Source organism: Triticum aestivum, chromosome 1A (assembly GCF_018294505.1).
Source record: "Triticum aestivum cultivar Chinese Spring chromosome 1A, IWGSC CS RefSeq v2.1, whole genome shotgun sequence".
In the NCBI taxonomy this organism is placed as follows: Eukaryota; Viridiplantae; Streptophyta; class Magnoliopsida; order Poales; family Poaceae; genus Triticum; species Triticum aestivum.
Window position 1 is genome coordinate 35550309 of NC_057794.1, and position 72089 is coordinate 35622397.

General features: G+C 42.8%; 3 protein-coding genes across 3 annotated transcripts; 1 reads left to right on the forward strand and 2 right to left on the reverse strand.

The window, feature by feature from the left end:
• Positions 1–1895: 1895 nt before the first annotated feature.
• LOC123188296 (glycine-rich protein A3) lies at positions 1896–4436 on the forward strand. The gene is made up of 3 exons (XM_044600347.1): positions 1896–2131; positions 3037–3471; positions 3897–4436. Exons 2-3 carry the CDS (start codon positions 3054–3056, stop codon positions 4187–4189), a joined length of 711 nt encoding a protein of 236 aa, XP_044456282.1. The 5' UTR covers positions 1896–2131; positions 3037–3053; the 3' UTR covers positions 4190–4436.
• Positions 4437–4716: 280 nt separating this feature from the next.
• Positions 4717–6364, reverse strand: LOC123188288 (UPF0014 membrane protein STAR2). Its single transcript, XM_044600339.1, has 2 exons — positions 5719–6364; positions 4717–5217 (listed from the first exon to the last, which is right to left on the reverse strand). The coding sequence occupies exons 1-2, from the start codon at positions 6241–6243 to the stop codon at positions 4906–4908; spliced, it is 837 nt and encodes a 278-aa protein (XP_044456274.1). The 5' UTR covers positions 6244–6364; the 3' UTR covers positions 4717–4905.
• Positions 6365–28879: 22515 nt separating this feature from the next.
• LOC123083629 (putative WUSCHEL-related homeobox 2) lies at positions 28880–30199 on the reverse strand. Its single transcript, XM_044505640.1, has 2 exons — positions 29469–30199; positions 28880–29327 (listed from the first exon to the last, which is right to left on the reverse strand). The coding sequence occupies exons 1-2, from the start codon at positions 30027–30029 to the stop codon at positions 29097–29099; spliced, it is 792 nt and encodes a 263-aa protein (XP_044361575.1). The 5' UTR covers positions 30030–30199; the 3' UTR covers positions 28880–29096.
• Between the last annotated feature and the right edge of the window lie 41890 nt (positions 30200–72089).

The window sequence follows — 72089 nt, forward strand, 5'->3', positions numbered from 1 at the left end:
GCCCCCGCCGTTGTTCTGCGGTGCTGGAGTGCGGGCGGCATGCAGTGCCAGTTCCGGCGCGGAGTCAGAGCCCTGCCTGCTTTCTTCAAGAAGGAGGAAGGCACGGCGACGCAGGAAGGTGGGGAAGGGGGTTTGCATGGTGAGTATGGGAATGGCGTAGCGCAGCCGTGGGTGCAAACCTCGGAACATGTTGAGGACCTGCTCACGGTCCGTCACGGGTTCGCCAAGATCAGCAAGCCGATCGGCGCATTCCTTCAGGCGGCCGAAGTAGGCGATGACGGAGGAGGACCCCTGCTCAATACGTCGGAAGTCCGTCGCCAGAAACACCGTTTGGTGCTCCTGGTTCTCCATGAACATGGAGGTGATGGAGGCCCACACCTGGGCCGCCGTCGCATGGCGTTGGTGGATGAGGCCGAAGATTTCCGGACTCACGCGTGTGTAGAGCCAGGAGAGGATGTGAGCATCGTCCTGGAGCCACGCCGGATCGTGGGGACGCGGAGCGCCGACGAGATGATCAACGACGCCGCTCTTCTGGAACATCACCTCAAAGAGGGTGCGCCATTGAGAGAAATTGGGCGGCTGCAGCGTCAGGATCAGTGGGACGTGGTGGTTGATGAAGATGGAGGCGAGTGGCGAGGTGGGTAGGGTAGAGGCCATCGCGGGCGGCGCGCCGGCGAATAGAGCACTGAGTTGGGCGCCAAGTCCTAGCGCAGAGGGGGTCAGGAGGGAAGATGCAGAGGAGCACGGGGTGTCAAAGGCGGCGTCCTCTAGGGCGCTGGTTAGGCCCCGACCTGGGTGAGGAGGAGGTGGGGGAGGCGGTGGGACGAACATGACTGCCGGAGTAGAGAAACGGCAGCGAAAGCGGTTACAGGCGCTGGGACGTGCCGGCGTCTGATACCATGTAGACTAGCAAGAATTTGGGCAATGCACCTTGAGTGCAGCCGATGAATGACTCGCTGTATATATGGGCAAGGTACAGGAGGTGCGCGGAGCGCAGGTTACAGGCGCGACGTGAATGGGATCGTGCGCTAGCCACGATCGTGTGAGTATGAGACTACATCAGCTAGCTAACAGTCAGGACAACAGTGGCATCCTTAGTGCCTGTTCGGTTCCACTCTACTCCCTCGACTCCGCTCCCGGAGTGGAGCAAGTTGTAGCTTGTTTCCACAGAGCGGCTCAGCTCCACGGAGTGGAGCGGGGCGGAGTGATTCCAAACAGGCCATCAAATTTCAACTTCTAAACTTGACACCGATTCTCACATTTTTCTGAATTTATTTTAGGCCGGTGATGTACGTTTTGTGGGAGAAGACATTCCTATCGACTATAAAGGCTTCTGCGTTGACTTTGTCAATCTCAAACTGATGTGCCGGCTCAGTCACGGATGTGCTCATAGAGATAGGTTGTGCACGCGTGTGTTCATAAAGGTAATTGTACGTGTGTACGTATGAGCGTCTGCGTCTATACCGTGTTGAAAAGAAAAGTAAGTGTCTTACTGTATTGAAAAAACGTAGGTGACACGCTCAAACGAGTTTTTTTTAGACAAACACACAGGCTCAAACAAGAGCAAGCAAAGAGAGTGTCTACGATAAAGTCTGGCCCAACACTTTTGGACTCATCAGCCCGTCGCGTCTGCCTGGGGGCGTTGCTGGACCGAATCCAGGCCCAGCCAGAAAAAGCGCCCTCACACGCCACGCGTCGGCTGCTCGTCGTTTCAACGCGCAAATATCCCCCGAGGCAAAGCAACGTGGACGTGGGGTTCCTTCGCCGCGTAGCTTTCTTCCCTCTCCATCCTCGCCCCCACGACGGACGACGCGCTTCGGCCGCGGCCGCCTCGAGCGAAGCAGTCTCGGCCCCCACCTGTCATCGACTCTGCGCAGCGAGGTCAAGTCCTATCCATCCATCCATCCATCCACCCACGAATAATAACTCCAGGCCGCGGGACCCGCCCGGGATTCGGTGCCAACGCCTGCCGAACCGAAGCGCGTACACGAGCCCACCGCCCCCTATATAAAATCCCCCAGCACGCACAGGAGCCCAAATATCCACGGAGCGCACGGAGGAGAACGCCATCATCCATCCAGATCGGCCTCTTCTTCTTCAGCTTCGCAGAATCGCAGATCTTCTCCTCTAGGTATGCGCCTCCTACAGCCCTGCGAATCCGCGGCCCCTCTTGCTTCCGAGTAGTAGATCGTGGCAAAAATAAATTTACCGGAGGGGATTTTTTTTTTTTTTGCTTGCTCTGTTCTGTCCTGTTTGACGGCCTGGGTGGGGATTTTTCCAAGTCGAGGCCGTGGAAAGGGGGATCGGTCACGGATTTGGCCCCGCGGGATCTGGATTGGGGCTGGTTGCCGTGAGAAAACCCCTGTGGTAGGGGGCGCCCGAATTAGCCGTTAGTGTGTGGGAAGTCATGCCCGAGGGTTTTCGTCAGTTGGATCGGTGCGGCTCTTGATCCATGGATTAATCAGTGCTGTTGTGGAGTTCCTAGTCAGGATGATGCGAAAAGCTAAAATCTACTCCACTTGCACTGGGCGTGGTTCAGAAAACCCGCAAAGTCTCTCCGATTGCGATTGGTGGTTAATAATCATACATGTATGCCCTTCCTTCATGTTTTGATTAGCACATCTGCACATGCATGTTTCACCTCTCTTGTATGAATAGATTGCTGCTTGTTAGGCACATGGACATGGTTTGGCCATTTGGAAATTGGAATGAGGATTGGGTAGGCAGTTAGGCACGATGGCTGGTTGTTGCTGCCCTGTTTATTTTAGTCTGAGGACCATGTCTGATTGCTTGCACGCAGCACTCACTCAAGCATATCATTCTTTTACCAAGTCAAATGTTCTGTTGCGAGGACGACTAGTTCTGCTCTAGCTGGCATAAACACATCAATGTGGTGGTGCTACCGGCCCTCTAACCGACAAGAAAATACATTAGCAACTGTTACATACATCACATGTTTAATGGCAGTTCTTATGCCTAAAGACAGCAAGATTTCTCTGTCACGTATTAACATTTGCCTAATCATGATATGTGCAGTTAGCTCCCTCAGAGCAATGGGAGGAGGCAACGATGGTCATGGGTACCCACCCGGTGGCCAGGGGGGATACCCTCCGGCAGGGTACCCGCCGCAGCAGGGAGGTTACCCTCCACAGCAAGGATACCCGCCTGCACCTGGAGCTTACCCACCTGCACCTGGGGCATACCCTCCAGCACCTGGGGCTTACCCTCCTGCACCTGGAGCGGGAGGCCCTGATGGGGAGAAGGGGCTCCTCTCCAACATCATGCACGGCGTTGCCGGTGCTCATGGTGGTGGTCATGGGTACCCGTCTGGTGGTCATGGGTACCCATCTGGTGGCCATGGATACCCTCCACAACAAGGGTACCCTCCTCAGCATGGCTACCCCCCGCAGCAGCATGGCTACCCTCCACAGCAGCATGGCTATCCCCCTGCCGGCTACCCTGGCTCATCCGGTATGTAACCTTCCTTTGTTTTATACCATTCCTGTTGGACTCCATAAATTGCTACCATTTGCACTAGCATTTATATTTCCACAGTTGAGATGCATGTATATGTGCATTATGCGCTGCATCTTCAACAACATGCCATTTCGGTCTCGTATATGAGTAGTGGTTTATCTTGATGTAAAGAGTCCCAAGTTCTCTTGTATCAAACCTCATTGTTTCTCAGGTTGTATGTGTAGTATGCACTGGATTGATGTACATTTATATGTGTAGTGTGTGCTTGATTGATATCCATTTATATATGTGTGGTATGCGCTGCATCTTCAATAATATGCCAAGTTCCATCTCAGGATACGAGTAGTGGTTTATAAAATCTGTTGTATCAAACGTGTATCACTCTTGAGCATCCATCCTCATCGGCTATTGTTTCTCAGGTCACAGTGGTAGCCATGGAGGAGGAGGCATGGGCATGGGCGGCATGCTGGCTGGAGGCGCAGCAGCTGCCGCCGCCGCCTACGGAGCACACAAGATCTCTCACGGCAGCCACGGTGGAGGTGGACACATGATGGGAGGCATGATGGGCGGCCATGGAGGCTACGGCGGCGGGTACGGCCACCACGGCGGCAAGTTCAAGCACGGGAAGCACGGGCACGGCAAGTTCAAGCACGGCAAGCATGGGAAGCACGGCATGTTCGGCGGCGGCGGCAAGTTCAAGAAGTGGAAGTAATGCGCGCGCTAGCTAGTAGCTTCACAATGGCTGATGAATCAAAAAAAAATTACCTAAACTCTTTGTGTAGGCTTCCAGAACTTGGTTTGGTCAGGGAAAGCCTTTGAGATGTATCTAAGCAGGGTGGTGTGTGGTCGCTGCTCGATCTCGTGGAGCTTCCATCCTTTCCTCTATGATTTGGCACTCTAGTCTGCGTCTGTGACAAGATATGACTTGCTAATAAGTACCTGAATTCTGTGTGGCGGTATGCTTACCCTGTTCTGATGCTGGTCATGTGTCGTTGTGCTCTGAATTGGTGTTGTGTTTGCTTCGCTGGGGCAAAATTGTTGCTCCTGACCAAACATGTGGCAATTTTGCTGCCATTTTCAACTGTTCGATGCTCCTCCAAAAGGGCGGGCAAGCAACATTTTGTAAATTGCTGCTCTGTAGTACTGATCTCTAGACGCACTGTCAATTTCCCTAGTGCGAATGGCGAATGCGACTCGCTGGAAATTGTGCAGGCCATTTCCAGAATAGCTTCGGGAGGATATGATGATATATTCGTTTCATAAATGTCGCCAAAGTTAAAAAATGGCACAAGCCCAGAATTGACGGACGAAATTCAGCATGAAAACATGCGGACTCAGCCCAAACGACTTTGAGGTGCAGAAAAACAAAATTATTTGTCATTGTCATCATCACACAGAAAACAGAGCAGCTGCTTGTCCGGTCATGGGCTAGTCGGCGAAGACGGAGTCGTCGATCTGGAAGGCCTTGGTGAAGAATGCCGGCCAGCAGAGGTAGGTGGAGAGGATGCTGCTGACGGTGGAGGCGCCCATGAGCATGTTCATCACCACGATCTGCAGCTGGATGGCCTCCAGCGGCGACGCGCCGCCCATGATGAGCCCCGTCATGGCCCCCGGCAGCGCGATCAGCCCCACCGTCTTGGCGTTGTCGATCACCGGCGACAGCGCGATCACCAGCGACCGGCGCACCTGCTGCACCGTCGCCTGCCGCGGCGTCGCCCCCAGCGCCAGCGCAGTCTCCACCTGCGATGAAACGGTCAGAAAAATGAAGCGTCACCTGGAGTCGATTCTCTGAATTTGTGATGAAAATACCAAGTTCAGAATTTTGTACTACTAGTTTCTTGCTGAATTTGTTTAAAATTTCGGAAGAAAAGGTTGCGTAGTCGTGGAGACCATGATCATGTATTTTATAAACTGAATGGAAAAAGAGTGCACACGCCTTTAGCTAATGCAGAATGGCATGAACGATATTATACTTCAATCATACTAACAAAGTTATTGACGGTGCAAAGACCTACACGAAGTTATTGACGGTGCAAAGACCTACACAAAGTTAACTACTTCGTCTCTTCACAAATATAAAATGTTTTATATATGTCAATTTGAACTACATACAGACTGAAATGAGTGAACAAACAACATAAACAGGGTAGCATTTTTGTTTTGTTTCAAGAAAAAATGATCTTGGTGCGCGCGCGGCGGTGCCGGAACGGAAGACGAAGACCGAGATTGTTATTGACTTACGAGGCTCCGCTGCGTCTTGACGTCCTCGTGGAGCTTCTTCATGGTGACGCCGGTGACGGTCATGGCGTTGCCGACCATCATGCCGGCGACGGGGATGATGTAGCGGGGCGTGAAGGGGAACACGCTGAGCACCACGAGCAGGAACATGGTGACGGCCGTGCCGGCGAGGATGGACACGCCGGCGATGTACCCGCCGCGCGGGACCTGCCGGGCGCGGCGCCCCGCGGTGTAGCCGGCGACGGTGACCATGAAGAGGTATGCGAGCAGGATCCAGAGCGCGCTGCTCTGGGTGAAGATGAAGTGGAGCACGAAGCCGATGACCGAGAGCTGCAGGAAGGAGCGCGCGATGGCGTAGAGCATCTCCGCCTCCACGCCCAGTCGCTGCGTGAAGCTCAGCGCCACCGCCATGGCCACCACCACCGTGGCCGCCAGCGGCTTGAGCATGCCGATCGCGAAGTCCCGCCAGAACCCCGGCGCCCACGGGTCCACCTCCTGCGCCAGGAGGAGCGACGCCGCCGTCGCCATGGCCGCCGTGCGTGTGCTGCTCCGGCGAGGGTGGGTTGCTTCTTGAGCTTTGAGGAGCTCGGTGGGCAAGTGGGGGGAGGGAGCAAGCGAGAAAGGCGCTGAATGGGAGAGGCAGGCCCTGCTCTGCTTTGCGGCGTGGCGCTTGGGTGGGTGCTACGTGGTGGAGGGCGAGGGGGCACCTTGGCGGAAGGTGGGACCCACCGCTCAGTGAATGCAGACTATGCCATGCCATGCCAGATGCAACCCAAGCCAAGACGAAAGAATCTAAAACAAAAACTCAGCAGCAAAAGTGCGGGAGAATCTGAGCTGACGCGCTCACAGGAAATCATTGGCGCAAAACTTAACCTTGGCATAGACTAATGGACCAAACGAACAATCATCAGGATGCAAGTCAAACGGAAAATGGCTCCACAAATGAACAATCATCACGAATCATGCAGTCTAACAGGTCATTCCATCGATTAATTCATTCACAAACGTGCCGCCATCATCAGCTATTTTTCATCCCCAGGACAGAGTCTTAAAACGGAGTGGACAGAGTCATCCCTCAAATCATATATAGTGAACCTACTAAGTACTAAGTGATAGTGATAACAATTAGCATGCTAAACGGTCGGTCATGCTCTCATGGATGCGGTGGGGGGAGCGGGTTGACTAAGCCTTGCTCTTGCTGCCGTCCTCGGGCTTCTTGTAGGCATGGTCCAGCTCCTTGGCCTTTCCCATCAGGCCCTGCATGTAGTTCTTGATGTTGGGAACGTCGTAGTTCTGGGCGATGTAGATGCCGCCCGCGGCGCCGACCAGCAGCGAGAAGGTGCTCTGGATGAAGCCCATTGGAGCTAGTCTGCAAAACAGGAACAAGAGGGCGCTGTCAGCTTAGCAATATGAGATAGGTTCATCTATGCAACACATGAAGGCACCGAGCAGCGAATGTCATCTACCTAATTTCAAAAAGGTAGTCAAACAAACAAGTAAATTCAACAAGCAGCAATGGCAAACTTCCACAGTTGCGACATTTAGTTTTTATATAGCAAGGTTCTAACATATACACATGTGTATAAAGGATAAACAACTTAGGCATGAGCTCAATTTGAGCATGGACCAAACTGATAATTTCAAAGTCAAGAGCAAGCATATATAGATCATATATGAATTAAAGTTAGCGTAAAGTATGAAAAACCATGGACAAAACAGAGGGCCATACTTGCCACCTGTTCTGTGACCTAAATACCCTAAAACATCAGCCAGCTGAATGAAAAACCAAGCATCTCAGAAGAGGTGAACTAAAAAGAACAAGTGCCACCAGCAAACATGACTCCCATCACAAGAAAAAAAATTATAAGCTCTGCCCTACTACCCGATGCGCACAACATTCACAATATGCAGCAAACTGTTCGTCAAATAGCTATCCAGTCTGCCAATCAAACTAAAACCAAACCAGAACGCATATCCCTAGTCAAATGGACATAATTACAATGATCCTACGATCCTACCATGGAATTATCTAACAAGGAAAATACTAGATTCTAAAACCTTGATTCCCAATGATATCAGCATGCTCACATTCTCAGAGTCACAGGTAGCATTCGAAGGAAAAGCATACTTGCAACACCTTGAAGCCACAATAAAAGTAGTTATCTACTATATATGTACATCGGCTGATCAAATCATTTATGTACTAAATAAACATCATTTTACTTCATAACAAGAAAAACTACAATCACACAGATGCATAAAGATCAATCCTTAAAACTAAATATAACCAGATTTGTAAATACTAAATACTCATGGACACCAGTTGCAACACCAGCACAGCGCTAGATTACAGCGCCTACCATACCAGCCAAGCATCCAAGCTAGAATAGTTGGTTGAACAATGGCTAATCAAACTCCAACCTACAAAGTTAATCCGCACTGAAAAATAGCACAATCCACAGAAATACTAACAACAAATGTCAGGGATTGATTATAGTACTCCCTCGATCCATGTTAATTGACGCGGCTTTAGTATTATTTTTTAGATTTTTGTACAGATGATGATCAAATCAGATTAATCAAACATTAACTAAACTGGATAACAGGAAAACATACTGTGTTGATACATACAGATCAATCTGAAACTAATTCTAACGAGATACATAACTAGTAAACCAACCAAACAATCAAGCAGCTCAGTTAACCAAACTCCAACCTATGAAGGTAATCTGCAATTGAAATATTAATCTGCACTTGTAGCCCTAAACGGCAAAATCAACAAAACTACTAGAACAAACAACATCAATTGGCAGGGCAAGCTTTCTTCTGGCACCCTCAGGCCACGACTGGAGCAGCATTAACGAACCAAGCTCAGTTACACAAACATTAACGAACCTTGAAAACAGGCAAAGCAACAAATCCACAATCGTGGCAATGTAAACAAGCCAATCCTCGCACTAATTCCAATATCGCACAGCTGACGAACTAGATTCAAGAGTAGGACCAACCCTACACCGATTTGAGCTTAAAAAAAGCAAGCAGATTAGCCAGGTCGTCGATTGTTTGGACCCCCAAGCCCCCGGTACCTCCAAAGAGCTCGAAATCGACCACGACTAAGGAGGAGGAGGAGGCCGGGGAGGGAGGATCCGGATATTTACCTAGGACGCGCGGAGGAGGGGAACGAATCGAGCTCGGCGGAAGCGGCGGGAGGCACCGGAGGTCGGAAGCGACGGAGGCGATCGCCGAGGAAGGTTGGGGATCGGAAGGATTGTGGTTTGGGTTTGGTTGGCTTCGGCTTGCGTTCGCTCTTATTATGGCCCCCACCGGAGGGGGTTGCCGGACTTGCTGTCCAAGAAGAACTCGTTCCCGTTTGGGCCGGTACGTGCCGGGACCGGATGGATTCCCTCCTCAATCCGTGCCGGACTCTCTTTTCTTTATCGATTTTCACGGCCCAGAACAGTCCCCTGTACTGGGCCGCGTCACCCTGGCCCAATTACAAAGGTCGTGACCCACCTTGTCAGGTACTACGTACCGAAGCATTCGGATCAGCTCTGGATGGCATGCATGCTGTTAAAAGAGAATTGCAAGAATGAATAGTCTGTTTTCGTTGATCGATGGATTACATATATACTAGATTATTGATGGCGCGCGTTGCCGCGCCCGTCCATTTTTACAATGAAAAGGTAGGCATTGCCACAATTGCGTAAACTAAGCCATAACATGGTATTTGTCAATAAACAGAAGAATAGTTTTATTTGGTTTGTAGTGGTAGAGGGTCATATTAGTAATGAAATTGCAGATCAGGATTGATAGGGGTTCCAGATTTTAGGATTGGAAGAATATGTATTGGAAGATTGGTATTCAACTTGGAGCATGAACGCTGAGACAAGGTTTAGAGTAGAATACCACTACAAAAATAATCATGGCTAACATAGATTGCTTCCATACTCGGTCCAGAAACCAATCTTTTGCTCTTAACTAACCAAGAAAAACATATAGCCTTATCAATTGTAAACTTCTATTTTTTTCATACAAATTATAAGAATATTGTCAAACACATAACTGTAGCAAAATCAGCAGAAAATAATAAAGAAATGATATGTTGGAAAAAAAATAGGTGGCATTACATGTAGTGTCTTATCACTCGCTATGCACAAGTCATGAAAGCCATACATTGTAAATTTGTAACACAAGAATTCTTCTAAGCTTCTTACTTAGGATCAACATTCAACTTAAGACCATGTTTGTGGGGATATATATGAACAAAGCCTGACATACCACATAGTCACATACATGAGCATGCATGATTGACTTGAGAATTTCTAAGATTTTTGTTGAGCTTCTTGCCACAAGAATGTTTCTTGATAATATTGTCTGTATGTAGAACTGCTCATCTTGGGCTAGGTATGAGAAAAGTCCTTGATACAGAAGCATACATGATCTGGGTCTTCTCACCAACCACCTTGTCTCCTTTATCCAACTTTTTCACAAGAACAGCAAAAAATAACCAAAAATATTTAAAACAATTACACAACTCAGGAGCTCAATCCTCGCATATTTCATTCATTCTAATTATATTATTTAAAAAAATCTGCAAAGCACTCATTTCTTGTTTCGGAATAGGCACACTACGACAATAAAATAACTCTGTCGTCTTTTCTACTCAAGAAAGCCAAGCCATTCTGATGTTAAGTTCCATGAACAACTTTGGGCGTTGGCCTTACCTAAATGATACCTAGAAATAAACCACAAGGAAACAAAAGTGAATTCCCAAGTCCAAAGCCATAATAATATTTAAGAAAGGAGATGGCCGTATATGGCGGATCCTATCAATAAGTTATTATCGTTTTCAACACCCGATGATTAATGCTTAAAGATTTGAAACGCATAATGAGTTTCAGATCATGACAAATGCAACTTATTGGTGAAAGGTAATGTGATGTGAGGAAAGGTATACCGGCAAACCTTCCGTCAATTATTGCAGAATGAACAACGCCTTGTTTTGTTGCACTATAAACCTTGCTGCAAACTTTGTACCATCACAATATTATGCTACATAAATCAACAGTTAAACGCTTGCTCTATCTAGTCTGATATATATGCAGCAATATATTATGCTAAGTGTCCGCAGTCCTGACAAGAATATGTTGCGACCATACAACCTTACTTTCAGAAGTGTGCATACAAATCCAATGTGAATTGGGGTAGTGCTAATAAATAAAACAAACCAAAATCGTATTTCTAGAGAAGCTAAGAAATTTACTGATGTAGATACATACTTTCTCGTGTCTGGAGATTCCCTGTAACAGGAAAATAAAGGGTATGTGTGATTGTTGTGGTGCATTAATTAACACGGTCAGGCTTAGTTTTACATTACATACCATTTGGGTAAAGATTTAATTCGAGGGCAATAGATATCATATACATATCCAGTAGCATCAATCATGGGCGCACATGCTTGGATATTAAGATGATACTGTATATGTGAGAACATGGAAACTAACCTGGTCAACAGACATTGCAAATCGTGTGCTCTAGGATTCCAATACCTCAACTTAGATCTAAGAGCACCTGCAAAAATTTTAAAGAGTCGGAACCCAATGGTATGGTCTTTTTTGCAAATCTGCCTTAGCCCTTAGATCCCCAAACCAACATACCAGAACCAGCATCCTGTGGCGGATTGGAAGGGAAAAAACAGTGTCAATAAGAAAGGATCTAACCATGGCCACCTGCCCACCTCATCACCACTCATGGCAGCCTCCACCGGCAAGGGATCTGCCTGTCCCTCCCGCATAACACCTTCATCTCATCCACCTGGGATGTGACCGATTCACCAAATCTTCCACGACGAAGGCAGGGAAGGATGCATGTGATGCCCGTAAAAAAGAGGATGTGACGGTCTGGCCATCACACCTCCATCGTGGCTGATTCGCATCGCTGGGAGGATGTGGTTCGCCGTACCCCCGTCTTGGCCTGATCTGCATCGCTGGGAGGGGTGTGGTTCGCCATCGTCGCCGCTAACCTCGCCGTCGCCGGTGGGGCTAGGCTAGGGCTGGAGTGCAAAAGGAAGAGGCGTTGCGAGTGGGGCAGCGTGGAAAGCCTGTTCATGACGCTGAGATGGGCTGCCGGTGAGGCCCAACCAACCATATAGCTCCGATTTTTCTTCCGGAGTAGCGTCCACTTAAGACAGTTGGCCGAGTGAGGAACATCGTGGCGCTAACGGCAGATTAGACGACCAGATAAGACCCAGGCACGTAATCGAACGGTTTAGAACGCTGATAGCCTGAGATTGCTCCGATAGTGCCCAGTTATAATATATCTAAATACCCCCTGAGGGGGGCGCGATGTTTGGGAAGGAGACCTCGAACAGAAGTATCCGTTCCAAGAGGAGGGAGTGCGTGTGGAAACTGCACGTCTGTTACAAGCGTAGATTATGCCTAATTACATGGATTAGATAAATCTCAACACTCCCTCTAATCTATGCTTGTCCATGTAACTCCATCAGTCTTAAAAAATGCTCCTCCAAAAACCTTATAGGAAAAATATGAGGAGATATGTACAATATGCCATCGAAAGCTCCTTCCAAAAACCCAGTGGGAAAATAAGGAGAAATCGACATATAAAATGTTTGTATTACTATCGCCTCATTAAAAACCTTCTATGAGAAACCATTTAGGAAAAACTCATAAAGGAAAAGAGTGCAATAACAAAGATCCAGAGATCTTGAACAGGTTATCGTTCAGGAGTACACTCCCCCAGAACTATGCAAATAACAAAGTCATCTCATACCAATTCCACCAACATTTTTCTGGAATGAAGAACTTGGTTAAGATTTTGTGAACATATCACTAAGATCACATATGACTTTGCTTCCTAAATATTTATCTTCCCACTTTTCAACTCACGTTGAAGAAAATACTTTCAGAGTAATATACTTTATAATATTGCTCTTTATAACCTGTTTGCATCTATGTAATACAAACAACATTATCTTCATGGATAATGGTGGGTGAGTCCTATCAATCAAACCCGCCCGGACTTTCAACAAAGTTCATCATTCTGTGAAGCCAAACAGATTCAGATGTTGCTTCATACATTCAGAATGATTAGTGGATACAACCACTAAAGTTTTTCTTCTCGACTTCTAAGAGAAGGTCGTTAATCCATTCGATAAGACAAAACCAGTCTGTGATCTAGGATTACGGGGATATGATATATGCCCAGCATCACAATATCCAACCATGGTCATATCTTGATTTTTCTCATAAAACAAACCAAGATTTTAGTGTCTAGAAGATATCCAAAAATATTCTTCACACTAACCCAATGCCTTTTCATTGGAGATGCATCTAGCCAATCAATTTACTGCAAGTAATATACCAGGCCTGGTGCAAATTGCTAAATACATTAGTGCTCTCATTGCACCGAGATATGGAAACTCAAGTTCAAACATCTCTTCATCACTTCCCTTAGGTCTTAGTCGGTTTAATCTCTATCGAGAGATCAGACAACCATAGTTCATGATGGATATGATTTATCCATATTGAATTATTCAAATATCTTATGGATAAATGTGGACTGATGAACAAGTATTCCCGAAGGAATATGCTTAAGTTTGGAATTTAAGCAAAGTTTGGTCTTAACCAAATCTTTCATCTCACACTCCGTCTTAAGATGATTTGCTGGTCTCATGTACTTACTTGTGTAGTTTCAATGATATTCATATTATCAACATACACATAAATTGTACAAATCCTTCTCTGGATTCCTTGATGAATATACATGACCAGTCATCATTATTTGAGTAACCCTTCTAACAATGGAATTCATTCAGTCGGTTATGCCACATCTTTGCCGACTACTTCAAGTCATAAAATGACTTCCGAAGCTTCATGCAATATATGTTGCGATTAAATTTGAAATCTTAGTTCACTTAGGAACTATCATATAGATATCCGAATCAAGTGACTTGCAAAACTATGAAGTCACAATATCCATCAGTTGGATGTACAAATTCATTATTCAGTGCCAGTGATATCAAATATCGGAACGTTATTCCACTCACAATAGGATAACATATTTCATCATAAACGATGACGGGTCTCTGCGTGAACCCCTGTGCTACAAGCCTCGCTTCATGTCTCACAACCTCATTGTTTTCGTTCCACTCATGAACAAAAACCCATTTGCTCCCCAGGGAACAAATTCAGAGGAGTGGGTATTACTAATCACGTCAATACCCCCTCTTCCCGAGAGCGAGTGCATCCTCAATTGTTGCCTTCCTTTGGATCAACTAGAGCATTTTAGACACTCAGCCATGCATGGACTTAGGTTCTAGATCCAATCCAAAGGTCTTTTACAATTCATGAGGATAAATAAATGTCGACATAATGTAGTCTTTATTATATGATTCTTCTGAATCCATATCCATAGTGGAGATTTCACTATTACCTTTTGACTCTTTGTGATTTCCCACAACAGTTGAGTCAAGGTCTTCCGATGTCCCAGCACAAAAATTTGTGTGCACACTCGTGTTGGGTCCTGGATGTGTCCAACATCCTTCGGGTGTCCTTCAACCCTTGGTTGAATATCAACATGAAGTTGACCTGCATTTACTGTTTGAGGATTCCTCATTCCCCTTGGACGCTTCCATGAAGCCTTGTCCTCTTGTGTCAAGACTCCTCCCCCTCTTCGGTGGCCGAGTGGACCTATGGGTCACATCCACTCTCTCTGACACATTCACTATGGGAGCATTTTACTTTGTGACACCTATATACTTAGTAAATGCAACTGGCAGATTATTTGCGATACTTTGCAAATTGATAATCTTCTGAACCTCCAGTTCAGGCACATTCGTACATGGACCTAAGGACTAGATGTCTATTCACATCTCATTCTATTTCCCGGCATTCAATGTGGTTACTATCTCCCCCTAATGCCGGAAAAATGTCCTCATCAAAATACAAACAGTGTACCGGGCCATAAACAAGTCCCCTTCTAAGGAATTCAGGTACTTTACGATTGACGGAGAAATGTACCTCACATAGATCCCCATTTCTCTACGAGAGCCCATATATGTAAGCTGCGGTGGTGAAATCGGTATGTATCCAACACAACCGAATTATCGCAGAGGGAAATACTTACTCATTTGCACGTACTAACTGCAACGGGGAGACCATATAGTATGAAGTTCGTCGAATTTGTATATGCAGTACATAAAACTGCAATGTCCCCAACAAGATGTTGCGAGATTACAATTCTGTAGGAGCAATCTTGCTATCAACTTATCCTCTTGACGAGTGATTTCGCAAGACCAATATGGGTATGTACACAAAGTATCAATATGTTCCACAGTTATGCCTCAATCTAGGCAGTAATCATCAAATGCCCATGAACCAAATTCCACGGCATTATCTATTTTGATGGATTTATCATGTTGATATTACCAACCAACTTTGTAAACACATGGCCCCTTACATAAGACACACATTGGACCATCTCATCGATGCATCCAAAAATGCTATGAAATATCTGAATATTCCATGTAATGGTTGAATTGGGTCACATGCATCTCTTGTACAAGGAAATCTAGTTGCACATCATTTATCTTTGATATGATGGCTTGTGATCAATCTCCAAGTCTGCACATATCATGCATACATAATCCAATATATTTGGAAAATTCAAACCATTAGATTGTGTCTAATGGAACCATCAAGAATTTTCACATCATCTCAATATTAGGATGACACAGGCAACCATGCCATCTTGAACTTGTCAAGAGTGTAGAAAATTATCTGGTGCGCCAAATGGGCATCACATTTAATGTATGTATAATACAATCCAAAAGATAGAGAAGGTGTTTACTCTAGATTTATTTTGAATCCTTTTGCTGAGTTAGGAGTAGGCTTCAACCTTACTTACTATGCTAGTTTCAACATAGAAACCATTGCGGATATCCTTATAACTCAGCAAGGTACGAGTAGAATCTTGATGCATGAATGCATCCATGATTATCATATAGTACCCCTAGGAAGTGTAATTATGGCTTGACCAGAACCAACAATTACCCCATCACAACCAACAATTGTCATGATGTTTCCACTACTCTTCTCAAGACTATGGAAATACTTAATCTCCCTTAGTATCATGTTAGTAGACCCAGTTTCTACTAACACATTTTCTTCTCAATTGGATTATTCCAATAGGCTTCTATAGAGAAAGAAACCAATTTCAAGATATGATTGAACTCATATAGAAATACATACATTGTATATCACTGGGAGCAAAGTCCACTAGCATGTCATCGACACTAAGTAGTGGATCTTTGTTTTGCCGAGTCTGCGCATGACTTCCCACATTCTAAGAAACGCCTTGGGAAGATCCACCAAAAGCATGGAAATATCACATCTCCTTGAATTGTGAACAACCACATGTGTAGCATTCAATGCTACTTCCCTCGTCATTCTCCAAGAAATGACTTCTGCCAGTTTGTGCTCCATTCATATTTGCTTCTCATGATGTGTCCACTTTCATTCACCATTGACGAAACAATTCAGTCAAAATCCTCATAAAAGGATTAAAGGTGGAACACATTTCATCGATGAGATTGGCATCTGAAACCGCACTACTGCAGAATCTCAACTCTCAGTTGATTTGATGCACATTAGAGTTGTATGTTGTCACTGACTCAAAGTCATGGAAACGGACGAGCATCCATTTCCTATGCACTTCAAGCATCATCATCACCATATATTGATCACATTGCTCCTCAAAAGAGCTCTAGAGTATCAGATACTCTATTTTTATAGATCATGGTGTAGTGAAGTGCAATGCAAAATACTTTGCTATAGCGACTATAGCCGGAGCCCCTGAGCGGGTGTGGTTATGTGGGAACTGAGATCCCGGGCCACCAAGTTAATCTTGACATTCATGGCCTAGATTTGATTAATGATGCCATCAATGGCAAACACAGGAAAACAATCTCTTGGATTTGTCCAACATATGTTGCATAAAATCAACATGCATAAGTAATTTACTTTGTAGTAAATTAATTCCAAGTATCATCAACATATAGCAATTATCAAATTGCCTAACTAGATATGATGATATACCAGAAAAGAAACACGAAAAAATGGGAATAGGCCAGAACTGCGTGGCCCAACCCAGTGGCACACAAGCCACTTCATAGGTTTTTTTTTTTCGTTTTCTCCTCTCTTTTTTATAACTCCCAGCGGAGGAGGACGGGCGTGGGCCTTGGGCTGCTCAGTTTTCCGGCCCGAGTCGGGACGCTGTAGCGGAGGTCAGCGGAAGCCACGTCACGGCACACACACGCCGGCTCCTCGCGCCGCTAGCATCGTCGTCCGTCACGTTACGTAGCCGGCCGCTCGGCCGGACAACCGTTGGTGGCCTGGGATCCTGGTGCACCACCCCTGCAGGCTGCAGCCCATGCTACGCCACGCGATGCCGCGGACGATGATGTCTTCGCGCTGCTTCGCCCTGGGGCCATAGCAAAGCCGCTGCTCTTCTCGCGTGTAGCCACATTACCAGTGCCACCCGCTGGCGCGCTGTTATGCATCTTCGTTGGGATCCTGCTGTATGCCATGTCACCGAAAATAGTGCCGACTGAAGCCCTCGCTGAGGTGCTTGCTGTTGTGGTACGCAGCCGCCGTCGACACCGCGCACTATGGATGCCGCATGGAGTCCACGCTTCCGCCGCCGCTGCTGGTTGTGCGGACTGCGCCGTTGGCGATGTTGCTACAAATCTAAAAGAGAATTGCAAGAATGAATAGTCGGTTTTCGTTGATCGATGGATTACATATATATATATACCCCTGAGGGGGCGCTTCGCACATGCGCGATGTTTGGGAAGGACACCTCGAACAGAAGTATCCGTTCCAAAAGGAGGGAGTGCGTAGATTATGCCTAATTACATGGATTAGATCAATCTCAACACATGCGACGCGGCGGTACAAGCACATCGCGTGCCGTGCATCTCCTGCAATTGCAATGCGTACGCGCGGGGCGTTTAATTAGAGCGTCGGAAATGATTTCGTCCGTAGTACTCCCTCTGTAAACTAATATAAGAGCGTTTAGACTACTAAAATAGTGATCTAAATGCTCTTATATTAGTTTACAGAGGGAGTATTTTATTTCTGTTTTTCTACGTACATTTGTAGTACATGTCTGCTTGAAGGAACACGACATGATCCGCTACGTATGGCGGCCTGCACGCAGAAGTTAACGCGTGCGTGTGCGTCCTAGGTGCAATGGACCATCCGTCCGTGCCGTGCGTGCGTGCGTCCACCGCTGCGGTCTGCATGCATGCAATTCGTAAACATCCACCCGTACGCACGCACGCACGTATCCTCCAAATATTCCGGTGTGCGTACGCACCTTTTCTTGTGTTTTTATCGCTCTCGTGCGTAGTACGAGTGAGAGCATCCATGTCGATATGTTTTTTTTAGCCCGTCAATATGGTTCATGGGTTCGCTGAAATGAAGGGCCCGTTCGGTGTCGCGGAGCCGACGGATCTTGGAGCGAGCAAACAGACACTTCGCAGATTCTAAAAACTAGCAAAGGGCCTATGCATTGCAACGAGAAAAATATATCATAATATTCAATGGATGTGACCATATTTTGTTGCATCACCGAGACATTATCACTCTCTTTCTCATTCTGTGTGTCGACCAGGTGGGTGGATTCCCAGACGTATTTTTTCGGTCGCTATCGTGTGGGCTGGCCCAGGTGGGCGGAATTTTCCTATCTAAAATGTATTTTTCCAGCAGCCATTGCGTGGGGTTTTTCTATTTAGGGCCTAACGACCTAACGTGTATCCCCTCGTGCCTTCGATCCCGTTTTGGGTTGGCTAATTTTCGGATTCCTTCCTCGCCGTTTTTTTCCTTCTTTTTTTCTTTCTTCTTTTCTTTTTCGTCTTTTTTCTGTTTTTTCTATCTTCCTTTTTTCCTTTTGTGAAAACCTCTTCGAATTTACAAATATGTCGCGAAATTGTTAACAATATTTGAAAATCATGAACATTTTCCAAACTCAAGAACATACTCAGAATAATGAAACCTTTTTAAATTAGCAAACATTTGTAGAAATTCGTCAACTTTTCTAAAAGTCATGATTTTATTTTGGTTTCATGAATATACTATTTGCAAATAGATTAATCAAAGTGTCAACATTTTTAAACATTTTTTGAATCGGTGAATATTTTTCGAATCAACGAACATTTTTTTTGGTATCGGTGAGACATTTTTTGAATTTCAGGCATATTTTTTATTTAGCAACATTTTCTGAAATACGCGATTAGTTTTTGAAACAGCGAATATTTTGTGAACCAATAATCTATTTTGTAAGTCATAAATAGTTTTCAAACTTTCAGGACATTTTTCCAAATTCATGAATTTTTCTTTGAAATGGCAGACGTTTTTTCAATTTCATTACCACTTTTTTAACACACGAACCCTTTTTCAAATCTTGATTTTTGCCGAACATTTATTTTCAAAAGAGTGAACATTTTTTTGAAAAAATCACCAACCTTTTTGTATCCCTCAAAAAAATTATAATTTATAGCACATTTATTTCGATTCTCAAGTATTTTTTATTTTGGGAATTTTTGAGGTCCTAATATACTTAAAGTAGAAAAAAATGAAGAGCAAAAAGAAAATAACAGGCCGCATGCACATGGGCCGGCTCAAACAGGGCGCTGCATCTTTTCCCAACGCGCAGAGCACCGTATAGGAGGTCCCGTCTGCATTGGGCCGGTGCAGGCGGGGGGTTTCCTCTGTGCGAAAGGTTTTTTTTTGTGTCATTCCACTAAAAAAAATTATAGGTGGCATTGGTGGGTAATGTTTTACTACTTTCGGGGCAATTTCATGACGTACGGACATAAGTACTAATTCAGTCGTTAGTAGGGAAAAATAGATGGAGAACCCCTTAAAAAGGCATTGGTGGAGAAAAAGGCTTTTCTAAGAAAAAAAGATGGAGAAAAAAGTGTATATTCTAAAAGGGTTCACAAATTTGAAAAAAGCTCATGGGTCATTTTTTTCAAGAGATTTAAAATATGTTCACAAATTTTGAAAAAACAAAAACACATAGAAAATGTTCAAGTCTGAAAATATATTACGGTTTAACTTTTTCATAAATTATAAAAAAATCACAACTTGAAGATGTTCATAATTTTTAAAAAATGAAAAGGTAAAAAAAGACAAAACCAAGAAAAAAACCATGTAAAAGTGAAAGTTGTCATTATAATCTACCTATTACGCGTAATGCACCTGAAAGTTGTCGTTATAATCAACTGGTTACGCGTGTTTGACAAAAACCGAAGTACACCATCCGGCACGCATGAAGGAACTCAGTACTCCATTGGTCTAAGAAATTAGGCATACATTAAGTATTGCATGATTATACTTATAAGGAAATGATGATGTAATCTTGTAGTATATCAATCGATTGGGTCTCTTCACACAATTATTATTCCAACAATGTGCTCCCATTGTTATCGGCATCCTTTCTACTTTAACTATGCCCATGACTAGGAAAATATGATCATCATGCGACGCATGAGCTAGTTTTAGATATGAGACTAGATATCTATTTGTTGTTTATTATTACACACAAGCAACTTAGTTTTCTTCCGAATTTCATGGTTATTGTAGATTTGAGAACCATTGCAAGTATAAAACAGAAAATGAATATTAATTACCAACATGGAAATAAATAATAAGATTTATTATTACCTTCAGGGCATATTTTTTTGGTGTGCTTCCATGAGGTGGGAAGGGCGAGGCATCACCTCAACATGCAAACAAGCATGACAAACGACACACCTAAATATTATTTACAATAAATATTGTTAGTTTTATTTTTCATGTTATTCATCCAACTAGGCATGTTTCAAATAATCTAATACGAAGTATAATGCAACCAATTCCTGGTGCAATGTGCGGGGTATCATCTGGTTTTAATTAGTGTTGGTGTTATATCCTGACAACTTATTTTGATGGTATATTTATGTTTAAAGATGTATTGGGTCCTTAGTTAAGATGGCCCCTCGGAGGTCACACTTTCATGGCCTAGGCCGGCCATATTCATCTGTTATCTTGGAGATTCGCAAGATTAGGGAGGATTACGGCTATGTGTCGCCTACTGCAATCCACACGCTCCTCGCCTACAGGGCTTGGTGGTAGGACAAAGTACGTTGAGCTGTCGTCATGCTCACATCACTAGAATTTCTTTTTGTTATTTATATTTTAAATGACAATAGTCAAAAACTAAAAATTACCTAAGCAAATTCAAAACCAGGAATTTGGGGAAATGGTAACCTAGTATAAACAAATTGTTAGCGCAGTTATAATAAAACAGTGATAACTTAAAAAAAACTGTGGCAATTCCTTTCCATGTTTCAAAAATATACATGTGCTTTTTTTTAACAAAATTTGCATACAATGTAAGAAACTATTTTTTAATGTAAAAATTGTTTTGTACCACTAAAAAAATGCACGTGACATTTTATGGAAATAGTCCCACATTAAAAAAAATGTTGTGACATTTTTAAATATGTTATATAGAATGTAAAAAAATGTTCACATCGGTCAGAAATGTTTATTGCATTTAAACATGTATATGACACTTTGATTAAATAATCACGTGTTTCCAAAAAATTGCCCGTGAAATCTTTCGGAAATGTTTATACAATGCAAAAAATTGTTTGCGTAGTTTAGAAAAGTATTTAATGCCATTCAAAAATGTATAACGTGTATTTGGAAAATTGTTATCATGTATTCAAAAGGTGTTCAGAACATGTATTTGAAAAATGTCAATCTGGTATCATAAAAATGTTTCACATGTGCGTAAGAAATGGACATTGTGTACTGAGAAAAAGTAGACATGTGTTTAAAGGAAGAAAACTGATAAACTGACATGGAAACAAAAACAAAAGCAAAAACCAAAGAAAACCAATGAGAAAACAAAGAAACCCAAGGCAAAATGGAGTAAAACAATCAAAAAACAAAGAAAACCGGTGAAATAACGAATAAAACCAAATATAAAAACCCATAGATAACCAGACCTGAACGAACCTACAACACGTACGTAGCAAACAAACGATGCTACTGGCAAGCCCACTACATGTTGCCCTTAGGTGATTCATATTAGGAATTGGTACGGGCGACATACAACTCCGGTGAGTGGGGAGTTCTATCAGTCCTTGATTGACAGGCTTGGCATCCACTGGTGTTGGTTATGGCATAGCATGAACCTAAGCATGGGTTGTTCGTAACCCGGCACCACGAGACAGAAAACTGGTGGTGAAGTGGGCAATGTTGGAGAGCACTGGGGGCAAGCGGTATGAGTAGAGAGTTGAAGCTGTCGTTGAAGGCGAGCATGCGGCTGTCTTGGTCCACCACCGACACTGCCAATCGACAAGAAGGACAACTTGTATTTGCAGTGGTTGCGATAGCTGGAGCAACTCATGAGTGAAGATTGAGAGCGAGATGATCGGCATGGCGGAGTGACGGACTAGTGGGACTGGGAAGGGGACTTGCAGCAAACGCCGGTGGGGTTGACCGACATGTTGCGGATTATAAACTTTACAAAAGCTTGATTTAAGATGTGATATTCAAAGTTAAAAAGAAACATGGAGGGTACGTTCTTCTCATACTATTTAGATTATTTTTTTTTTTCAAGAAGGGAAAAAAATGTAGATTTTTTTAGGGAAAAAAATGTAGATGTGGGTCCATTTGAAATTGGACCGCACTCGTCATTGGACCAGTGCCGTTGGTTAATTACATGAGTAAATCCATCTGCGGCTGCACAGTGGTGGCTGTCAATTCGATATTTGTTGGGCTGGGGACCAGATGGGCCGGCGACAGGGAAGAACATTCTCCACCTTGCACACACACAGTTTGAACTTGAAGTTAGTTTGGATGTTGGTCCCATGCCATGTCAGTTAATTATTAATTTTTTCTCAAAAAATTTAATTATTAATTACCCCTCAAAAAAGTTAATTATTTAATTAACGAGCGCATATGCAGTACTCCATGCTCGTGGCGCGCCACCAGTACCTACGAATCCATCAATAATCAAGGCGGTGCTAAAAAGGGACATTTATTTAAATTACATACAGAGGCAGAAAATCTCAAGATTGCTCTGAATTTTCTCGAACAAATCTCATTTTTAGTACCTTGGTGAATCCGCCAAACATGAATACAACTCTAGTCCCCAGTTTTTTGTTTTGTTTTTTCTTCCTTTTTGCGGTAGCATTTGTGTAGGATAGAAACCCGGTGGAGATGGAGTTGGGAGACCCATGCACTAGCTGGTGCAACAAGGAACATTTCATCCATGCATACCCACTTTGAAGCTAAGATGCATGTTGATGGAGCAAAAGCTTACAGGGTGCTTGAATCCAAAGGACTATTTTTAGTCTGACTAAAAATACTCTTTTTTAGAGGCTAAAGTTTCAAGCACCCCTGACTAAAGTCTTGAGGCTAAAATTTTTTAGTCATAGGAAACCTACTAAAATATGTATTAGCCCTCTCTCTCATTTAATTTCTCTCCTTTAACACATGCGAGTTTTGGATTGGAGGGTTTGAAGGATAATAAATGCTCAATAACTTGATTTTAGTCTTTTTAGTATTTGGATCCAAGCATGGGTGAGGCTAGTAAATTTTAGTCCCACTACTTTTAGTCATGGGACTAAAACGTATCCAAGCACCCTCTTAGAGGGTGCTTGTATCCAGCGGACTATTTTTAGTCTGACTAAAAATAGTCTCTTTTAGAGGCTAAAGTTCCAAGCACCCCTGACTAAAAAGAGGCTACGACTTAGTCTTGAGGCTAAATTTTTTTAGTAATACGAAACCTACTAAAATATATATTAGCCTTCTCTCTCCTCATTTAATTTCAATCCCCCGAGTTCTGGATTGGAGGGTTTGAAAGATAATAAATGCTCAATAACTTGATTTTAGTCTCTTTAGTATTTGGATCCAAACATAAATGAGGCTAGCAAGTTTTAGTTCCACTACTTTTAATCATACTTGCTATTTGCATGCGGTAAAACGTTTCATGCGTAAGTACGACCTCGCTACTACTCCCTCCGTTCCTAAATATTTGTCTTTCTAGACATTTCAAATGACTACTACATACGGATGTATGTAGACATATTTTAGAGTGTAGATTCACTCATTTTGCTTCGTATGTAGTTACTTGTTGAAATGCCTAGAAAGACAAGTATTTAGGAACGGAGGGAGTAGCTACCTAGCTGGGGCAGCATGCACTTGCCACCTTCTCATTCCATGCACCCATCCATGCACTAACCAATCAATGCACCCATCCATGCATTCGCTTCTCTTCCTGCCGCCAACCTACCTACACTCCGCATCAAGCTGAAGATCATCAGGTACTACTAAAGCGGATTAATAATCAACGAAAAATCGATGGGAATTACAAAGATAATAACAGGCCGCCTGCACATGGGCCGGCTCAAACAGGCGCGCTGCATCTTTTCCCAACGCGCAGAGCACCGTATAGGAGGTCCCGTCTGCATTGGGCCGGTGCAGGCGGGGGGTTTCCTCTGTGCGAAAGGTTTTTTTTTTGTGTGTCATTCCACTAAAAAAAATTATAGGTGGCATTGGTGGGTAATGTTTTACTACTTTCGGGGCAATTTCATGACGTATGGACAAAAGTACTAATTCATTCGTTAGTAGGGAAAAATAGATGGAGAACCCCTTAAAAAGGCATTGGTGGAGAAAAAGGCTTTTCTAAGAAAAAAAGATGGAGAAAAAAGTGTATATTCTAAAAGGGTTCACAAATTTGAAAAAAGCTCATGGGTCATTTTTTTCAAGAGATTTAAAATATGTTCACAAATTTTGAAAAAACAAAAACACATAGAAAATGTTCAAGTCTGAAAATATATTACGGTTTAACTTTTTCATAAATTATAAAAAAATCACAACTTGAAGATGTTCATAATTTTTAAAAAATGAAAAGGTAAAGAAAAGACAAAACCAAGAAAAAACCATGTAAAAGTGAAAGTTGTCATTATAATCTACCTATTACGCGTAATGCACCTGAAAGTTGTCGTTATAATCAACTGGTTACGCGTGTTTGACAAAAACCGAAGTACACCATCCGGCACGCATGAAGGAACTCAGTACTCCATTGGTCTAAGAAATTAGGCATACATTAAGTATTGCATGATTATACTTATAAGGAAATGATGATGTAATCTTGTAGTATATCAATCGATTGGGTCTCTTCACACAATTATTATTCCAACAATGTGCTCCCATTGTTATCGGCATCCTTTCTACTTTAACTATGCCCATGACTAGGAAAATATGATCATCATGCGACACATGAGCTAGTTTTAGATATGAGACTAGATATCTATTTGTTGTTTATTATTACACACAAGCAACTTAGTTTTCTTCCGAATTTCATGGTTATTGTAGATTTGAGAACCATTGCAAGTATAAAACAGAAAATGAATATTAATTACCAACATGGAAATAAATAATAAGATTTATTATTACCTTCAGGGCATATTTTTTTGGTGTGCTTCCATGAGGTGGGAAGGGCGAGGCATCACCTCAACATGCAAACAAGCATGACAAACGACACACCTAAATGATTATTTACAATAAATATTGTTAGTTTTATTTTTCATGTTATTCATCCAACTAGGCATGTTTCAAATAATCTAATACGAAGTATAATGCAACCAATTCCTGGTGCAATGTGTGGGGTATCATCTGGTTTTAATTAGTGTTGGTGTTATATCCTGACAACTTATTTTGATGGTATATTTATGTTTAAAGATGTATTGGGTCCTTTGTTAAGATGGCCCCTCGGAGGTCACACTTTCATGGCCTAGGCCGGCCCTATTCATCTGTTATCTTGGAGATTCGCAAGATTAGGGAGGATTACGGCTATGTGTCGCCTACTGCAATCGACACGCTCCTCGCCTACAGGGCTTGGTGGTAGGACAAAGTACGTTGAGCTGTCGTCATGCTCACATCACTAGAATTTCTTTTTTTTATTTATATTTTAAATGACAATAGTCAAAAACTAAAAATTACCTAAGCAAATTCAAAACCAGGAATTTGGGGAAATGGTAACCTAGTATAAACAAATTGTTAGCGCAGTTATAATAAAACAGTGATAACTTTAAAAAAAATTGTGGCAATTCCTTTCCATGTTCCAAAAAAATACATGTGATTTTTTTACAAAATTTGCATACAATGTAAGAAAGTATTTTTTAATGTAAAAATTGTTTTGTACCACTAAAAAAATGCACGTGACATTTTATGGAAATAGTCCCACATTAAAAAAAATGTTGTGACATTTTTAAATATGTTATATAGAATGTAAAAAAATGTTCACATCGGTCAGAAATGTTTATTGCATTTAAACATGTATATGACACTTTGATTAAATAATCACGTGTTTCCAAAAAATTGCCCGTGAAATCTTTCGGAAATGTTTATACAATGCAAAAAAATGTTTGCGTAGTTTAGAAAAATATTTAATGCCATTAAAAAATGTATAACGTGTATTTGGAAAATTGTTATCATGTATTCATTAGGTGTTCAGAACATGTATTTGAAAAATGTCAATCTGGTATCATAAAAATGTTTCACATGTGCGTAAGAAATGGACATTGTGTACTGAGAAAAAGTAGACATGTGTTTAAAGGAAGAAAACTGATAAACTGACATGGAAACAAAAACAAAAGCAAAAACCAAAGAAAACCAATGAGAAACAAAGAAACCCAAGGCAAAATGGAGTAAAACAATCAAAAAACAAAGAAAACCGGTGAAATAACGAATAAAACCAAATATAAAAACCCATAGATAACTAGACCTGAACGAACCTACAATACGTACGTAGCAAACAAACGATGCTACTGGGCAAGCCCACTACATGTTGCCCTTAGGTGATTCATATTAGGAATTGGTACGGGCGACATACAACTCTGGTGAGTGGGGAGTTCTATCAGTCCTTGATTGACAGGCTTGGCATCCACTGGTGTTGGTTATGGCATAGCATGAACCTAAGCATGGGTTGTTCGTAACCCGGCACCACGAGACAGAAAACTGGTGGTGAAGTGGGCAATGTTGGAGAGCACTGGGGGCAGGCGGTATGAGTAGAGAGTTGAAGCTGTCGTTGAAGGCGAGCATGCGGCTGTCTTGGTCCACCACCGACACTGCCAATCGACAAGAAGGACAACTTGTATTTGCAATGGTTGCGATAGCTGGAGCAACTCATGAGTGAAGATTGAGAGCGAGATGATCGGCATGGTGGAGTGACGGACTAGTGGGACTGGGAAGGGGACTTGCAGCAAACGCCGGTGGGGTTGACCGACATGTTGCGGATTATAAACTTTACAAAAGCTTGATTTAAGATGTGATATTCAAAGTTAAAAAGAAACATGGAGGGTACGTTCTTCTCATACTATTTAGATTATTTTTTTTCTCAAGAAGGGAAAAAAATGTAGATTTTTTTATGGGAAAAAAATGTAGATGTGGGTCCATTTGAAATTGGACCGCACTCGTCATTGGACCAGTGCCGTTGGTTAATTACATGAGTAAATCCATCTGCGGCTGCACAGTGGTGGCTGTCAATTCGATATTTGTTGGGCTGGGGACCAGATGGGCCGGCGACAGGGAAGAACATTCTCCACCTTGCACACACACAGTTTGAACTTGAAGTTAGTTTGGATGTTGGTCCCATGCCATGTCAGTTAATTATTAATTTTGTCTCAAAAAATTTAATTATTAATTACCCCTCAAAAAAGTTAATTATTTAATTAACGAGCGCATATGCAGTACTCCATGCTCGTGGCGCGCCACCAGTACCTACGAATCCATCAATAATCAAGGCGGTGCTAAAAAGGGACATTTATTTAAATTACATACAGAGGCAGAAAATCTCAAGATTGCTCTGAATTTTCTCGAACAAATCTCATTTTTAGTACCTTGGTGAATCCGCCAAACATGAATACAACTCTAGTCCCCAGTTTTTTGTTTTGTTTTTTCTTCCTTTTTTGCGGTAGCATTTGTGTAGGATAGAAACCCGGTGGAGGTGGAGTTGGGAGACCCATGCACTAGCTGGTGCAACAAGGAACATTTCATCCATGCATACCCACTTTGAAGCTAAGATGCATGTTGATGGAGCAAAAGCTTACAGGGTGCTTGAATCCAAAGGACTATTTTTAGTCTGACTAAAAATACTTTTTTTTAGAGGCTAAAGTTTCAAGCACCCCTGACTAAAGTCTTGAGGCTAAAATTTTTTAGTCATAGGAAACCTACTAAAATATGTATTAGCCCTCTCTCTCATTTAATTTCTCTCTTTTAACACATGCGTGTTCTGGATTGGAGGGTTTGAAGGATAATAAATGCTCAATAACTTGATTTTAGTCTTTTTAGTATTTGGATCCAAGCATGGGTGAGGCTAGCAAATTTTAGTCCCACTACTTTTAGTCATGGGACTAAAACGTATCCAAGCACCCTCTTAGAGGGTGCTTGTATCCAACGGACTATTTTTAGTCTGACTAAAAATAGTCTCTTTTAGAGGCTAAAGTTCCAAGCACCCCTGACTAAAGAGAGGCTAGGACTTAGTCTTGAGGCTAAACTTTTTTAGTAATACGAAACCTACTAAAATATATATTAGCCTTCTCTCTCCTCATTTAATTTCAATCCCCCGAGTTCTGGATTGGAGGGTTTGGAAGATAATAAATGCTCAATAACTTGATTTTAGTCTCTTTAGTATTTGGATCCAAACATAAATGAGGCTAGCAAGTTTTAGTTCCACTACTTTTAATCATACTTGCTATTTGCATGCGGTAAAACGTTTCATGCGTAAGTACGACCTCGCTACTACTCCCTTCGTTCCTAAATATTTGTCTTTCTAGACATTTCAAATGACTACTACATACGGATGTATATAGACATATTTTAGAGTGTAGATTCACTCATTTTGCTCCGTATGTAGTTACTTGTTGAAATGCCTAAAAAGACAAGTATTTAGGAACGGAGGGAGTAGCTACCTAGCTGGGGCAGCATGCACTTGCCACCTTCTCATTCCATGCACCCATCCATGCACTAACCAATCAATGCACCCATCCATGCATTCGCTTCTCTTCCTGCCGCCAACCTACCTACACTCCGCATCAAGCTGAAGATCATCAGGTACTACTAAAGCGGATTAATAATCAACGAAAAATCGATGGGAATTACAAAGATACGTACTCCTACGTACTGCTCTACCTGCGTACGTACAACGCGCGCAACGTACGGACTGCTCTACGTACTACGACGACGACTGCTGCTGCTGCTGCTACTGGTGGCTAGCTATAGGTTGGAGGTAGTATATAGCTAGGCGACGTCGCGCTGCTCCTCCTTGATCGCGCCGGGGAAGAGGTCCAGCGTCTTCAGCGGCCGGCAGAACAGCCCCGTCGCCGTCACCGGCGCCGCCTGATCTTCCGTCGCCGCGGCCAGCTGCTGCGGCTGCTGCTCGTACCGCGACGGCCGGCATGTGTCCTCCACCACGCCGAAGTTGCCCAGCCTCCCCAGCGAGTACTCCGGCGATCCCACTACGCCTCCTCCCTGCACGCACAATAGTATGAACCCAGGTCAGGTCATGAACTCATAATCAGCTCAAGGTAAACGCAGACGCAGCATGTGCGTAGTAAGTAACAAATCGATGGAGGAGGTGACAACGACAAGGTAGCATCTTAGGTTTCGTACCTGATGATGGAAGGAGAGCGGGGTGTTTGGCGGCGAGGGCTCGGCGCACCGGCTTGCCGGCACGCCGGCGAAGGGGTAGGCGTACCCAGCAGCAGCAGCGTAAGCGGAAGCTGGGACGGTCGTCGGGAGCAGGTGCTGGTCGTAGCCGCCACCGGCGCAAGAGGCGGAGTAGTACTGCTGCTGCTGCGGGTGCTGCAGCAGCGGAGGAGGCACCGCGCCGGCGCCGAGGAGCTGCTGCTGCTGGTGGTACTGGCCGGCGTTGGCGGCGGCGTAGTAGTGCGCGCAGGAGAGGAGGTGGTGGCTCATGCAGAGCCTGCGGCGGAGCTTCTGGCGGTCCCGGGCCTTGTGGTTCTGGAACCAGTAGAAGACGTTCTTGCCCTCGATGCGGCCGTAGTGGGCCAGGTGCGCCGTGATCTGCTGGATCTGCGACGCGTTGGGGGTGCGCAGCCCGCCGCGGTACATCTCCTCCAGGATCATCAGCTGCTCCGGCGTCGGGCACCACCGCGTCGTCCCCGTCACCACGCTCGTCGCCGCCGCCGTCGCAGTCGCCGTCGCCGCCATCGCACGTGCTCTTGGCTCTTGCTTGATCTTTTGGTGGAGAGTGCTGTGTGTGGACTGTGGACGGAGAGACAAAAGGTGTACTAGGAGGAAGAAGAAGAGAAGAGAAGGGGAGTTTGCTGGTTGGCTGGGTTCGTTTGGTTTGGTTGCTCCCTGTGTGGCAAGCCAAGGATGGCTGGGCAGGGGTTATTATAGGCAGCCGCGTGCGCGCGGCGACACTCTCTAGAGCAGAGATAGAAAGAGAATCTAGCTCTAGAGAGAGAGAGTGAGTGAGTGTATGTGTTGTGTTAGAGGGAAGGCTCTAGAGAGAGAGAGAGCATGGGTGTGTAGAGTGACACAAGGAGGAATGGAGAGTGGCCAAGGGCGCATGCATGCATGCAAGAATTAATGTGTGTGGTGTGTGTGTGTGTGTGTGTGTGTGTGTGTGTGTGTGTGTGTGTGTGTGTGTGTACCGTTGTAGGGTGGATTTCGTGATTGTATAATCGATTGCACCATGATGGTGGTGGCCGGCCCGTTGCATGGTGCTCCGATTGGATACATTTGTCTTCGAGACATTTTGGTTCTGTCTCCTCCTGGACACACGTACGTACTGGCGTGGTACGTACGATGGATGTATACGTGGTGACGGATATACGCAGAGTTATTTGCCGCTCGTGGTACTCGCATGTGCTCTATAACACTACGCGCGTAGTGTCGCGCGCTGAAGCGGAATATACATGTCAGTGGGTACGTACATACGCTACTACTACGTGTTTCCTGCCATGCATGGACAGGGGCGCAGAGAGGGGAGCAATGCATGCATGTGAGGTTCAGTTAATGATATGGCGTATACGTGTCCGTATATGCTGTGTGTGGAAGTTGCAAAATTGGGGAGGCATGCACGGGCACGGAATTCGGCTTGGGAAGTTGGCTCAGTGAGTGAAATCGTGGCTTTTCGCTGCAGAATGTGAGGAGCTTGTGACCACCACGCTTCTTTTTGCAAGTTGAAGAGAAGGAACTGAGAGTAGAGCGAGGGGCTGACTGTACAATTTCTTTTATCAGAGATACTATGGGCAAAGAAACAAATCCGGAGGGGAACTCTGATCTATCGATGAACATCATGTCAGTACAAAGAAGACAAAAAGAATAAAAAATACGTCCATATTCATAGACCACCTAACGAAGATAACAAGCACTGGACCGAGACGACGAATGCATGCCACCGTCATCGTCCCTTTCTTACGAGAGCCGAGCAAAACTTTTTATAGTAGACAGTTAAGAAAACATTTATGCTAATGGCCCAAAAAACTAGTGCATTAGAACAGCAACCGCCGCTGATGAAGAGAAGCGTAAATTGGAAGGATCCCAGTAGACAAATGAAGGCTGGATCCCAGCAAATACGCTGGAAATAAACACCGACCGAATCTTGCAAGATCCTTCGAAGACACACCTCCACACGCTATCCGATGATGCTAGAAGTCCTGCCGGAATTGGGGGCTAGGAGGGAAGAACCTTATTCCATCTTAGGGAGCCGCCGACGCCTCCCCTTACTCCCTGAGCAGGATACAAACCATAAACAAAATTTAAAGTACGAAGTAGAAACCCTCCAACCAGACAAGAGGTGGGATCCACCGCGTCTCTATAGCGCTAAGACCAGAGAAAACGAGACAGATCGGCCGCAGAAGACAAGGAAACTCTAGAGGGAGTTGCTCGTGGACGAGGTCGAGGAAAAAGGCATGTCTGTGCCAAACCCTAAACTTGCTAGGACAAATAATGCAGATGCCACCATTTTTGGACTCTTATTTCATCTGTATAATTCGTAAAAATGCACAATATTCCCTAAATCATTTCGAACTCACTAAACTTGGCTATCATATGTTGGATCACTTTACCCGTGTAGATTATCAAAGAAGAGAATCGTGCCTAGAAGTTTCTAGCAGAGATTCGGAAATGGAAGCGAAAAGTTGGCTCGTCTTATTTCACATGATTACACACGTAACGAGATCCGCTGAAACAACTTTTTGGTTACTGTAGAGAGAGCGGTACTGTAAGTACGTTAATCTATAGAAAATGCGTCCTGGCTTCTCTGCTGCAAGCGCCTTCAATGTTTGATCCGTATCTAATACGGTTCTATTAACACGTATGTGACGCCTTCTTCTTTCTCTCTGCCATTGCATCAGACAGACCCAGCTAGAGGAGAGAGGAATGAGAGAGAGAGAGAGAGAGAGAGAGAGAGTTTCAATCGCATTCAAGGGTGGAATTACACGTAGGATTCTGGAGATCTGTCTCGGATAGCGGGCGAGTGGAAGAAAAAGGACTAGCTCGGAAATTATGAGGCGATGATGGCCTCTGCACCGGCACTAAACGCGGCACCGGCACAACCATCCCGTCTCATCTCTCTCTCTCTGTCTCTGTCTCTCTCTCTCTCTCACACACACACACACACACATCGGAGTTGCTGTAGCGAGCGTGTCGTCCTTGCAAGACTAATGGTGCTTTTACTTCTGCCTTGCTACCCTAAACCCTAGGCTTTGCAGTACCACTACACTGTGCTGCATGCTTTCATGGCCGCCGAGATACCGCACGTAGGAACCCTAGCTATAGCTAGCTACGGTTCAGCTCCGCGATTGTGAGCGAATTCGCTAAGAAATCCATTATCTGATTATCACCCTCCCAAACATTTTGATCATGACCGAATCCCTGCAGTTTAATCATGCATGCACACCGTCCGCTCGGTTGTCGGCCACCTCTGCCATGCAAAGCATGTTGTGTTTCCCCACGTATTCAATCGGAATTAAGGGAGCTGCCTTGATCCAACAGTTGGGCCGGATGTTTAGCCGGAGTAACTAGCTAGACAGACTGACAGATTAAGCACACTCAGAGACGGGGCAGCATACACACCATAAGTGGGCAGTTATACGGTGCTTTTAGGTAATGGACCACCACGACAGCTTCTTAACAAACGGCGTACGGACCGTCAGGTCGAGGCGAAGCATATTCATAATTGCTGTAATTAATCTGACTGGTGCCTAGGAACACGTAGCAGCACTAATAACTGCAACTGATTCAAACATGACAGTATTTGTCAGTATATATCACAATATTTGTATGGCACTATCTAGCCTCCAGCTAGTTAGCTAATTGTTCCCTACAAAGGATTACACTATTTAGTGACACTTGCTAGTCTTTATTTATCCTTGTGTCTACACCTGAGGGTTATTCCGTCCATTCAGGTTCAGTTTATGACACTCAAACATATTTCAGGGAAAACATTAATCGTTAATATACTATGAAATTATGTACAGCTGGATACTTCTTTCAAATGTTAATCAAATTATATAGCACTCCACGGACCGGAGCGAGAGGGCAGGGGGCCATCTCCGGCGACTTCTTGGTGGGTGGGTTGCATCGATGTCCGATGGTTTCGCCTGGAGCCGCGGTGTCTCTTCTAGTTAGTAGCCTCGGTGCTTCTTGTTGGGGTGTGGGTGCTCTTGTATTCTTGTTTTATCTTTGATCCACTTTGTAGAGGTTTTACTCATCACTTTGTACCGGTTCGGCCGTGTTACTTTATATATAAAGCGGCCGAAAACTTTTTTCAGTAATTATACAACACTCTTTGTGGCATGAAATTGAGGGCGTGTTCGGAAATGCTTCAGCTCCTCCAAATCCTCAACTCCTGCTCCTCAACCAGAAATGCTGCTCCTTGTAGAAAATAACGCCGGTGAATGATGTTCGACAAGTAGCTCTGCTCCCGATTCATGTGGTGCTAGGCAGGAAAACAGGAACGAGCAAGTTGGGTGTGGCCAGGCGAACCATTTTTCACTTGGCGGTGGTAGTTTTTCTGTAAATCTTATCAACTCCGTGATTTAAGGATATGAGATCTCAGAAATTGCTGCTCTGCGTAATGGCACTGCAACCGGCTTCACTCCGCGTTTTCTGCTCCAAGGAGTTTGCCCGTTCGGCATCGCTCCACCAACTCCGGGAGCGGAGCTGAGGAGCCGAGAGCATCCGAACGCGCTCTAAATAATATGTTGATCAATGTAGTGGTGGTCAAAGTTTTTTTAAATGATTGGACCTTATAAACCCGAACGGAGAAAGTATGCGACGAACTAATGGGCCTTTTGTTTGCATGTACCGTCGTGGTTTCTATGCAGCTACTTGCGGGTTGGTTTTGATGATGGAGCTTTATGGTGTAGTCGGTGTCACTCGTTCGGAGGTAGCATGACACTTGCGACTCCTCGGCGAATATCTTTTCTTCTTTGTAAATTTGTGTTCCATGTCTGTAGTCAGGTTGGCCGGTGTGTTACGTAGGTTGAATTGTATAGATTTTAGCACGGTTTCCGCCAGTTAACCAGCCAATTCTCAATCTTTCTTAACCAATGAAAAATGACAAGTCTTTTGCCTTGTTTCAAAAACAAAAGGTTTTGCAGCCAAAACCTGCCGTTCATTTTTGGCAACTTTTAGCTGAAGCCAAAGGCCATTTCAAACGCGAATCAGATTCAGCTGAGTTAAACGCTCACCTTTTGACAGGGCGAGCAGGAAACTCACGTAGGTAGGAGTAGCTATATAGACCCAGGCGGCAGAGCTATAGGTGGTAGCGACGCAGAGGGATTAATATGGAATCGACGCGCCGGCCGGCCAGCCGTCCGGCCCTGCTGCTGGCTGCTGCCACACGGAAACCGATCAAAATGCATATACTAGTACCACCGCTGGTACGCCACGGTAGTACCAGCGTGTAGTAGTATATGCATGCATATGCACGCACAGTACCGCGCCTGCATGCAACGCAACGGTGGATGGTGGAAATGTGACGTGTTGTCTGAAGGAATTGAATGGAAGAACCGGATCAGAAGCATGCTGGTGTTGGTGCTGGGCAGGAGGCGTCTAGTCTTGTAAAGTCAGTGGCCAGGGCCTCACAAACTGGCTGGAGCTGCGGGTGAAAAACAGCTGCGTGCAGCGCCTAGCACGCAGCAGCTGAATGCCTTGTCCTCTCCGTCCGTCCGTCCATCCATCCATCCGTCTCCAATCTCTATCTCTTGAGTTGGATCGGTGCAAGAGACACACACATCATGCACGTATTTGTCTTTGTTTCCTTCTTCGATTTCGTCTTGAGTTGTTCGCCTACGAGCAGCCGCAGGAGGAGCTAGATCCTTTTGCCGCCTACTCATTGGTGCATCATTGTGTCGTTGATCCGACATGCATGCTCTGCGTGCTCGGCCTTTTGTTCGTGGAGAGAAAAGAGAATAACATAAAACTAGGGTTTTCATTTGTGAAAAAACAAATATCACGTATATCAATCTGTGCAGTCCATGTACGCTCAAAACATGGCACGTACATACGTGCCAGGCTGCCAGGCGCCAGCATTGTATATTGCACCCGTATATAAGAAATTAATCCAGAACATTCAGACGGTGACATGGTTATTGCTCGTTTCGTGTACACATGCATCCTTGCATGTACCTGCTCTGCTGTGTGTAACATATTCCGCGCATATATTTGCATGGATTCCAAGTATCAGACACACACCACATGCATGCATATTAGTTGCACCCACGTACATATATACAACGGTACAATGATAACCGAAATGTCATGTTTCTGCATTCACGCATGTCCGTGCGTGCAAATATGATGTGTGTGTATATGTAAAAGGTATGTAATGTACCCAAGACACAGTAAACTCAAAGGCGTAGTGCATAGCCGTAGTAACAGAAAGTTATTGCTAATTCTGGTACGTACTTGGTCCCAAATATATATCCAAGATACGCGCGAATGGTATCCTCTACGTACACTTAATTTCCTGGCCCGTTTTTCTCCCCTTGTGTCAGTCCAGCTACACGTACGTGCCCAGCCGTGTGTACCTAGCTAGCCTAGTTACTCCAACCGTACATGTAATTAAACAAAAAATATTTGCTCCAGCGTGCCTGTGGATGCGTGTGTGTATGTACGTCTGGTCGATTTGATAGATCGGTTGAGGAGTTGACCGAGATGCCATGCTCATATTACTACTACCTCCAATAGTATTTATTGTTAGGGCTACTGTCTGCAGCGGCAGTAGTATCATCTTATCACAGACTACTCCATGCAGGACGTAGTAGTAGGATGGATGCATGCGGCTGGTAGCTGCTGTGTGTCTGCGTTGATCCCTGTGGTGTTCTGCGTGTCTCTGGCTCTCGGGAATACGATCCATGTACAGTACGTAGCGGCAGCATGCACGCACCGGCCTACATGCATGCAACGTCACGCGAGATCTCCTCTCTTCCGCGGATCGGCGGTGCCAGCGGCACAGTAGTATTTTCTAGTCGTATTATTCATTCTTCTTCTCTGGCTTCCTTCCATGGCTCGACAAAGTTGACAAACTTATTGCTTGTCAGAAAGTGTTCACTCCTGTCAGAAGGGAAGAAAAGGCTATCGTAGTCTCTCGCTCACAATAGCTTTCTCTCTCTCTCTCTCTAGAACACCAGTAGCTGGGTATAGCTTCTTCCTCGCTAGGCGCTAGCCGGTTGTTTCACCATGAAAGACGACCTCAGCTCCGGCCCGACGGCCGGCCGGCCGGCCGTCGTGTTGTCCCGTCTCCTCAGTGGTGTACTGTTGAATATGTACAACTGCTAGCTAGCTATAGGCTTTGGGGTTTTCAGTTAATTGGCGAGAGAGAGAGAGGGCGCAATTAAGGGTGAACAGAGACAGGACCATAACAGCTTTCAGAGGGTACTTGCAGCCGGAAGATTTCAGAAGTAATTAAAGTACTCTGCGTGCGGTACTGCGTGTGTGTGGGGAGTGAAGAACCATGCAGGGCCTCACGTGATGCCATTATTTATGTTTCATTTTTGTACTAATGGTAGTAACAATCTATGATTTACATGTATTTTTTAATACTAAGGGCATCTTCAACACCTGCACTCGAAAGGCCCGCATACATTCGGAATGAGTTGTCTAGACATAGTTTATCATCCAACATGACCGTATTTGTCCACTGATGCGCCAACTTGTCCGAATTCCTGCAAATCTTACCCAATTGAGGAGGTTTGCGGGTGTTTGGACCTCCGACATGTAGGACTTCGGCACCTCCGACCCACTCAATTCCCTTTCCCGGGTCACTTTTCTTTCACTCCGCACCTACTCCTCCTTTGCTTTGCATCTACACACTTCTCATCCGCCGCCGATGCACCTTTTTCGACTGCCGCCCAGGCATTGCCGGACATACACAACCTCCACCCACGCGCCTGCCCGCCTTGGACTACACTGTCGTCCACCAAGGATCCGTCCGCAGCCAGGTACCCTCTGTCCCTGCCGACGCCGTCCATGGCGGACATCACGACCTGCAGGTGTTCGATCAAATAACATTAAGCTTTTTGATTAACCCTATTTTTTTCTAGAGTAAGGACGATGGCAGGGTACTCGGTGATGGAGGACGAGTTGTTGTGTGATGCGCGGAAGGTCATATATGAGGACTTTGTAGGCATGAGGCAAGAGTGCTTGACCTTTTGGCAAAATGTGCATTATTCGTTTAATGAGCAAAACCATTTCACGCCCTATGACTTGCACGTGATCCGTGAATAGAATGTGAAGTCACTAGCCCATCGGTGATAGACCATCTCCAACCCGTCATGAAGTTTTGTGGCACGATTGCACGAGTGGAGAGAAGGTGGCCATTGGGCTCACAAACCATTGAGATCGTAAGTTTTGCTTCTTGTTGCTCCACACGTGGGTCAATTTATTGATTCACTCAACGTTGAAACTTGATAATCATCACGTTGTATAGCCCGGACACGCTGTTGTGTCGTACCACAGGACCGACGGCTTGTCATTTACGTTCATACATAGTGGGATGAAGCTCAAGAGGCATAGTGCATGGGATGACATGTGCGGGATTCTGACCTGAGTATCGTCGAATTTGGAATTGATGAATTCAAAAATTTGTTGAACGTCTCATTATCTCGGATGTAATATTTACATGTGAACTATTGTTGTACTTGGGAAATTTGCATGTTATTTATAGATGAATTGTGCTACTTTCTACAATTATTTTGAGTGTTGTGAACTTAAGAAAAAAAAAGACGGGCGTTTAGGGGACATGATTGAATGTCTGGCTCCTGTATCCGTGTTCATGGACGAGTTCAGTCCATTCTGTGGACAAATAGTGTTGGACGCTCTAAGGGTAACACGTTAGGATGCATGCTGGACAATTGGATTTGTACTAATGGATAGAAATACATTTGAAGTGGTCTCGGGTCCAAAGAATCCTCTGGCTATACATTCCTTACATCTACATTTTAGCCAGAGTCTCCTATATAAAAAATTGTACCATTTTAACTCATAACTTTAAGCATTTTATCAATATGACTATTTTGATGAAAATATAAAAATACATTGCTGTATTCATGCTGTCTTTTTTACATAGTCTTCAACGTGTAATTTTGGGCCATAATTCAATATAGAGTTTTTGTAAAAATAAAACATCATAATATTGTGGAAAAAAACCATGATAAGTTTACTGCCACAATACTCACAGTGTCAATAAATTACAGGCTCCTTTGATTCCAAGGAATTGCGTATGGTGTTTTTTTTTTGGATGATTGGTATCCTTAGATTTTTTTTCTATATTGGTTGTTTGATTCATAAGATTGAATCCTATAGAATTTTTATCTAAAGAACCATTTGTACTACATACCATAAAAAATCTAGCATCCATTCGTATGTATTGAAGAAAACTCCCTTGTTTTTCCTGTGATGCAATCAAACAAACTGAAACCCTGTAGGATTCGAATGAGCATGACACTTTATTCCTATGTTTTTTTCCATTCTTGCATTTTCACAATCCTGCAAATCAAATTGGCCCTACTAGTCAAAGCTTGATGGTTTTGACTAGCCTACTCATCTATTTCCGAATATTGGTGGTTACCACTATTGCATGCTCCAAGCCTCCAACCTCTAACCGAGGGAAGTGAATTTACATGACGATACTGACTCTGCATACATGCTACAGCTAGTACTGCTGCCGCATCTAAAAGGTTGAAATGTTAATACTACCACAGTACACCACCAATTGCAAAGGCACCCAACTTTATGTCTTGCTATCACACTCTCTTATCTGATCTGATCAAAGGCTAGCTAGCTGCTACTGTGGCTGGCCGGCCTGCATGCAGTAACTACACAAACATGTATACTACCCCTTGCTAGACTTTTTTACTGGTGCAATAACTTGACAGAAACAAAAACACAAGAGGGTATCCTTCTGTCTTACTGCTCCTGCAGTCCTAGTAAGTAGGCATTGATTGATTGCCATGCATGCACATCAGCATATACTCCCTCCGTTCCTAAATATTTGTCTTTCTAGACATTTCAACAAGTGACTACATACGGAGCAAAATGAGTGAATCTATACTCTAAGATATGTCTATATACATCCGTATGTGGTAACCATTTGAAATCTCTAAAAAGATAAATATTTAGGAACGGAGGGAGTACAATTCTTTCTTGAAGAATTCAGTTGGTACACACCGATCAGTACTAGTACTAGCTGGAGTAGTATTCACTCACTGACCACACAGCTGCTGATCATCTCCAATTCAAAACAGATTCTCCCCCGGCCACTCTTTTATGGCCCTGTGTGTGCATCAGCTAGCTTGTAGCTATGCATTTGCATGCATATTGAAGTCATCTGCATGTGAAATAAACATCTTGTCTCTCCCTGTTCCTCTCCTCTTTTTTTCTTTCCAAACTTTTCTGTTCATATCCATCTCTCTTTCTCTCTCCATCCCTCTCCCCTTCATCCATTAATACATTCATTGTGTCTCTGTGCAATGGTTAAGTGGCACTATACATACATGTACGTATGCACGTACACAAGGATGTATGCATGTCATCGGTAGCTAGCTTTGCTTTGCCTTTGCATTCTCTTGTAGCCAGTAGCCATAGGCCTATGGCTATGATACATGATTTCTCTGCTAGCAATCGATGTTGCAATTACTAGTAACCTGTGTGCAGCTAGGAGCTACAGCGTGTATTTATATGCAAGTGGTGAAGCTATATAGGTTTGCCTTTCATTAATTTTGTGTTGCTCTTTTCAGGAGAGGTCTCCCTAGCTACTCCCTGCCGTGGGAGTGGGACTGAGATCTTGCACCAGAGCTTCTAAAAGAAAACACAAAAGGTGAAGGGCTGCATGCAACAAGATCATGCATAGCTGTAGGAATTAGGAACCAGGCTGGAAAGTACATTTGGGGGACGGGCTCCAGGGAGCCCATCATTTGTTTTTTCATCGAAGATACTTTTTCCACATATCAAAAAATTCTGAAAAAAGTATACACTTAAGAAAACATTTGAAGTATACACGTACAAATTTTCATTAACACGATACATAGATAAAAATGTTTTATTCCTTTGTTGTATTTGGGCCAGTTATTTTTTATGTTTTTTTGTGTAGCCTGCAAATAATAGTACTCCCTCCATAACGCTAGTATATTTCTTTACGGAGGGAGTATTATTCAATGGAACTTTGCAAATACTTATAGAACATGTATATGTAATTGTAGAGTTTTTGTGATTTTTTAACTTAGGGGACATGTTAGAAAATTCATCAGAATAAAATGATTTAAAATTTTCAAATGTTTGAAAAAGAGAAGCATTCATAAGAAATATGTATTTCACAATTAGTCCACAATTTTCATTTAACTAGCTTGACACCCATAGTTTTTGTTCACAACACTTCTGATGGTTTCAAAATTTCCTCGCATATGCTTTCTCGGAAATTTGTATTATGGAAATAAGTGCAGATTACCCCTTCAATTGTCATCCAAGCCTAAATTCTCACATTTTCTATTTTCCCTAGTCTGAACTGCATACTTGTTTTTAATCCACGTGGCCATTATATCACAAAATAAAGTTTGACATTTAAGTGTTCTGTAAGAAAAACAATCTAACTCCAATAACGGTTAGATGACACTCCTTAACTCTAGAAGTAATTTAGTTTACATGCGCCACCCAAATTTTGGTGGTATTGGTTGTACCATCAAGGTGTCAATACTAGTATTGAGAAAATATCCATGTGGTAAAAAAATAGTTATGTAACCATAGCCCATACCGAAAAATAGTAAATCCAATTATTAAATAAACACTCCGTAATTTTAGAATAAGTCTATCTTTTAACAATGAACTTTCAAATACGGGAGAAATAGTTTAGAACTAAAAACAGAATAAAATCAATAAATACACAAAAATCTAAATTAAAGAAGATGAATTTAAATAAAAAATCATTAAAGGTGAAAATATTGCGAACAGAAATGGTTAGTTAGATACCTAGCTAAGTTCACATATTTTTCATAAGCTATCTTTTCTTAGTATTGTATCTTATAACTTATTTTAAATGAGACAATTTATTTCAAATATGAATTATTTATTATGTCTGAAACTACCTTATCCCTAAAATCCTCTCTTATTGTAATTCTTCTTGTATATTTTCTAAATTGCCTCGATCTAAACTCATACTTTGTATCCATGTGGAAACATATGTCACTACAAAACATTGACAACTAAATGACACATTAGTCCAAATGACTTGATTCCAATATTGGTTAGATAATACTCCTCAATTGTCGGAGTCATCTATAATCATGTCCACCCAAATTTTAGCGCTTTTGGCTATCATGACATCTAGGTGTCAATAATATTAATGTCATAATGTCCATGTTGTAAGAACAAGGTGAGTAACCATCAACTAAGAATTCAGAATAACAAATCCAAACATTTAAACAAACATAAAAAACTATTACTAAAAAAACACTAGAACTGAGAACTTGAATATTACTAAAAAAACACTAGAATTAAAAAATTACAAGATATGAAAAAAAGAAAAGTAGGAGGAGGGGGGGGGGGGTGGTCTATGGACAAGCTAGAAAAACATATGGACAAAATTTAAATATATTTTCATTACTATTTACTTGTTATAATATTTCTAATCATCTTGACAAATGTTAATGACTAGAATATACTATTTTTACCGAACACCATTTTTAATTTTATTTTCTCCTTATTTTCTGATTATTTTCTTTGCTAACCGTGAAAATTATTTCACAAAGAAGTGCTGCACCTAAGCGACATGTTACTCAAAACTGCCCCGGTTCTGCTAGAGGGAGGCCATCAATATGTTTGTGTGTGTATTAGTGGATGGGGATAAGTCAATGGGTCTGAGATTTTCTTAATCCACGTGACCATTATGTCACACAAAGGATTCACACTTAAGTGCCACATAAGTCAAAACAATCTGACTCCAATATCGATTAGATCACACTCCTCAATTCTAGGAATCTTTTACTTTGCCATGTCCACCCAAATCGTGGTGGCTTCGGTTGCTGCAACGTCTAGGTGTCAGTATTATACACAGTGTCATGTCTGTGGTAAACACTGTACTTGAGTGATTGTAGCCTATTTTAGAAAACACTAAACACAAGTATTTAATAACTACTAACTTTTGGTGAAAGAATTCTATTTTAAAGGGAATTTTAAAAAACATGGGAGAAATAGTTTCAAAATTTTAAATATTAAAATAAATTAAATTAATTAAATACAATAAAAAACAAAATAATAGTTAAAATATAAACATAGGAACATTAACAAAGAAAAAGGAAACCATATAAATGTCTAGAAGTACATTTAAAGTCTTACCAAAACTTCAAATGGTCAACCATATACTCCATTCGTCCGGAAATACTTGTCATCAAAATGGATAAAAGGAGATGTATCTAGACGTATTTTAGTTCTAGATACATTCTTTTTTATCCATTTGGATGACAAGTATTTTCGGACGGAGGGAGTACCTGGATATCATCAACTTATTTTTTATGTGCTAAAAATATCATTATTATAAGATATAATGTGATTTCATCATGTTTTAAAATTTATTTATTTTTCTTCTGAAATTCTACTTAACATATCTTCTTGTAATTAAGCTTGTTAATTTGCTAGTTCTAGACCTAAAATTTTATCCATGTGGGACATTATGTTACAACAAAGTAGTGACACCCAAATACCATATTAGTCCAAACAAACTAATTCCAATATGTGTAATATCAAACTCTCGAATTCTATATACATTTATTACTCAGTCCTCCCAAATTGTAGTGCTTTTGGGTATCATGACATCTAGGTGTCGATATTAGTGAGAACCTATAATTTTTTGTTGATGATGTCATGAGGTAAAAACTAACAGAGTAACCATTACCCAAAAACTGGAAAATAATAATTCCAATCAATTTAATTATAAAATAGCAATTTTCTATTAATTTTACCAAAAAACAGAGAACTTTGAAATAATTAATAAACATGGAAAGTCGGGAAGCCATAAACTGGATTTTTTGATTGAAATATATTAAAACTTCACACAATTAAATAGCTACGTAAACAAGCAGACACATTTTTTCTTATATTTTTTCTTAATTGAATTATGCAAGATATTTATCCTTTCATGGATTTGCCTCAACCACATGGCTCAAATTGCAAGTTGTGGGATTTTGAAGTGGAAGTACCAAAACCTGTTAATTCAAACATCTTTTTGACTTAATAGAAAGGAGGGCATCATTACGTAAGCATTCATAATTTAACATTGTTTCTGCGTGTGGGATCCCTCAACAAGATGTTTTAGTCCTCTCAATAAATCTGACCAAACAAAAGGACAATCGTAGCTCAATCATATAAATTCATATTTAAGAAACAACAATATATATCACACATATTCAATGTTCACAAGGTCAATCATCGCCACGAGTTGTCCTGGCGGTCCACCTGAGCATCGACAGGTTCTACCGGCTCGCCTTGCTGCTTCTAGTCGCGCTGTGCCTTGCGGCGCTCCCTGGCCCGGTTCCCAGGCTTGTTGAAGTACCGACTCTTTCCTTTGCAGCACTCATCGGAAGCCTCATTTTTACAGGTGCCATTGCCACGGGCCTTGTTGCCACCTTGTGGCGTCGGCCTCTATTGCCCCTTGCTGCCTTCTATGCTGGTTGTCGATCCTTGCCCTCCTTACCGCCTTTTGGCAATTAACGAATAGCTCCGTCTAGTACTTGCTCATCATCATGCGTGTGCTATATAAGATGGAAAAGGCGTCTAGGCAGCCCCGCGAAGAAAACAAAGAGAATGTGTTTCCAAAGCATGACGCAATGTCATTGCCTGAGCAAGTGCTGTCATTAGATATTGCTTTTTTTAATATGTGTGTTCTAGATCATTCAAGCTGGCCAATGATTTGTGTGCCTTCGCACAACTTTCCCTTTAGCTATGAAGTAAATATCAGCTATAAAAATGATTTTGAATCATTGAGATGCATAAACTATTTCAGCTTTGGCTATGAGTTGGTTGTGAAGATTTTCTATGAAGGGAATGTATTTGTGAATCAGACCCTATGAGTTTGATGTGAATGTTGTATTTGGAATGATGGACTTGTCCACCCACAGCGTATGGTTCTGACTGGCGGGTTACACTGTTCAGATGAATTCAACGACAGTCATACAATCGAGGAACAAGTATGTGATTTTGGGTGGCCGGGTACAAAGAAGGGATGTCAAAAAGGATAGAAGGCTTTGGCCGGGCACATAGCAGTTTGGCCGAGTAGGTCATATGGCCTGTTGTACCTTGGTGGCAATCAACTCATAGAGTGTACATCCCAAAATTCTAAACTTTGGAATGTTATATTAAATAAATAATTATGAATATTTTTTAGATTGTTGTGTGCTTTCTTGTCTAAAATTGAGTGGAAATTTGAAACTTTTTGAAAGTTGAATGAAAGGGAATAAAAGGACTTTCCAAAACTTCCATTTTTGCATTTGGATCCATGAATTCAAATTTAATTCAACCATAAAACCCTAGAGCAAAGATGACATGACTTCTTCCATCAAAGAAATGAAAATGGTTTTGAAAATATTTGAATTCCAATTTGAAAATATTTCAAATGTAGAAACTTTATGCACCTCAATGAGTTTCATGAGAGAAGATAAAATGACTTCTTCAAATTTTAAGAAAGAGAGTTGGAGGTTTCAAAGAATCATTTTGAAAGTCAATTTGAAGTTATCTGAAGCTCACTTTCAATTTGAAGTTATTTGAATTTCCAAATTTCAAATTCACTGAAATTATTAAAAATGAGAGAAGTAATATGACACCTAAAAATTCATAGGCATTTGAAATATATTTGGCCAAGGGAAAACAGAAAAGTTTTGAAAGTGGTTTGAAATTCAAATTTAGTCCCAACTATGAGTTATTTGGCTTTTATTCAAATTATTTTTCTCATAAAAATAAATGAATGGAAATAAGGGTAAAATGATTCCCTTCAATGGAAAATTAGCACAAAATAAATTTGAAATCATTTTGGTATCAAAAATGATTTTATTAGTTTTAAATGCAATAGTAGCATTGTTTGCATTATATGAATGTTTGTAGATTTTATTTGAACTTGTAAAATAGTCATGTTTTAGGAAATTTTATTATAAACTTTTTGATATATAATATGCCTATAGTATATTTCTACTTATTTTCTCTTTCTATGATTCAAAAAAGGAAAAATATTTTTTATTAGGTAACTAGCCACCGCGACCCACTTAGCCAGATCTGGCCTAGCACCTCGCTCCCAAGCCAAATCCGTAAGGATCCGGCCATCCGATCCTCACCGGATCCCCTCCCTCTCTCTGCACATGGGCCCCACTACCCGGTCGCACCACCCCAGACTCGCCTTCCTCCTCACGCTCGCTTTCTTTCTCCCTCGCCAGATCTCGATTCCCTGCCGATCCCGCGCTTCCCCTTCCCCAAGGAACCCGCCCCTATAAAGCACACGCCTGCCACACTCGATCACCCCCTAAACCCCCTCCTCAAACTCAGCAGCATCGCCACAATTTCTCACCGGAGTTCTGCACCACCGCCGCATGACTGAGATCACCCTGCCTCCCTCCGACCTCCCCGAGCCTAGCCGCCTCCATCGTTGTGCTCCCCACCCTCACCTACACCTCGCCAGCAACTCACTGGAGCTCCAGCGCCACCGGAACGCCCACGCCTCTGACCACCAAAGCTGCCATCGCCCCCGAGCTCACCATCGTTGACTCCGACCAACCCCGATGATGCCTCGACCACCGTTGAGCTCGACGTCGACTACTGCATCCATCGTTGACGATGATCGCTGGAGACGCCGCCAACATCGCCACCGTCGCCACCGCTGTGAGCTTCTCGTCCGTCGGATCTAAAAGAGACGGCGTAGATTAGATTTTTTTATTAGGATGAACCGTTTTCCTGTTAAGATCGGCCCTCTGCCTGTAGAGCCAGATCTCCCACACCGCTCGCCCACTGCTGTGCTGCCACAGAGCGCTTAGCCGCCCCGTAGTGTTTTCCTTTTTCTGTTTTTGTTTCCTTTTTCATAAATAGTTTATGTTTTAGATTTGCTATATCTTTTATGCTTTAAATTATTTTTGAGTGTTTCCTTTTGCAGTAGATCAATAATTTTGTCTAGTTTCTATAGATGCAATGTTTGGTCATGTTTGAAAATCTTAAATTTTAATTTGATGAAATTTGTTCAAATCACTAGATTGCTATAGCTTTTATTTAAAAATAGGTATTTAGTTAATTCTTTTTGCTGCTGTTTTCTTATTGTTTTGTTTACCCCGAGGAGCAATAAAATTTGTTTTTATTTCTGTTTAGATCAGATTCAAAATCCGAGTTGTTTAGGCAGTTTCATTGAAAAAGAACAATATTTTTTCTTTTTTTGTTAGTATTTCTTTTTGTCACTTTTGAAATATTAGTTTATGTTTCTTTTAGACATTAGTAGACACTTTTTATAATTATTTATAATTGTTTTGGACTTTTGCTTTGTATTAAAACTTGTATAGGTCATAACTTAGGTTTTATAATAGCTTTTGAAGTGTTTCTTTTTGCTAGTTAAAACTCTAGCTAAATTCTTTATTTTAAATTAGTTGTTTTTGTGTTTCTTTTCTGTTAATTTAGTAGTTAGAGTTTTATTTACTGTGAAGTTTTATTTAGTACAAAACCATTTTATTGATTGTAGTTAAGTCTTAGAGTTTTCTTTGTAGTTTCTTTGGATTTTATTTGGTTTTATTATTGATTTTAATTGTTTCATTTAATTATTGGTTTTATTTTGAGTGCTAGAATTGCTTGCTAGGATGTTTGCTTATGTGAATGCAATGTTGACTATATAGATTCCTCGGAGAGTGACGTATAGTTCTATCAAGTTTTTTGAGAGCGATATAAATCTTCGTCAACTTTACCAGGCAAGTTCACATTGACCATATGTTTATACCTATGTTTTGTTTGCATTTAATGTCATCTTTTCAGCAATTCCTCCAGTAGTATATTGAACCTTGCAGTGAGTAGAAGCATGAGGTAGGAACAAACACCCTTGATATTGAGGCCCGAGAATGTTAGTTATTTTAATGCTATGCTATAGTAGGCAGGGATTGGTATGAGTGTTTGTGAGTGGTGTGAGAAGGAGGACTCTACGTTAATGACGACAACTTCATGATGGCATCTTCAAGGCCTGCATCTTCAAGACCTCAAGACTTTGAGACTCAAGACAAAAATTCAATACACACTATTGGGTGGAAATTGGGTGAACGACACCCTGGAGGAACCAACGGTTAGCCCAGGTGCTGCTGAAGAAGTGCTAGTCAAGCATGCGGAAAGTTCCACCCATACTCAAAGAGACGGATGAATACTTCATGCCCTGAAGCTTACCTATGCATCCACAAGTCATTATGGGCTCTGGCTTGGTTGACCATTGTAGTGACTCTGACTAGTTCAGTGCTAGCAGATGTAGACGAACAATAGGGTTGGATGGGCACTAGCAGTTGTTAGGGAAACTTCTTGAAAGACCATGTTTTGGTCATCCTGTTCTCAAACACCATGCAGTGTGAGAACGTAAAAGGAGGGATCGACTCTTATGGGAAAAGTGCCCAAACCTCTACAGAGTGTTAAACCTAATCGATTAGCCATGTCCTCGGTTACAGACAATTTGAGCCTTCGGAATTGGATCTATCTCGGAACTCTCAACACCGGACTGATAATTAATTGTGGGCAACTAATAATTATGGGCTATGAGACATCGGTTGGAGGAACCATGTTGTATCAAATAACTCTATAGTGAAGACTCCTACATTCCTTTTTTGTAGGGAAAATAAAACCAAGTTTTACAGAAAAACTCAGACATACAACCACTAAGCCATATTGCCTATAGAATAGTCTTTATCATCTGCTTTCTATTATGATCTTGCCGGCACATTCAATGTACTGACCTACATGCATGCAACTTATCATGTTGCAGATATTTCTACAACGAGTAAGAGTTACGATATAGGGTTACGGTTTACACTCAACTTGCCATTGGCATTGATGGGACTCCACACCCCTATTGATTTATTTTTGCTGTGATAAATAAGGTATACTCTGGATCCTCGGTATTTATTATACATGTGATGTTATGATATTTCATGAAAGTACTGTGTGTGCCAGCATACCAATCCAGGGATGGCATAGAAAGCACAGAAACATGACCATATTGGGCCGGGTCGCTACAGAGATGGTATCAGAGCACATTTTGACTGTAGGATGTGACCCTAGAAACTGGAAAGCCCTATGAAAGGGTATCTCTAAAACTTTATTTTCATAAAGATCCTTTACTTCTAATATTTTTTTATGATTTTATTATCAAATAGTCCATCTTACCTCAGATAGTTAGAATATACCCCTTTCCCTTTTGACCACATGGATGATTAACTAAGGACCACCTCAGAGTTCAAGGATTGAAGCTACAACAATTGAAGATTCCGAAGACCCTGAAGAATACCAATATTTATATGACCTTTAGAAGACCAAACCCCTATTAAATACTTGCTTAGATGCGATGATTTGTGAGCTGTCATTTTGTGATGTTTTTTTGACAGGAACGAATAAAACCTATTTTAAAACTAGATTATTTGTATGTGTACCTCTCTCTCTCTCTCTTATCTCATCCCAAAACCCTTGGACCCAATAGATTATGAATGAAGATAGACTTATATTCTCTGGACCGATGACTCAGCTAGAGGCAGAAGTATGGATTCAGAACATGGAGAATCACCTCAGGAACAACATTGTTGAAAGAAGGAATGAGGTGTAATATGTCTTTAGTACTTTGCAAAAAGTGCTGCAACATGGTGCAAAATGCATCAAGCCATACAAGGTTGGAATGGAGCAAAAACTTGGGAGGAATTCAAGAAGACTCTGTTAGGATCCCGTCTTATCTGGAAGCAATGTGATAGTAGAATGAAGAAACCTTGTGCATGCAAGATCTATGGAGAAATAAGACACACCCATGAAGAACACAATGATGGATGCCCTCATTGTGAAGGAAATCACCCAGCTGAAGAATGCCCAACTAGGCAGGTAACTTGTTTCTTGTGTGAAGGAACTACACACTACCCTACTCAGTGTCACATTTATCCCATGGTGCGACAAACTATCCTGCAGCAGGAAGAAGCCCTCAGGGAAAGTTTGGAGGAACCTGTGATGAAGGAAGTTGTTGAAGACCCTGATGAAGAAGGCCTAACCATATTTTACTCCCATGCCTACTATTCATGTGAAGAAGAAGGACATTTTTCATAGTATTGCATGAAGGAAAGCCAAGAGTATCTAGGAGACTTTCTGATAGAAGAAGTGGAGTTTGATCCCTAGGAAATAGAAGAATTGATCAGAGTGAAGAAGTCTAGGAAGATAAAGAGAATGTTTCCCCAAAACAACCCAATTTTTGCAGAGAAGGACCTGACTCATATCACATGTTTCAAGTGCAAGAATTTAGGTCACTCCGTTGATAAATGTCCAGAAAAGAAGCCAGGAACCCAAGGAGAAGGCAAAATCACTAAGAAGCCCTGGGACTTGTCAGAAATCATCTACCTTCGTTGTAAGGAAGCAGGACATTGTGCTACTAAATGTTCCAACAAGAAGAAAGCTGGAGCTAAGTAGTTGAATTTTTTTATATTAGTAATAAGTGTAGTAGGAAACACTTTTATTTTCATGAGAACATGGAGTTGAGTTATGTAATGGGAGTCTCCGAGATTGTAATGATTCATGAATAAATAAAGTTGATGTGTCTAGAATCTCATATGTTGAAATGTTGTGAGTTGTTTCTCTATAAATAGGAGTGTGACCATTTTCGAGGATACAAGAAATATGGTCTATGGATGGACTTGTGTATTTCATTTTAAGGGTGGTAGTACCCTGTGAGAACACTTGACTAATAAAAAGGGAAATGTTAATCCATAGACTGGAGTTTGGATCAAATAAACTGGAGTTTGGTTTTCATTATGATGGTTACCACAAGGATAAGAAAGAATGAAGTAATATTGGATTTAAGGAGGTAAAATGTTGGAATATGGAACAATCGTAACTCCAAGGATGAGTTAAAGCTATACAAGAGTGGAAGTGGGCCCATGACCCACATGCCTAGGATTTGTGAAGGATCAGTCATAACCTTGTTGAAGGAAGAAACTTGGAAGAAGCTGTGATTTGATCTGCATACGTTTCATAGGAGGTACGCAAAACCCGGGAGTTGTGAAGAAAAATGTGTGTGGCTTGTAGAACAAATGGATTTACCCGAACCCAGTTTGTGGACAAGAGAAATTCTGCAACGGTTGTGAGAATGCCCGAGTGTTAGAAATGCGAGATTCGCTAAACCTTATTGATACATCTCCAACGTATCTATAATTTTTGTTTGTTCCATGCTTCTATATTATCATTCTTGGATGTTTTACAATCATTTTATATCATTTTTTGGGACTAACCTATTGACATAGTGCCCAGTGCCAGTTGCTATTTTTTGCTTGTTTTTTATTTCACAGAATAACAGTATCAAACGGAATCCGAACACAGCGAAACTTTTTGGAGAATTTTTCTGGACCAAAAGACACCTGTTGGTCCAAAGAAGTACCATAGGGGGGCTCTAAGGGGAGTAAAACCCACCTGGGTGCGCCTGATATGTCTCCAACGTATCTATAATTTTTGATTGTTCCATGCTATTATATTATCCATCTAGGATGTTTTATATGCATTTATGTGCCATTTTATATGATTTTTGGAACTAACCTATTAACCTAGAGCCCAGTGCCAGTTTCTGTTTTTTACTTGTTTTTGAGTATCGCAGAAAAAGAAAACCAAACAGAGTCCAATTGACCTGAAATTTCACGGAGATCATTTTTTGGACCAGAAGAAGCCCACAGAGTATCGGAGATGAACCAGAAGAGTCCCGAGGCACCCACGAGGGTGGGGGCGCGCCCCTACCTCGTGGCTGCCTCGGGGACCACCCTAACTTGTTCTCGACTCCAAAACCTCTTATATATACCCAAACTTACAGAAAGAAACCTAGATCAGGAGTTGATGTCTACTACACAACCTTCTTCTTGTAGACGTTGTTGGGCCTCCAAGTGCAGAGGTTTGTAGGACAGTAGCAAATTTCCCTCAAGTGGATGACCTAAGGTTTATCAATCCGTAGGAGGCGCAGGATGAAGATGGTCTCTCTCAAGCAACCCTGCAACCAAATAACAAAGAGTCTCTTGTGTCCCCAACACACCCAATACAATGGTAAATTGTATAGGTGCACTAGTTCGGCGAAGAGATGGTGATACAAGTGCAATATGGATAGTAGATAAAGGTATTTGTAATCTGAAATTATAAAAACAGCAAGGTAGCAAGTGATAAAATTGAGCATAAACGGTATTGCAATGATAGGAAACAAGGCCTAGGGTTCATACTTTTGCTAGTGTAAGTTCCCTCAACAATGATAACATAATTGGACCACATAACTATCCCTCAACATGCAACAAAGAGTCACTCCAAAGTCACTAATAGTGGAGAACGAATGAAGAGATTATGGTAGGGTACGAAACCACCTCAAAGTTATTCTTTCCAATCAATCCGTTGGGCTATTCCTATAAGTGTCACAAACAGGCCTAGAGTTCGTACTAGAATAACACCTTAAGACACAAATCAACCAAAACCCTAATGTCACCTAGATACTCCAATGTCACCTCAAGTATTCGTGGGTATGATTATACGATATGCATCACACAATCTCAGATTCATCTATTCAACCAACACATAGAACCTCAAAGAGTGCCCCAAAGTTTCTACTAGAGAATCACGATGAAAACGTGTGCCAACCCTTATGCATACATTCATGGGCGGAACCCGCAAGTTGATCACCAAAACATACATCAAGTGAATCACGTGATATCCCATTGTCACCACAGATACGCACGACAAGACATACATCAAGCGTTCTCAAATCTTTAAAGACTCAATCCGATAAGATAACTTCAAAGGGAAAACTCAATCCATTACAAAAGAGTAGAGGGGTGAAGAAACATAGGATCCAAATATAATAGCAGAGCTCGCGATACATCAAGATCGTATCACCTCAAGAACACGAGAGAGAGAGATCAAACACATAGCTACTGGTACATACCCTCAGCCCCGAGGGAGAACTACTCCCTCCTCGTCATGGAGAGCACCGGGATGATGAAGATGGCCACCGGAGAAGGATTCCCCCCTCCGGCAGGGTGCCGGAACGGGTCTAGATTGGATTTCGGTGGCTACAGAGGCTTCTGGCGGCGGAACTCCCGATCTATTGTGCTCCCTGATCATTTTAGGGTATATGGAGATATATAGGAGGAAGAAGTGTGTCAGGGGGGCCACGAGGGGCCCACGAGGGTGGAGAGCGCGCCCAGGGGGGGTGGGCGCGCCCCCTGCCTCGTGGCCTCCTTGTTGATCCCCTGACGTGCACTCCAAGTCTTCTGGGCTTATTCTGATCCAAAAATAAGTTCCGTGAAGTTTCAGGTCAATTGGACTCCGTTTGATTTTCCTTTTCTGCGATATTCTAAAACAAGGAAAAAACAGAAACTGGCCCTGGGCTCTAGGTTAATAGGTTAGTCCCAAAAATCATATAAAATAGCATATAAATACATATAAAACATCCAAGGTTGATAATATAATAGCATGGAACAATCAAAAATTATAGATACGTTGGAGACTTATCAGCATCCCCAAGCTTAATTCCTGCTCGTCCTCGAGTAGATAAATGATAAAAACAAAATTTTTGATGTGGAATGCTACCTAACATATTTATCCATGTAATTCTCTTTATTTAGGAAAGAATATTTAGATCCATAATATTCAAGACAAAAGTTTAATATTGACATAAAAATAATAATACTTCAAGCATACTAACCAAGCAATAATGTCTTCTCAAAATAACATGGCCAAAGAAAGCTATCCCTACAAAATCATATAGTCTGGCTATGCTCCATATTCACCACACAAAGTATTTAAATCATGCACAACCCCGATGACAAGCCAAGCAATTGTTTCATACTTTTGATGTTCTCAAACTTTTCAACCTTCACATAATACATGAGCGTGAGCCATGAATATAGCACTATAGGTGGAATAGAAGGGTGGTTGTGGAGAAGACAAAAAGGAGAAGATAGTCTCACATCAAGTAGGCGTATCAACGGGCTATGGAGATGCCCATTAATAGATATCAATGTGAGTGAGTAGGGATTGCCATGCAACGGATGCACTAGAGCTATAAATGTATGAAAGCTCAACAAAAGAAACTAGTGGGTGTGCATCCAACTCGCTTGCTCATGAAGACCTAGTGCATTTTGAGGAAGCCCATCATTGGAATATACAAGCCAAGTTCTATAATGAAAACTTCCCACTAGTATATGAAAGTGACAACATAGGAGACTCTCTATCATGAAGATCATGGTGCTACTTTGAAGCACAAGTGTGGTAAAAGGATAGTAGCATTGCCCCTTCTCTCTTTTTCTCTCATTTTTTTATTTTTGTTTATTTGGGCCTTCTCTTTTTTATGGCCTCTTTTCTATTTTTTATTTGGGCTTCTTTGGCCTCTTTTATTTATTTATTTTCGTCTGGAGTCTCATCCCGACTTGTGGGGGAATCATAGTCTCCATCATCCTTTCCTCACTGGGACAATGCTCTAATAATGATGATCATCACACTTTTATTTTCTTACAACTCAAGAATTACAACTCGATACTTAGGACAAGATATGACTCTATATGAATGCCTCCGGTGGTGTACCGGGATGTGCAATGATGCATGAGTGACATGTATGAAAGAATTATGAACGGTGGCTTTGCCACAAATACAATGTCAACTACATGATCATGCAAAGCAATATGACAATGATGAAGCGTGTCATAATAAACGGAATGGTGGAAAGTTGCATGGCAACATATCTCGGAATGGCTATGGAAATGCCATAATAGGTAGGTATGGTGGCTGTTTTGAGGAAGGTATATGGTGGGTTTATGGTACCGGCAAAAGTTGCGCGGTACTAGAGAGGCTAGCAATGGCGGAAGGGTGAGAGTGCGTATAATCCATGGACATAAAGAACTCACATACTTATTGCAAAAATCTATTAGTTATCGAAACAAAGTACTACGCGCATGCTCCTAGGGGGATAGATTGGTAGTAAAAGACCATCGCTTGTCCCCGACCGCCACTCATAAGGAAGACAATCAATAAATAAATCATGCTCCGACTTCTTCACATAAGAGTTCACCATACGTGCATGCTACGGGAATCACAAACTTTAACACAAGTATTTCTCAAATTCACAACTACTCAACTAGCATGACTCTAATATTACCATCCTCATATCTCAAAACAATCATCAAGTATCAAACTTCTCATAGCATTCAATGCACTTTATATGAAAGTTTTTATTATATCCCTCTTGGATGCCCATCATACTAGGACTAGTTTCATAACCAAAGCAAACTACCATGCTGTTCTAAAGGACTCTCAAAATAATAAAGTGAAGCATGAGAGTTCATCTATTTCTATAAAATAAAACCACCACCGTGCTCTAAAAGGATATAAGTGAAGCACTAGAGCAAATGACAAACTACTCCGAAGGATATAAGTGAAGCTCAATGAGTAGTCGAATAATTATGCAACTATGTGAAGACTCTCCCATTTAATAATTTCAGATCTTGGTATTTTATTCAAACAGCAAGAAAAACCTAACAAAATAAATTGACGCTCCAAGCAAAACACATATCATGTGGCGAATAAAAATATAGCTCCAAGTAAAGTTACCGATGAACGAAGACGAAAGAGGGGATGCCTTCCGGGGCATCCCCAAGCTTAGGCTCTTGGTTGTCATTTAATATTACCTTGGGGTGCCTTGGGCATCCCCAAGCTTAGGCTCTTTCCACTCCTTATTCCATAGTCCATGGAATCTTCACCCAAAACTTGAAAACTTCACAACACAAAACTTAACAGAAAACTCGTAAGCTCCGTTAGCGAAAGAAAACAAAACATAACTTCAAGTTACTGTAATGAACTCATTCTTTATTTATATTGGTGTTAAAACTACTGTATTCCAACTTCTCTATGGTTTATAAACTCTTTTACTAGCCATAGATTCATCAAAATAAGCAAACAACACACGAAAACAGAATCTGTCAAAAACAGAACAGTCTGTAGTAATCTGTATCAAACGTATACTTCCGGGACTCATAAAATTCTCAAATAAATTTGTGGACCTGAGTAATTTGTATATTAATCATCTGAAAAAATAATTAACTAAATATCACTCTCCAGTAAAAAATGGTAGCAATTTTTGTGAGCGCTAAAGTTTCTGTTTTTACAGCATGATCGCAAAGGCTTTCCCCAGGTCTTCCCAAAGGTTCTACTTGGCACAAACACTGATTAAAAGCATAAAACCACATCTAAACAGAGTATAGATACATTATTTATTACTAAATAGGAACAAAAAGCAAGGAACAAGAATAAAATTGGGTTGCCTCCCAACAAGCGCTATCGTTTAACGCCCCTAGCTAGGCATGATGATTTCAATGATGCTCACATAAAGGATAATAATTGAAACATAAAGAGAGCATCATGAAGAATATGACTAGCACCTTTAATTCTAACCCACTTCCTATGCATAGGGATTTTGTGAGCAAACAACTTATGGGAACAAGAATCAACTTGCATAGGAAGGTAAAGCAAGCAAAACTTCAAAATTTTAAGCACATAGAGAGGAAACTTGATATTATTGCAATTCCTACAAGCATATGTTCCTCCCTCATAATAATTTTCATTAGAATCATGAACGAATTAAACAATATAACCAGCACCTAAAACATTCTTTTCATGATCTACAAGCATAGAAATTTCATTACTCTCTACATAAGCAAAATTCTTCTCATTCAGAATAGTGGGAATATCATAAGAAACTCGAATACTATAAATTGTTTCCAGATTAAAAGAGTAATGTTCAGAAAAGGGGTAACCATAATCACGACAAGTTTTATAAATATAAATCACTACTTTTTATAGCATAAGTATCATCATAAGTAGGAGGCATGCTATCATCATTATAAATTTGCATATCAAAACTTGGGAGACTAAAAATATCATCTTCATTAAATGTAGCATCCCCAAGCTTGGGAAAAACATTAATTGCAGAAAATATATTCTCAAAAACATCATCTTCATCAAACATAGCATCCCCAAGCTTGGGCCTTTTCATATCATAAGCATAATCACTCTCATCATTAATAGTATGGATAGCACCAATAGTATAGCAATTATCATATTCTTCCAAGCAAGTGCCAAAAAGATTTTCAAGATCATAAGAAGTATCATTATCTTCCACAATTATATTTTCATGAGGCACAATAGTAATAGGAGCAGCATTATTTGGGAGAGATATCTTTTTACCTCTCTTCCTTTTTCTTTTCTTCTTCTTCACCACATCATGTGTGGGTTCAATCCTCTTTTTGGAGCTCCTTATTAATGAGATTGGTTGAATAGGAGGCTCCTCCTCGTTACCTGATTCATCATAAGAAATAATAGGAGGATATTGGGAAGTCTCTTCCCTTTCATTAGTATTCTCTTCATATTCTATTTGTTTTCTTTTCTTTATGTAATTGGCAATATAATGATTTTCAATGCAATTCACCGCACAATACATATAAATTTCCTCTAGATCAAAGCCAAGAAGTTTGTAACGGGCAAATTCTGGAAGATGATTAGTTAAACGTTTCATTTCTTCATAACCCATAACCAAACTAAGTTCATTATAATGTGAAAGGGAAATCAAGTCATCACAATTTTTGGACACGATTAGATCATGGAACAATTTGCATCGGATAGCTAAATGACCCTGTTCATTGCAAAGTCCACAAGTACGGCCAAGAAAATTTAAATTTTCAGCACAATCATCTAGTATTTCTTGCAACAATTTAGTTTCTAAGTACTTATGCTTCTTGCAATATCTATCTTCCCTTTTTGGTGTGTACTTACAAACCCAATGCACTCCACAAAAATTGACATGTTTATAGGAGACATTTTCATCATAACTAGTGCAATCATCATTAGAATCATGGATATTCAAAGAATTCGTACTAACAACATTGCAATCATGCTCATCATTCACATATTTTATGACAAGCATTCTATGTAATTCTTCTTCTAGTATTTGAGCACAATTTTCCTTTCCATCATACTCACGAAAGATATTAAAAAGATGAAGCGTATGAGCCAAACTCAATTCCATATTTTTTTGTAGTTTTCTTTTATAAACTAAAATAGTGCTAAAACAAGAAACAAAAAGATTCAATTGCAAGATCTAAAGATATACCTTCAAGCACTCACCACCCCGGCAACGGCGCCAGAAAAGAGCTTGATGTCTACTACACAACCTTCTTCTTGTAGACGTTGTTGGGCCTCCAAGTGCAGAGGTTTGTAGGACAGTAGAAAATTTCCCTCAAGTGGATGACCTAAGGTTTATCAATCCGTAGGAGGCATAGGATGAAGATGGTCTCTCTCAAGCAACCCTGCAACCAAATAACAAAGAGTCTCTTGTGTCCGCAACACACCCAATACAATGGTAAATTGTATAGGTGCACTAGTTCGGTGAAGAGATGGTGATACAAGTGCAATATGGATAGTAGATAAAGGTATTTGTAATATGAAATTATAAAAACAGCAAGTTAGCAAGTGATAAAAGTGAGCATAAACGGTATTGCAATGATAGGAAACAAGGCCTAGGGTTCATACTTTCGCTAGTGTAAGTTCCCTCAACAATGATAACATAATTGGATCACATAACTATCCCTCAACATGCAACAAAGAGTCACTCTAAAGTCACTAATAGTGGAGAACGAACGAAGAGATTATGGTAGGGTACGAAACCACCTCAAAGTTATTCTTTCCAATCAATCCGTTGGGCTATTCCTATAAGTGTCACAAACAGCTAGAGTTCGTACTAGAATAACACCTTAAGACACAAATCAACCAAAACCCTAATGTCACCTAGATACTCCAATGTCACCTCAAGTATCCGTGGGTATGATTATACGATATGCATCACACAATCTCAGATTCATCTATTCAACCAACACATAGAACCTCAAAGAGTGCCCCAAAGTTTCTACCGGAGAATCACGACGAAAACATGTGCCAACCCTTATGCATAGGTTCATGGGAGGAACCTGCAAGTTGATCACCAAAACATACATCAAGTGAATCACGTGATATCCCATTGTCACCACAGATACGCACGGCAAGACATACATCAAGTGTTCTTAAATCTTTAAAGACTCAATCCGATAAGATAACTTCAAAGGGAAAACTCAATCCATTACAAAAGAGTAGAGGGGGAAGAAACATCATAGGATCCAAATATAATAGCAAAGCTCGCGATGCATCAAGATCGTATCACCTCAAGAACATGAGAGAGAGAGATCAAACACATAGCTACTGGTACATACCCTCAGCCCCGAGGGAGAACTACTCCCTCCTCATCATGGAGAGCACCGGGATGATGAAGATGGCCACCGGAGAAGGATTCCCCCCTTCAGCAGGGTGCCGGAATGGGTCTAGATTGGCTTTCGGTGGCTACGGAGGCTTCTGGCAGCGGAACTCCCGATCTATTGTACTCCCCAATCGTTTTAGGGAATATGGAGATATATAGGAGGAAGAAGTGCGTCAGGGGGGGGGGCACGAGGGGCCCACGAGGGTGGAGGGTGCGCCCCCAGCCTCGTGGCCTCCTCGTTGATCCCCTGACGTGCACTCCAAGTCTTTTGGGCTTATTCTGATCCAAAAGTAAGTTCCGTGAAGTTTCAGGTCAATTGGACTCTGTTTGATTTTCCTTTTCTATGATATTCTAAAACAAGGAAAAAACAGAAACTGGCACTGGGCTCTAGGTTAATAGGTTAGTCCCAAAAATCATATAAAATAGCATATAAATGCATATAAAACATCCAAGGTTGATAATATAATAGCATGGAACAATCAAAAATTATAGATACGTTGGAGACGTATCAGGAAGTCCGCCGCCGCAAGCCTCTGTAGCCACCGAAAACCAATCTAGACCTGTTCCGGCACCCTGCCAGAGGGGAGAATCCCTCTCTGGTGGCCATCTTCATCATCCCGGCGCTCTCCATGACGAGGAGGGTGTAGTTCAGCATCGGTTCTGAGGGTATGTACCAGTAGCTATGTGTTTGATCTCTCTCTCTCTCTCTCTCTCTCTCTCTCTCTCTCGTGTTCTTGATTCGCACGATCTTGATGTATCATGAGCTTTGCTATTATAGTTGGATCTTATGATGTTTCTCCCCCTCCACTCTCTTGTAATGGATTGAGTTTTCCCTTTGAAGTTATCTTATCGGATTGAGTCTTTAAGGATTTGAGAACACTTGATGTATGTCTTGCATGTGCTTATCTGTGGTGACAATAGGATATTCATGTGATCCACTTGATGTATGTTTTGGTGATCAACTTGCGAGTTCCATGACCTCGTGAACCTATGCATAGGGGTTGGCACACGTTTTCGTCTTGACTCTCCGGTAGAAACTTTGGGGCACTATTTGAAGTTCTTTGTGTTGGTTGAATAGATGAATTTGAGATTGTGTGATGCATATCGTATAATCATACCCACAGATACTTGAGGTGACATTGGAGTATCTAGGTGACATTAGGGTTTTGGTTGATTTGTGTCTTAAGGTGTTATTCTAGTACGAACTCTAGGATAGATTGAATGGAAAGAATAGCTTTGTGTTATTTTACTACGGACTCTTGAATAGATCGATTAGAAACAATAACTTTGAGGTGGTTTCGTACCCTACAATAATTTCTTTGTTTGTTCTCCGCTATTAGTGACTTTGGAGTGACTATTTGTTGCATGTTGAGGGATTGTTATATGAATCAATTATGTTATTATTGTTGAGAGAACTTGCACTAGTGAAAGTATGAACCCTAGGCCTTGTTTCAACGCATTGCAATACCGTTTTCGCTCACTTTTATCAATTGTTACCATGCTGTTTTTATATTTTCAGATTACAAAAACCTATATCTACCATCCATATTGCACTTGTATCACCATCTCTTCGCCGAACTAGTGCACCTATACAATTTACCATTGTATTGGGTGTGTTGGGGACACAAGAGACTCTTTGATATTTGGTTGCAGGGTTGTTTGAGAGAGACCATCTTCATCCTACGCCTCCCACAGATTGATAAACCTTAGGTCATCCACTTGAGGGAAATTTGCTACTGTCCTACAAACCTCTACACTTGGAGGCCCAACAACGTCTACACGAAGAAGGTTGTGTAGTAGACATCAAGCTCTTTTCTGGCGTCGTTGCCGGGGAGGTTAGCGCTTGAAGGTATATCTTTAGATCTTGCAATCGAATATTTTTGTTTCTTGTTTTATCACTAGTTTAGTCTATAAAAGAAAACTACAAAAAAATTGGAATTGAGGGTACCTAATATGCTTCATCTTTTTAATATCTTTCATGAAAATAAGGATTTCGATAATTGCGCCAAAATGCTAGAAGAAGAATGCATTAAAATGTTTGGCACCAAATCTTTGAATGATGAGCATGATTGCAATGTTGTTAGTACGAACTCTTTGAATATCCATATTACTAATGATGATTGCACTAGTCATGATGAAAATGTCTCTTATAAGCATGTCAATTTTTGTGGAGTACATAGGGTTTGCAAGTACACACCAAATAGGGAAGATAGATTTTGCAAGAGGCATAACTATTTAGAAACTAAATGGTTGCAAGAAAGGCTAGATGTTTGTGCTAAAAATTTAAATTTTCTTAGCCATCCGTGTGAACTTTGCAATGAACATGGTCATTTAAATATCCAATGCAAATTGTTTCATGATCGAATCGTGTCCAAAAATTGTGATGACTTGATTTCCCTTGCACATCATAATGAAGTTAGTTTGCTTCTCGGTTATGAAGAAATGAAACGTATAACTAAGGATATTCCAGAATTTGCCCTTGATAAAGTTCTTGATTTTGATCTATAGGAAAATTATATATATTGTGCGGTGAATTGCATTGAAAATCCTTATATTGCCAATTACATAAAGTCAAGAAAAAAATTAGAAGATGAAGAGAATACTAATGAAAGGGAAGATATTTCCCAATATCCTCCTATTATTTCTTATGATGAATCAGGTAACGAGGAGGAGCCTTCTATTCAACCAATCTCATTAATAAGGAGCTTCGAAAATAGGGTTAAACCCACACATGATGTGAAGAAGAGAAAGAAAAGATGGAGAAGCAAAGGTAGAAAGGTATCCCTCCCAAATGATGTTGCTCCTATTACTCATTGTGATGATGATAATTGTTATACTATTGGTGCTATCCATACTATTAATGATGAGAGTGATTATGCTTATGATATGAAAAGGCCCAAGATTGGGGATGCTATGTTTGATGAGAATGTATTTGCTGCACTTAATGTTTGTCCCAAGCTTGGGGATGCTATGTTTAATGAAGATGATATTTTTAGTCTCCCAAGTTTTGATGAGCAAATTTATTATGAGGATAGCATGCCTCCTATTTATGATGATTATTGTGATGACACTTATGCTATAAAAAGTAGTGATGATTATATTTATAAAACTTGTCATGATTATGATTACCCTTTTTCTGAACTTTACTCTTTTAATGTGGAAACAATTTATAGTATTCGAGTTTCTTATGATACTCCCACTATTCCGAATAAGAAGAATTTTGCTTATGTGGAGAGTAATAAAAGTTCTATGTTTGTAGATCATGAAAATAATGCTTTATGTGATGGTTATATTGTTGAATTCATTCATGATGCTACTGAAAATTATTATGAGGGAGGAATATATGCTTGTAGGAATTGCAATAATACCAAGTTTCCTCTGTATGTGCTTAAAACCTTGAAGTTATGCTTGTTTTACCTTCCTATGCAAGTTGATTCTTGTTCCCATAAGTTGTTTGCTCACAAAATCCCTATGCATAGGAATTGGTTTAGGCTTAAATGTGCTAGTTATATTCTTCATGATGCTCTCTTTATGTTTCAATTCTTATCTTTTATGTGAGCATCATTGAAATCGTCATGCCTAGCTAGGGGCGTTAAACGATAGCGCTTGTTGGGAGGCAACCCAATTTTATTTTTGTTATTTGCCTTTTGATCCTGTTTAGTAATAAATAATTCATCTAGCCTCTGTTTAGATGTGGTTTTATGTTTTAATTAGTGTTTGTGCCAAGTAGAACCTTTGGGAAGACTTGGGTGAAGTCTTTGCGATCTTGCTGTAAAAAACAGAAACTTTTGCGCTCACGAGATTATCTACCATTTTTACTGGAGAGTGCGTTTAGGTTGATTCTTTTTGCATAAAATTAATAGACAAATTCCTCAGGTCCAACAATTTATTTCAGAATTGTTGGAATCACAGAAGTATTCGAATGATGCAGATTACTACAGACTGTTCTGTTTTTGACAGATTCTGTTTTCATTGTGTTGATTGCTTATTTTGATGAATCTATGAGTAGTATCGGAGGGTATGAACCATAGAGAAGTTGGAACACAGTAGATATTACACCAATATGAATTTGTAATGAGTTCACAACAGTACCTAAGTGGTGATTTATTTTCTTATACTAACGGAGCTTACGAGTTTTCTGTTAAGTTTTGTGTTGTGAAGTTTTCAAGTTTTGGGTAAAGATTCGATGGACTGTGGAATAAGGAGTGGCAAGAGCCTAAGCTTGGGGATGCCCAAGGCACACCAAGGTAATATTCAAGGACAACCAAGAGCCTAAGCTTGGGGATGCCCCGGATGGTATCCCCTCTTTCGTCTTCGTTCATCGGTAACTTTACTTGGAGCTATATTTTTATTCACCACATGATATGTGTTTTGCTTGGAGTGTCATTTTATTTTATTTTGTTTTGCTTGCTGCTTGAATAATATACCAAGATCTTAAATTCTTAAATGTTAGAGAGTCTTCACATAGTTACATAATTATTCGACTACTCATTGATCTTCACTTATATCTTTTGAAGTAGTTTGTTGTTTGCTCTAGTGCTTCACTTATATCTTTTAGAGCACGACGGTAGTTTTATTTTGAAGAAATTGTTGAACTCTCATGCTTCACTTATATCATTTTGAGAGTCTCTAAATAGCATGGTAATTTTCTTTGGTTATGAAATTAGTCCTAATATGATAGGCATCCAAGATGGGTATAATAAAAACTTTCATATAAAGTGCATTGAATACTATGAAAAGTTTGATACTTGATGATTGTTTTGAGATATGAAGATGGTGATATTAGAGTCATGCTAGTTGAGTAGTTGTGAATTTGAGAGATACTTGTGTTAAAGTTTGTGATTCCCGTAGCATGCACGTATGGTGAACCTGTCGGATTTCGGGTTCCGGCAATACCCTTGAGGTTCGAACACTAGGGTGCGCACGAAGATCTCCCACCTCTCTAGCTCGCACACTCAACGATCTCACAGCCTAGCTCGACGGACCCAAGGAACACGAGACACATGATTTATACTGGTTCGGGCCACCGTTGTGGTGTAATACCTTACTCCAGTGTGGTGTGGTGGATTGCCTCTTGGGCCGAGGATGAACAGTTACAAGGGAAGAACAACCTCCTGAGGAGAGGTGTTCTTGTGCTTGGTGAGCTTGTGTGGTTGAGGATGATCTTGATGATCCAAGATGGGATGCTTCTACCCCCCGGATCCTCTCTCCTAGCTATGGTGGTGGATAGTCCTATTTATAGAGGCCCTGGTCCTCTTCCCAAATATTGAGCGGGAAGGGATCCCACAATGTCCAAATTCGAAGGGAGACAACTAGTACAAGTTATCATGACAAAAGTAGTCTTCGCCTGCCAAAGGCTCTGGCGGTGACGCCGTTTTGGGCTCCACGGTGACCTCCATCCTGCCGTCCTGCTGGTCTTGGTCTTGTTGCACCGATATGGAAACCTTTGCCTGATGCCTTGGGACTCATCGCCTGCGCTTGCCTCCTTGACACCAAAGAGGAAACAACGACATTGTGCGTGCTGGCGCCCGCCTGTCCTTGATCCTCATGGCTTGCATCATTGGAACCTCGCGAGGTTCGCCTTGCCTTGATCTCTCCACCCCTTGCGAGCCAGCCTGGTGAGGCCGCCCCTAAGGAGGTCTTGTGTCGCCCGCCTCGCGAGGCTTGGCTCCTCGCGAGGGTCTTGAATGTTTGCTGGTGAAGATGGGCCGTACAGGGCCGCTGGAGGAGCCACGCTGCGGGCCGCAGGCAGGCAAGTCTGGGGACCCCCGTTTCCAGAACATCGATAGTGGCCCCCGGGCCCAAGGCGCGCTCGGGCTTGGCTTCGTGGTGAAGCCAAAGGGCAAGTGCGGAGCGCTGCGGGCCCCAACAGCCTACGGCCTTGGTCGACGCGTGGCGATTGATTGGACGCAGGCGTCTCCGCTTCCCCACGCAGCGCCGACAACTACCCTACTTGACGGGTCCTTGCTGCATGCAGGAAAAATATCATTATTACCTTAGATCATGGAGGCTGGCGGTTGGCCTCCCCTTGGCTATAAATGGGAAGTGGGGGGCGGAGCCCCTGTCACTCGTTTCCTCCTAGCTTTTCTTGCTTCTTCTCCTTCCTTGTTCCACTCCTTGCTGGTGTAGTCATGGCGCCTATGAAGAGGCTCTCAGCCACAGAGAAGGGGAAAGCTCGCCAGGAAGGTCCTGGCTCACCGTCGCCCAAGAGGGGGCGCGGTTGCCCCTGCAAGCACACTGCAACCCCCACCGCGGCCCATCGCGGCCGCGGTGGCGCCTCTTCGCGTGGTGGCAGCCACCCAGGTCGTGGCATCCCTGTTGATGAGGTGAGGCACGCCGTGGTTGCGCGGCGTCCCCGGCCACGCTTCCAATCGGCGGAGGTGATGCCGGAGTTCATCATGTGGTCGGAGAACCCGGCTGGCACCTGGCTTCAGCTCCTGCGGTTCTTCGTCAGCAAACTGATGTCCGCAGGTCCAGGCGGTCTCTGGCTGCAGGCGGACGGTTGCCGCAGCAGGGCTTCGTGGGTCGTGGTGGAGATCTCCGCCGTGGGAAACGCGGTCCTGGCCCGCGACTGGCAGACGTTCGCCCGCGCGCGCGTGCTGGGTAGGCGGTGTGCCCTCCATTTAAAGTACGACGGCGATGCGACCCTCTTCGTGAGGGTGTTTGGCGAAGATGGCCGCCGTGCCGGGTGCTGCCCCGAGGACAATGACAGTGACGAGGTGCTCGGCCTTGGCGATGGTCGTGATGAGGAGGGAGGCGGGCCCAGCCATGTCTCGTCCAGCTACAACGACTCTTCTTACGGTGGCAGCTCTAGCAGCGGCGGCTACGACCAGCCGCCACGCCGCCGCGCCCGCTTTGAAGGTGGTAGCGGATCGGCTCGTCACCGCGCTCCAGTGAAGCGTGAGGAGGGGTCCGACTGAGCTCAGGAGAGCGCCGTGAGCCCGTCCTCGCGACCTGCTGCAGGAGCACGTCCTGCTTTTGTTTTGTTCTTCCTTTCCTTCCTGCGTTAGAGAAAGACAAGTATGGGGCCCCGTGGGGGCGTGCAACAAACTATGATTTCTGGGTTGTATGTTGTGTTTATCGTTTCTGTGCTGTGTTGCAACGTCATGATTTGTGCATGCGCGTAGAATGACTTAGCTCGATGCGCCTGAAGTAGACCCCGCTTCACGAGACGCGCGTTTCTCCGTACCTGACGAGGAGGAACTGCAAAAATTTGCTAGGAGATCCGTACCTGGTCCACGTCGTTGTAGCCTGCTGGCTAGCGCACGTCACCTGCACATGGCCACGACCTAGCGCCTCGTGTCACGGTACCTGAGGGGCACAGATCAAGGGGGGGGTGCGCCAGCTTGCGGCTCGAACGAGGGTGCCTCGCGAAAAATAGAAAAAAATGCTCACGAGGGCCCGAGGGGCGCCTATCTAGCCCCCTCGCGAGGGATGCGAGAGAGGGTACATGTCAAACAAAGAACCGAAGGCAGAAACAGGGGCAGAATCGAAGGAACAAGATCAACAGTGACACTGGAAAGCAAATTTCGATTAAAGAGGGGCAAGCCAACTGCAGAAAGAAAATGAAAAGCCGCGTCTGGCACCTAGTCTAGTCTTCTCGTCTTCTCACCAGCGCGGAGCTAAGTGCTGCCACTAGCCGTGGGAGGGAGCCCCCGAGGCCAGAGGGCGGCACTCCTGAGACTCTGGGGCGTGTACAGCCCCACTCATTATTACGTGAGAGTGTCACGAGCGGAGATTCTTCACAGGCACTGGGCCTTGCTTCACAGGCACCGGGCCTTACTTCATGGGTAGAACTTCCTGAGGTGTTGGATGTTCCAGGTGTTCTAGATGGGGACCTCGTCCTGCATCTCCAGGCGCGCGACGCCAGTCCTGGAGACATGGGCGACCCGAAACGGCCCCCCACATGGACGAGAGCTTGTGCAACCCTTCCCTGGAGAGCACCTGCCTCAGGACAAGGTCACCCACCTCGAGCGTCCTCGAGCGGACGCTGCGGCAGTGGTACCGCCACAGCGCCTGCTGGTACCTCGTAGCTCGGAGCGAGGCTTCGCGGCGGCGTTCCTCTCGCAGCACGAGATCCATCCCCCGCATGGCGTCCTGCCGCGTTTCATCAAATGCTAGGACCCGCATGAAGCGATGCTTGACCTCGTGTGGGAGAACCACTTCTGCTCCGTAGACGAGGAAGAACGGGGTTTCGCCTGTCGGCCTGGTGGCGGTGGTGCGGATGGACCACAGCACAGACTGGAGCTCGTCGTGCGAGCCCCTGCCGCAGGCCTCGAGCTTCTTCTTGAAGGTCCTAGTCTTGGGACCCCTCAGGACTTCTGCGTTGGCGCGTTCGGCTTGGCCATTGCTCCTGGGGTGTGCCACGGAGGCGTACCAGATCTACATCCCAAGGTTAGCACAATATGTTTTGAAGAGATTGCTAGTGAACTATGAACCATTGTCGGTGATGATGCGGTTAGGGACCCCAAATCGGCTCAGAATGCCCTTGATGAACTTGACTGCCGACCCGGATGGGTTGGTGCAGACGGCTTCCACTTCCGCCCACTTGGTGAACTTGTCGATGGCGACATAGAGGTAGCGGTAACCTCTAGGCGCTCGAGGGAATGGACCTAGGATATCCAGCCCCCAGACCGCGAACAACCATGAGAGCGGGATAGTCTGGAGGCCCTGAGCCGGCTGGTGGATCTGCTTGGTGTGGAATTGGCAAGCCTCGCAGGACTTCACCAGCTCGGCCGCGTCGTTAAGCGTGTGGGCCAGTAGAACCCGCTGCGGAAAGCCTTGCCGACCAGGGTGCGTGACGATGAGTGGTGCCCACAATCTCCGCCATGTATGTCAGCCAACAGCTCCTTCACCTGTTCCCTGGAAATGCATCATAGAGAAACATCATTTGGCCGCTTCCTGTATAGCTCACCGTCCTGAATGCAGTACACCGTAGTCTGCAGGGCCACACATTCCGCGTCTTCCTCCTTCTCCGGCAGTGTGCCTTGTGTCAAGTATGCCTTGAACTCTTCGATCCAACTCCTCTCCTGAGGCTCGAGTGCTAAGAGGAGGCGCGCTCCTGAGGTCGGGCCACAGGAAGGGGCTCCTGAGACGGGCGGCTGAGGGAGCTCCTTCTGAGGTGGTGCTAGCTCCGCAGGCTGAGGTGCTGCTGAAGGCTTGAAAAGCCATTCCTCGAAGACGCCAGGCTCTTGGGGCAGCCGCTTGGATGCTCTTCTGGCGATGTCATCGGCCTCTTGGTTGGTGCCATGTGGGACATGCTGCAGCTCCAGGCCCAATAACTGCTTCTCCATTTTGTGTACCTCCGCGAGATATGCCTCCATGTGCTCATCCCTTGGCTCGTACACCTTGTTGGAGAAGTTGACGAGGAGCTGCGAGTCTCCCTTGATGGTGAGGCGCTTCACTCCCAGGGCCACCGCCACCTTGAGGCCGGCGATGAGGCCCTCGTACTCTGTGATGTTGTTGGAGACCTTCTCGCCCTACTAGAAGCAGAGCTGCACGACATAGTAAAGTTTGTCCTGAGTGGGCGAGATGAGTAAGGCTCCAGCCCCTGCGCCCTGGCGCGCGAACGCGCCATCGAAGTACATGAACCAGCCGTCTGGCGCTTCATTCCTTGGTAAGAGGGATCGGTTTTCGCCTGCTTCGAGCTCCGGTGTATCGGTCCATTCTGCCACAAAATCGGCGAGCGCAGGCCCCTTGATGACCCTAGTTGTGCTGAACTCCAAGTCAAACGCTAGCAACTCGATGTTCCACTCAGCGACTCTCCCCACGACATTGGGACTCCTGAGCACTCTCTCCAACAGGTAGGCCGAGACGACCTTGATGGGGTGACCCTGGAAGTAGTGGCGCAGCTTACGCGAGGCCACCAGGAGCGTGAGCAAGAGCTTCTATGGCATGGGGTATCGCACTCTCGCATCTTGCAGCACTATGCTGACGAAGTATACTGGGTGCTCGGCAAGGGTGAGAGAACTAACGGAGTTTTTGGTTCCCAGGGACTGAGGTGTTCCCTATGGATCTCCAGCTCCTGTGGCTTGTCGACTAGCCGATCCAGCCGCCGCCTCAGGAACATCGTCTTGGTGTTGTGCAACCTTGTCTGGCTTGGCGGCTTCACTTAGCAAGCCCTTGACTTGGGGCTCCTCTCTGAGGGCGACCAATGCCGCGCTAGCGGAATGGGGTGTGGCAGACAGGTAGAGTACCAAGGGCTCGTGAGGATGAGGCGCCACTATCACCGGCGGGCTGGTCAAGTATCTCTTGAGGTCTTGAAATGCTAGGTCGGCCTCGGGGGTCCACTCGAATGGACCCTTCTTCGTCATCATCTTGAAGAACGGCAGGGCGCGCTCACCCAACTTGGAGATGAAGCACCCCAGCGAAGTCACGTGATACGTCTCCAACATATCTATAATTTTTGATTGTTCCATGCTATATTATATCCTGTTTTAGACATTATTGGGTTTTATTATACGCTTTTATATTATTTTTGGGACTAACCTATTAACCGGAGCCCCGACCCAGAATTGCTGTTTTTTTTTTTGCCTATTTTAGGGTTTCACAGAAAAAGAATATCAAACGAATTCCAAACGGAATGAAACCTTCGGGAACGTGATTTTCGGAACGAACGTGATCTAGAGGACTTGGACCCTGCGTCAAGCAATCAACCAGGAAGGCACGAGGTAGGGGGGCGCGCCTACCCCCCAGGCGCGTCCTCCACCCTCGTGGGGCCCACGTTGCTCCACCGACGTACTCCTTCCTCCTATATATACCTACATACCCCAAACTACCAGATACGGAGCCAAAATCCTAATTCCACCGCCATAACTTTCTGTATCCATGAGATCCCATCTTGGGGCCTTTTCTGGAGCTTCGCCGGAGGGGGTATCGATCACGGAGGGCTTCTACATCAACACCATAGCCTCTCCGGTGAAGTGTGAGTAGTTTACTTCAGACCTACGGGTCCATAGTTATTAGCTAGATGGATTCTTCACTCTTTTTGGATCACAATACAAAGTTCCCCCCATCTCTTGTGGAGATCTATTCGATTTAATCTTCTTTTGCAATGTGTTTGTTGAGACCGATGAATTGTGGGTTTATGATCAAGTTTATCTATGAACAATATTTGAATATTCTCTGAATTCTTTTATGTATGATTGGTTATCTTTGCAAGTCTCTTCGAATTATCAGTTTGGTTTGGCCTACTAGATTGATCTTTCTTGCAATGGGAGAAGTGATTAGCTTTGGGTTCAATCTTGCGGTGTCCTTTCCCAGTGACAGTTGGGGCAGCAAGGCACGTATTGTATTGTTGCCATCGAGGATAACAAGATGGGGTTTATATCATATTGCATGAGTTTATCCCTCTACATCATGTCATCTTGCTTAAAGCGTTACTCTGTTCTCTTGAAGTTAATACTCTAGATGCATGCTGGATAGCAGTCGATGTGTGGAGTAGTAGTAGTAGATGCAGGCAGTAGTCGGTCTACTTGTCTCGGACGTGATGCCTATATACATGATCATACCTAGATATTCTCATAACTATGCTCAATTCTGTCAATTGCTCAACAGTAATTTGTTCGCCCACCATAATACTTATGCTCTCGAGATAAGCCTCTAGTGAAACCTATGGCCCCCGGGTCTATTTTCATCATATTAATCTACCAATACTTAGTTATTTCCTTTGGCATTTATTTTACTTGCATCTTTATTTCTCTTTATCATAGAAATACCAAAAATATTATCTTATCATATCTATCAGATCTCACTCTTGTAGGTGACCATGAAGGGATTGACAACCCCTTTATCGCATTGGTTGCGAGGAGTTTATTTGTTTGTGTAGGTGCGAGGGACTCATGCGTGGCCGGGGAGTCTACGCAAAAGTCAACATACCAAGTACCCATCACAAACCCTTATCTCCCGCATTACATTATTTTTGCCATTTGCCTCTCGTTTTCCTCTCCCCCACTTCACCCTTGCCATTTTATTCGCCCTCTCTCTCTCCATCCTCCCTCTCTTTCTCTATTCGCCTCTTTTTGCTCGTTTCTTGTTTGCTTGTGTGTCGGATTGCTTGCTTGTCACGATGGTTCAAGATAATACCAAATTGTGTGACTTCACCAATAGCAACAACAATGATTTTATTAGCACTCCGATTGCTCCTCTTACCGATGCTGAATCTTGTGAAATTAATGCTGCTTTGCTGAATCTTGTCATGAAAGATCCGTTTTCCGGCCTTCCTAGTTAAGATGCCGCTACCCATCTAAACAACTTTGTTGATCTGTGTGATATGCAAAATAAGAAAGATGTGGACAATGATATTGTTAAATTGAAGCTATTTCTTTTTTCGCTTAGAGATCGTGCTAAAGCTTGGTTTTCGTCTTTGCCTAAAAATAATATTGATTCGTGGAATAAGTGCAAAGATGCTTTTATCTCTAAGTATTTTCCTCCCGCTAAGATCATCTCTCTTAGAAACGATTTTATGAATTTTAAGCAACTTGATCATGAACATGTTGCACAAGCTTGGGAGAGGATGATATTAATGATACGTAATTGCCCTACACATGGTTTGAATTTGTGGATGATTATACAAATTTTTTATGCTGGATTGAATTTTGCTTCTAGAAATCTTTTAGATTCGGCCGCGGGAGGCACTTTTATGGAAATCACTTTAGGAGAAGCTACTAAACTCCTAGATAATATTATGGTTAATTATTCTCAATGGCGCACTGAAAGATCTACTAATAAGAAAATGCATGCGATAGAAGAAATTAATGTTTTGAGTGGTAAGATGGATGAACTTATGAAATTATTTGCTAATAAAAGTGTTTCTTCTGATCCTAATGATATGCCTTTGTCTACTTTGATTGAGAATAATAATGAATCTTTGGATGTGAATTTTGTTGGTAGGAATAATTTTGGTAACAACGCGTATAGAGGAAACTTTAATCCTAGGCCGTATCCTAGTAATTCCTCTAATAATTATGGTAATTCCTACAACAATTCTTATGGAAATTTTAATAAGATATCCTCTGATTTTGTATCTAATATTAAAGAATTTATTACTTCGCAAAAGAATTTCAATGCTTTGATTGAAGAAAAATTGCTTTAGATTGATGAGTTGGCTAGGAACGTTGATAGAATTTCTCTTGATGTTGATTCTTTAAAACTTAGATATATTCCTCCTAAGCATGATATCAATGAGTCTCTCAAATCCATGAGAATTTCCATTGATGAGT

Bases quoted from the DNA above. Each gene is read 5' to 3' on its own strand.
- LOC123083629 (XM_044505640.1), bottom strand. From the start codon at position 30,029: ATGGCGGCGACGGCGACTGCGACGGCGGCGGCGACGAGCGTGGTGACG. The intron at 29,328-29,468 runs GTACGAAACCTA...TTGTGCGTGCAG, and splicing joins CGCTCTCCTTCCATCATCAG to GGAGGAGGCGTAGTGGGATC.
- LOC123188288 (XM_044600339.1), bottom strand. From the start codon at position 6,243: ATGGCGACGGCGGCGTCGCTCCTCCTGGCGCAGGAGGTGGACCCGTGG. The intron at 5,218-5,718 runs GTAAGTCAATAA...GTTTCATCGCAG, and splicing joins TCAAGACGCAGCGGAGCCTC to GTGGAGACTGCGCTGGCGCT.
- LOC123188296 (XM_044600347.1), top strand. From the start codon at position 3,054: ATGGGAGGAGGCAACGATGGTCATGGGTACCCACCCGGTGGCCAGGGG. The intron at 3,472-3,896 runs GTATGTAACCTT...ATTGTTTCTCAG, and splicing joins CGGCTACCCTGGCTCATCCG to GTCACAGTGGTAGCCATGGA.